General features: G+C 39.5%; 5 protein-coding genes and 3 pseudogenes across 7 annotated transcripts; 3 read left to right on the top strand and 5 right to left on the bottom strand.

The window, feature by feature from the left end:
- Positions 1–2,112, bottom strand: part of LOC115662064 (putative wall-associated receptor kinase-like 16) — a 3,438-nt pseudogene extending 1,326 nt beyond the window's left edge.
- Positions 2,113–16,777: 14,665 nt separating this feature from the next.
- On the bottom strand, positions 16,778–20,606 carry LOC115669111 (putative wall-associated receptor kinase-like 16). The gene is made up of 3 exons (XM_030590423.2): positions 19,645–20,606; positions 18,608–18,778; positions 16,778–18,022 (listed from the first exon to the last, which is right to left on the bottom strand). Exons 1-3 carry the CDS (start codon positions 20,531–20,533, stop codon positions 16,818–16,820), a joined length of 2,265 nt encoding a protein of 754 aa, XP_030446283.2. The 5' UTR covers positions 20,534–20,606; the 3' UTR covers positions 16,778–16,817.
- Positions 20,607–29,886: 9,280 nt separating this feature from the next.
- On the bottom strand, positions 29,887–34,508 carry LOC115667982 (putative wall-associated receptor kinase-like 16). The gene is made up of 3 exons (XM_056311265.1): positions 33,530–34,508; positions 32,500–32,670; positions 29,887–31,187 (listed from the first exon to the last, which is right to left on the bottom strand). Exons 1-3 carry the CDS (start codon positions 34,401–34,403, stop codon positions 29,983–29,985), a joined length of 2,250 nt encoding a protein of 749 aa, XP_056167240.1. The 5' UTR covers positions 34,404–34,508; the 3' UTR covers positions 29,887–29,982.
- Positions 34,509–36,135: 1,627 nt separating this feature from the next.
- LOC115676473 (PHD finger protein EHD3) lies at positions 36,136–44,033 on the bottom strand. Of its 3 annotated transcripts, none has more exons than XM_056311761.1 (7): positions 43,791–44,033; positions 43,047–43,332; positions 41,205–41,441; positions 40,777–41,100; positions 38,381–38,467; positions 38,241–38,285; positions 36,136–37,479 (listed from the first exon to the last, which is right to left on the bottom strand). In XM_056311761.1, exons 2-7 carry the CDS (start codon positions 43,302–43,304, stop codon positions 36,577–36,579), a joined length of 1,854 nt encoding a protein of 617 aa, XP_056167736.1. In that variant the 5' UTR covers positions 43,305–43,332; positions 43,791–44,033; the 3' UTR covers positions 36,136–36,576. The 3 variants fall into 3 exon arrangements, with proteins under 3 accessions (XP_056167736.1, XP_056167735.1, XP_030455274.2); XM_056311760.1 differs by having other exon boundaries at positions 43,047–43,326; XM_030599414.2 differs by having other exon boundaries at positions 43,047–43,311; positions 43,791–44,032.
- A 1,961-nt stretch (positions 44,034–45,994) lies between these two features.
- LOC115676380 (BTB/POZ domain-containing protein At4g08455) lies at positions 45,995–49,398 on the top strand. Its single transcript, XM_056311403.1, has 2 exons — positions 45,995–46,448; positions 48,837–49,398. The coding sequence occupies exons 1-2, from the start codon at positions 46,086–46,088 to the stop codon at positions 49,302–49,304; spliced, it is 831 nt and encodes a 276-aa protein (XP_056167378.1). The 5' UTR covers positions 45,995–46,085; the 3' UTR covers positions 49,305–49,398.
- Positions 49,399–53,982: 4,584 nt separating this feature from the next.
- On the top strand, positions 53,983–58,157 carry LOC115676414 (uncharacterized; annotated as a pseudogene).
- Positions 58,158–60,638: 2,481 nt separating this feature from the next.
- Positions 60,639–63,797, top strand: LOC115676382 (BTB/POZ domain-containing protein At4g08455-like; annotated as a pseudogene).
- A 535-nt stretch (positions 63,798–64,332) lies between these two features.
- Positions 64,333–67,677, bottom strand: LOC115676381 (BTB/POZ domain-containing protein At4g08455-like). Its single transcript, XM_030599282.2, has 2 exons — positions 67,346–67,677; positions 64,333–64,964 (listed from the first exon to the last, which is right to left on the bottom strand). The coding sequence occupies exons 1-2, from the start codon at positions 67,622–67,624 to the stop codon at positions 64,500–64,502; spliced, it is 744 nt and encodes a 247-aa protein (XP_030455142.1). The 5' UTR covers positions 67,625–67,677; the 3' UTR covers positions 64,333–64,499.
- Positions 67,678–70,935: the final 3,258 nt, after the last annotated feature.

Raw genomic sequence — 70,935 nt, 5'->3', positions numbered from 1 at the left:
TTTTGCTTGAAGTACTGTTCTTTGAGCCTGATGAGTTTCGTTTTCTTGATTCCCAGATAGAGAAATCCTGCGCTGAATAGCAGCACTATGATCCCCGCACCAGCACCTGCATGACATAAACAGTTCTTTTGTAAAAACCACTGATATATCTAAATTTTATGATTGCACCATGTAGAGGAAACTATAATTTTAAAAGGTTTCTTTAGACAACAATATACAGCTTCCTCATTGAAAAAGGGAACGAAGCTATTAGTGAGACTAAGTAAATTTTGAAAAATCTCAAGGCAGTGAACAAGTTTTCATTATCAATGGAGTTTGAATAACCGTATATACGAAAAGCCTATCCCTTTTTCAGAGTATACAATCATCTATTTTATGATATACATGATCAATTTTCGAGAATCAAACTATTTTAATTTGACACCGTGTTTGCAATCTCCATCTGTAGGTCGTCACAAGACGAGAACTATCCTACATGGTCTTTGGTGATGAACTTTGGATAGGATGGAGCCTCGTAAAATGTTGGACAACTACACCGGACCAAGGAAGTGGGAGACACCTGGATTGCACAAATAAAACTAAAAAAATAATTAGGAATGAATTGTTCCTTTTCTATCTGAGCTGTGCCACCATAAATGCTGTTGGTGTCGCCGCTTGTGACCACCGGGCGATGGTTACTGCTCCCAGGAGACCGCCCCATGGTGGTTGTGACTTTCAGGGAACATCGTCGAGGGACTCTCCCTCTCTCTTTCTCTATGGGTTAGCTTCTTTTTCAAGTACTTATTTTTTTTGAAATCCTTCTTCTGAGTTTTTCAGCTCTCCGTAATGTGATGGAGAGATTAGTTTATCATCAAAATCAGCTGATTTAAATATTGTTGTTTGAGGCAGACACCCAAGTAAAACGACAGAACATACCAACGAGTATCTGCACCAAATGTGATGTATTAGCAGTGCATCCTTGCCCATCCTTCCTGCCATCGCCATGATAACCCTTTGGGCATGAACAATTATAACCCCCATCAAAGTTATGGCAAATCCCTTTGCACTGGTTCTTATTTGAATCAGCACATTCATTAATATCTGCAAAAAGCGCACACATATCCAAAGTGATGAACTTGAGAAGAAAAGAAAAGGATAATAATAAGTAACATTTAATCTTCCCAGATAAAATCAATAGTAAGGACAAAGTAGAGAATGTCAATGTGAAAATACCTTGACAGCCATTCGTGAGATACGGATTGCCATGGAAACCTTCTAAACAAGTGCACTTGTACCCCACTCCATTTTCAGCATCAGTACAATTGGTGTTCTCGGTGCACATGTAGTTCGCACTGTTCTTGGCCACTTCGCATTTTTTATCCCCTATCGCCCAGTCGAGAACGACGGGCACGTTCTCAAGTTCAAGTCCCAAAAGATCACCAGAATTGAAGTTGTAGAAACCATTCGCTGCAACGAAAGCATAGCTGCAAGGGTTGAAACGTAGGACTTCTTCATGGTCTCTATAGCTGTCGATAGAGAGGTTGTAGTTGAATGAGTTCCTAGGTATGCTTGTCTCGCAGCAACCGATACCCGAGCACGAGCCGTTACTCACTTCAGAAATGTCATTGCATATCGACAAACATCCAAAGGTGAAATTGCCCTGACAGTCTGAGAAGGTCGCATACGTATCGCAACCGACAGCAATGAACTTGTTCTTGGTGTTGGATATGGGGAAATCAATGAGGATGACCGTGGGAAAGTAGCTTAAAGTAGCATCCCTCCCTGAAGAGTCATAGCAGTCTTGGCCTGCCCACATGGCTACTCGCATCTCGTGATCCTCGAGAGAGATGTTGAATATTTGCATTCCATTTCCTCTATAATCCATATAAGGCGTTGGAGGGTCAGTAGAGTCATCACAATCGACTCTAAATGAGGAAGGTCCGATGCGGCAGTGGGATTCACTATCGCTCGATCTGAAGGGATATGGAATCGAGAGGTTTCCGCAAGTACTTCGGCATCGAGGCTTGGATCATCGGCTTCTGCTATGTGGATGTAGTATGGACCCAATATGATGGTCGTAACCACCACAACTTTCGAGAGAAGCTCATGGATGAACATGGTTCTTCAACTCTTCAAATATCTTTTGATAAATTAACTTGATAGGATCAAGGGCATACACATAAATAGAAGTAAAAAGGTCTTTTTATAAATAAAAAAAACTGTAGTTATGGGTATCCAAATAAGAATTCCAAAGACCTGGTCCCGTTGCAATAAACGTTGAGTATTGACTAGACTAGATAGGTGGCTTTCCTTGACAATTTCCAAATTGATGATTTGAGAGTATTTGCGCCCAACAACGACGGACAAAAATATGCTTAAAAAAAATTTATTAACGAGATTTCCCCTTCTCAAAATATGTGACATTTTCTCATCTTGAAAAGTCTATCACACGGCTAACGTGATATTGTGGATCAATCACATGTATATATCTTGATCGATTTGTGTTCGAATATCGATATAAATTCTCCGATTTTAGTTTTCAAAATAAGAAAAAGTAGTTGTGGTTGTGGTTGTCCAAATAAAAAGTCCAAATACCTAGTTCACGTTGCAATAAGTGTTGAGTATTGACTAAACTAAGATAGGTCGCTTTCCTTGATGATTTGAGAATATTTAGACTAATAAAGGTCATTCCGCCCAACATGGATGGAGAAAAATGCGCTTAAAATTTTTATTAATAAGGTATCTCTTGACGTAACTAGCAAGGATCATCTAGAAGGGGGTGAATAGGTTATCTTAAACTTTTGATCAATTTTTAAAGCGAAAACAAATGATCAAGATTAAAGTCTGAAAGATATTCAGATTCTGAGCAGACTTTATAGACAATGTGCTAGTGTGCAATATAAAAGATAGAATAAGAGTTTAGGGATAGAGAAACTGCACACAAGAAATTATAGTGGTTCGGCTTAGATCAAGTCTACATCCACTCTCTTATGCTGATAGCCGACTGGCTGAATTTCACTATGTGATAAAAAAGGATTACAAATTCTGAGTGATATCACTCTGTGAATGATAGAACTCTCTATCTCATACAATCACTCTTACAAAATGTCCCTCAAGATCTCAGTGTTTGGCTCAAGAAAGACAAATAGTAGAATCGGAGTATGCTCAGACTTTGGACTTGTTGATTCTTGACTTCGTTCTCTACTTTCTGCTCCTCGTTAATCTTCTTTTATACTTTTTTACTTCCAAACTAGCCGTTGAACAGTCTTGAGAGAATCATCTTCCAATCTTCAACTTGGATAGTTTGTATAAAATCGATTGGGTAGCTGTTGGTTGACAAAATCTGAATCTCACTAAATATGATCGTCCATACAACCAGAATCTTGGTTGCCATAAGTAGAGCTTAATCCGTTGTGAAATATACTTGCCTTAATGTTCGAATGTCAATCAATTATAGCATTTTAAGATTGAGTCAATCAAAACTTTCGTTCTGTGAAATCCACGCCAAATCACTAGCCGTTATGTTCATTTTAAGTAGTTTCAGAGTCTGAATAACTTCTGGTTTTTTGCTTCACATCCAGAATTTAAGTCAGTGTGGGTCTTCAGTAAGGTCCGTACTTTTTAGAAGTAAAATCTGAAGTTCTTCATCTGCTTAATATAAAGTCTAAGTGACTTTTACAGTAAAGTCTAAGCTTCTTGATCTGGTTCCCGTAAAGTTTAATGATCTTCCTTCTGGTCCTCGTAAAGTCTGAATGTCCAGAAAGTTTAGTTCTCTCGAGTATTGGAATTCCCATTTCCAGAATATATCTACCTGGATCAAAATACTTCAGAGTATTTATCAGACTTACAAAATTCGTATGGACAGTTTTGTAATCTTCAAAATCTATTAGGAGGTTTCCTTCACATCTCCCCTTCTCAAATCATGCGACATTTCCTCGCCTCAAAAGAGTCTCTGTCACATGGCTAACGTGGCCTTATGGACGACCCGAACCGGCCGGCCCACCCGAGCAAGAAACTGTTGATTCGGGTCAGTTCAGCTTTGGATTTGAAAATCGAAACAGCACCAGCCAACCCTTATATAGAAGATGAATTACAACGAAATCCGCGGTGTTCAGATCTGATCATTGCTAAGTACAAAGGACTTCGGGAGTCCAAAATTGATTTTGAGAATCTTCTCAGACTGGCCTGTAAAGTTTCAGTTAATGTTGCCAAGTCGACACGGTCGGTGTCCTTGGCAATTTCTCATGTACGACAATATGTCTCATCAGGAGTTATTGGCCACTGACTTTGGGTGCGAGTATAAATGAGGCAGGGTCCTTTCATCATCCTGCTAAGGCTTGAAAAAGTCAAGCAAGTACGAAGCGGACGCGGTGAGAGATCACAACCCCACACCCGGAGAGTGGGAAAGAAGAAAAAATCAACAAGAGCAGGCTGGTTTGAGCTGGTGCTGTGAGCCCGAAATGTGTTTCATGGTGATTGGGTTTATGCTCCTAAGCATGAAATATCTGTTGCATTCTGGAAGAGAATAACGTGTATCTTCAGAGTTATCAATCATATAATTTCAAAGAGGTAAATAATAAACATTTTTCATTTCTAGATAAGATTCCATTACATACTTTTAAATTAAGACAAGATACGTCGCGCGCATATATATATATTGGTTGCTAGGTAGGATTTCTAATTTAAAATATGGATTGTGGTCGATACGTATTTGTGCAGAATTATCATCCCAAGGAATTTATTGTTCCTTTCATCTGATATCCGAGTTGTAAATTTTTTGTTGTATTTTTATATTTTTGAGATAAATCATATCTTGCTACCATCGCGGTAAAAAAGAAACGCAATCATTATTACCAAAAGTCATTTTGAAGAAACCAGGCTAGTCGAATTACGAGCATAATAGTGTCTCTTATTGGGCCTTAGGGCAAATGTGACATACCACACATGTATTAGACACCCTAATTAACTCTATTTGACATGTGAAAATAAATCTGACCAATGTATATTCCCTTTGTCGGGCTAAACTTTCATAATCATACATGACAAGGAAGATTATGTTCCACGCAAATAATTAAGTACTTAGAAGCTGGTCTAGGTAGGACTTCACCAAGATTCATTTTTATAAAAAAATTCCGAGAATACCAAGAAAACCTATCAATCAATTTAGGTGGCGGACATAATTCAATCATATTTTCATTTCGCTAATAAACGATGGGGGTTTAGGTGAGACGTGCATGTGTTTTTCAGTTCATTATATGTCTTCCATTAATAGGCGGATCTTTTCTTTCCAACACTACCTGTATAAAAATATTTTAACGCCAATAATGAATAATATAAAAACTATGCTAACACCGAGAGTGCAAAACAACCCACCCTCCTCATCGATGAATCTAGTTCCATATAATTGGTTCACGACTTGTTGCTCTTTCGTTGTGTAAGACAATATGAATTCTTCAGCTCTAGGTTTATTTTTGTAGATGCCTCAATATATTGATGAGCGCTCCACGTATGAACGTCCAAATAATATGGCTTTTGAATTGTAGGTAAGATTTTGACCCAAATAATTAATCGACTAGCTTCAAAGAGGTAAAATATAAAAAATTTCAATTGTTGCGTTGCAAAATTAAGATTTCTAAATAAGACTCCATTATATACTTTTAAATTAAGACAAGATACGTCGCACATGGATTTTTTTTTCCTTTTTCTGGGCTAGACTTTCTAATTAATATGGATTGCAGTTGATACGTATTTGCGGAGAATTATCATCACAAAGAAGATTATTTTTCCTTTAATCTATAGTACCCGTGTTGTGAATATTTTGTTGCATTTTCATAATTTTGAGGAATGTCCTATCTTGCTACCATCGTGATAACAAAGAAAAGCAATCACGGTTACCAAAAGTCATTTTGAAGAAACTAATCTAATCGAACTACGAGCATTATAGTGGTGACTCATATTGGATGACATATCACACGTGTATGATACACCCTAATTATCTCTATTTATCATGTGAAAATAAATCCGATCAATGTATATTTCCCCTTTGTCGGGCTATAATTTCATAATGATGCCTGACAAGGAAGATTCCATGCTCATAATTAAGTACGAAGAAGCTGGTCTAGGTAAGACTTCACCAAGATTCAGTTTCAACGAAATGCCGAGAACACCAAGAAAGCCTATCATTCATTTTAGGTGGGGGACATAATTTAGTAAAATGATCACTTGTATACCTTTATTATCCATATAAGGCGTTGGAGGGTCAGTAGAGTCATCACAATCAACTCTAAATAAGGAAGGACCGATGCGGTAGTGGGATTCACTGTCGCTCAATCCAAAGGGGTATGGAATCGAGAGGTTTTCTCAAGTACTTCGGCATTCGGTCTCCGTTATTGAATCATCAGCTTCTGCCATGTGGATGTGGTATAGACTCAATATGATGGTCCCAAGCACCACAACTTTCGAGAGAAGCTTGTGGATAAACATGGTTCTTCAACTATTCAAATATCTTTTGATAAATTAACTTGATGGGATCGAGGGCATACACATAAATAGAAGTAAGATGGTCCTTTTATAAATAAAAATAAGAAGTAATTGTAGTGATGGTTATCCAAATAAGAATTCCAAAGACCTGGTCCACGTTGCAATAAATGTTGAGTATTGACTAGACTAAGATAGGTCGCTTTCTTTGATAATTCCGAATGCATGATTTGAGAGTATTTAAACTAAGAAAGGTCATTCCGCCCAACAACGATGGACGAAAATATGCTTAAAAAAATTTATTAACAAGATGTCTCCCTCTCAAATTATGCCACACTTTCTCATCTTGAAAAGTCTGTTACACGGCTAACGTGATATTATGGACCAATCACATTGCCCGTATGATATGTATATTTTTTGATGGATTTGTGTTTGATTATCAATATAAACTCTCCCATCTTAGTTTTCTAAATAAGACAAAGTAATTGCGGTTGGGGTTGTCCAAATAAGAAGTCCAAATACCTAGTTCACGTTGCAATAAGTGTTGAGTATTGACTAGACTAAGATAGGTCGCTTTCCTTGATGATTTGAGAATATTTAGACTAAGAAAGGTCATTCCGCCCAACATGGATGGAGAAAAATGCGCTTAAAAATTTTATTAACAATGTGTCTCCCCTTCTCAAATCATGCGACACTTCCTCGCCTCGAAAGAGTCTCTGTCACATGGCTAACGTGGCCTTATGACGACCCGGACCGGTCGACCCATCCAAGCAAGAAATTGTTAATTCGGGTCAGTTCGGATTTGGATTTGAAAATCAAAACAGCACCAACCAACCCAAATATAGAAGATGAATTAGAACGAAATCCATGGTGTTTAGATCTGATCATTGCTAAGTAAAAGGACTTCGGGAGTCCGAAATTGATTTTGAGAATCTTCTCAGACTCGCCCGTAAAGTTTCAGGCAAATGCTAAGTCAATGCGGTCGGTTTCCTCGGCAATTTCTCATGTACGACAATATGTCTCATCAGGAGTTATTGCCCACCAACTTTGGGTGCATCATTGGTAGAGAGTATAAATGAGGCAGGGTCCTTTCATTATCCTGCCAAGACTTGAAAAAGTCAAGCAAGTACAAAGCGTATGCAGCGGGAGATCACAACCCTAAAACAGGAGAGTGAGAAAGCAGAAAAATCAATAAGAATAGACTAATTTGAGCTTGTGGTTGTGAGCACGAAATGTGTTTCATGGTGATTGGGTTTATGCTCCTAAGCGTGAAATATCTGTTGCATTCTTGGAAAAGAATAACGTGTATCTTCAGAGTTATCAATCATCTAGTTTCAAAGAGGTAAATAATAAACATTTTCCATTTCTAGATAAGATTCCATTACATACTTTTAAATTAAGACAAGATACGTTGCACATAGTTTTTTTTTTTTTTTTGGTTGCTGGGCTAGGATTTCTAATTTAAAATATGGATTGTGGTCGATACGTATTTGTGCAGAATTATCATCCCAAGGAATTTATTGTTCCTTTCATCTGGTATCCGAGTTGTAAATTTTTTGTTGCATTATCATATTTTTTAGATAAATCCTATCTCGCTACCATCGTGGTAACAAAGAAACGCAATCATTATTACCAAAAGCCATTTTGAAGAAACCAGGCTAATCGAATTATGAGCATAATAGTGCCTCATATTGGACCTCAGGGTAAATGTGACATACCACACATGTATTATACACCCTAATCAACTCTAATTAACATGTGAAAATAAATCTGACCAATGTATATTCCCTTTGTCGGGCTAAACTTTCATAATCATACATGACAAGGAAGATCATGTTCCATGCAAATAATTAAGTACTTAGAAGCTGGTCTAGGTAGGACTTCACCAAGATTCATTTTTTTAAATGCCGAGAATACCAAGAAAACCTATCAATCATTTTAGGTGGCGGACATAATTCAATCACATTTTCATTTCGCTGATAAACGATGGAGGTTTAGGTGAGACGTGCATGTGTTTTTCAATTCATTATATGTCTTCCATTAATAGGTGGATCTTTTCTTTCCAACAATACCTGTATAAAAACTTTCAACGCCAATAATGAATAATATAAAAACTATGCTAACACCGTGAGTGCAAAACAACTCAACCTCCTCATCAATGAATCTAGTTCAATATAATTGGTTCACGACTTGTTGCTCTTTCATTATGGAAGACAATATGAATTCTTCAGCTCTAGGTTTATTTTTGTAGAAGCCTCAATATATTGATGAGCGCTCCACGTATAAACGTCCAAATAATGTGGCTTTTGAATTGTAGGCAAGATTTTGACCCCCAAAAAAATTGTAGGTAAGATGGCTTATTCAAAGAAGACCCTTTGCTTAGGTCAACGCGGAGTCACTGTGGTAGTCTGTCCTTCACAATTTCTCATGTAACCATGTCTCATGAGGATTCAACGCTTTGGCAAGCAACTGGGTACGTTGCCATTAATTGAAGATATATCGAGCGAAGAAATCTCAACCAATGCGGTTTCCGAGCAGCCTTCAAGATTTGATACAGCGGAAAAGACCTTGGGGGGGGGGGGGGGGGAGTTGGGGGGGACATTGTGGTGTAACAACACAGCCCATCATATTAATGCTGAAGGATACCGGAATTATGAGATAGCATATTCTAGTTGGCCCATAACTCATTAACTTAAACTTTGAATGGAGGTGGATCCAACTGAATATGTTAACGGACTCCAACTTAGACTCCCTTTTGATGGTCTCCCTAATAAAAGTATTGGATTTCTATTTCACACTCCCAACACACCTCAAGAGAATTGAGTTTTATCCAACACTTACTGCAAAATTGGTAGAGGATAAGTTCAGCTATGCAGATAGAATTCTAAACGTCATCTAGTGAAGAGGCTCCTTTGCATCACTATTGCAGGAATCGTGATTGTTATGACTTAATTTTAAGGTTGACATTGCAAACTTCGAAAGCAAAACGCATCCGGAAGACTTCGTTGATTGGCTCGACACAATCGAGCGAGTTTTCGATCATAAGAATATTGCAGAGCATCAAAAGGTGAAGGTTGTGGCCGTCAAGCTTGAAAAGCATGCTTTGATTTGATGGGAAAATCTAAAGCATCAAAGAACTCGTGAAGAAAAGCGGAGAATCGAAACATCGAATAAAATGAAGGAGCTCAAAAAAGAAGCTTCTCCCAGAAACTTATCGGCAAGATGCTTTCTTTAAATTCCATAATTTGAAGCAAGAGGAGTTGTCCGTGGAAGAATACACCACCAAATTTGAGCATATCGTGCTATGATTCCTCATTGGAAAATTGCCGATGCCGTCCAATTACAATCTTTATTGGACGTTTAATCGGATCTTAATATAATTAATGAAGGTGGAGAAGCAACTCAAGGAGAAAAGAGAGAGAAGTCAGAAGCCATCAACCAAAGAGGGATCCTTAAATTGAGGGAGTTCGACTTTAAAACCTTGGTCGGCATCCAAGGCAGCCTCCTCTAAGCCATTGTACAAAAGAAGAGCATCTCAAACCAACTATCCAAACACGCCAAATAATAAATGTCATGGATTTGGTCACATCGCCTCGGAGTGACCTCATAAAAAAATCATTTCTCTTGTAGAGGATGAGCAACAGGGAGAGTCGCAACACTACTCTTTCCTCCAAGAAGATTCAAAGAGCAAAGAAGAAATCGTTTACGGAGATCAAAGAGAAGCTCTTTTCATCATAGGAGCTTGCATGCTAATCATATTGAGGATGATAATTGGTTTTGCAACAACACACTCACGATACAGAGATGTTGTATCGGTAGGAGTTTAGAGGTATGCTAGTCTCACAGCAACCAATGCCCGTGCATGACCCGTTAATCACGTCCGAGATGCTGTCGCACGAGGACAAGCACCCCGTCGCGTACGAGCTTCCATGTCGGCCTGTAAAAGTCGCGTACGTGTCACATCCCACGGCCATAAATTTGTTCTTGGCAGGAGATATGGGGAACATGGCAAGAGTGAGCCAAGGATTATTCTTGTGTGAGGTTCTGCCGGACGAATTATAACAATCTTCAGCCACAAACGTCGTTACACTAATCTCGTGATTCTTAATAGATATATTGAGTATTTGGAAATTAGAACTTTTACCAGACATATAAGGAGTGGAAGGATCAGTGGAGTTATCACAAAAGATGAGGAAAGAATCTAATTTTTCTTTGAAATAGCAGTCATTGCCAGTGTTGTTCATCCCGAAAGGGTACGAGAAGGAGAGGTTGCCACATCTAGTCGCCCATCCGGGCCCTACATCCACCGTAACTAGTGAGAATAGAGCCACCAATGTGCACAACAACAATACAACTCTCAAGGGAAGTCTACGGAGCAATATGGAGTCACCCATATTCTTCCGGAAATGAGATGATGTTTTGCAACAAGACGATGAGCTTCATAGCTTGATGACAACCTTTATAAGTGATGATGAAGCTTTTAAAAAGCTAAATAGTACATAGATTGACTTTGCCGTATTACATCATTAATAATTATTCATACGGTTCTCAGCGAGTATATAAACAAGTAAATCGCATATAAACCACAAATCCCCTACCGTGAGCTCGTGCATAGGAATTCTTGCGACGGCCCTGTCCGCCAACCATTCCAAGCATTTTCTTTGTCAGCTGTGGGGTCGTGCGTGTTGTCAGCCGCTCGATCCAAAACTTATAATCATCTACCGTAAGATTTGAGCACGGCAAATTTGCAGCCTCTTTAGCCCACGGGCAGTGTGGCCTCGGCCCAAACTTTCATAAAACCCGTTTGCTAAATCAATTCTGATGCCTCAACATTCTATCATTCTTGTTCTTTAGGACCAGCTAACAAAGAAACTCGCTTTCAGTGCAGCGGTGACAAAAGGTGATGTTACAGACAGTTGGTGACGCGAGGAGGGCCTGTAATTGGCAGTGTAAACAAAACCTAATCGGGTCAAACGTCGAAGCAGAACGAGTGAAGAAAAGGACAGGACATAGCGTAGACCAGGGCAGAAGCTGATCAAGTGGGACTTGGAACGAGTCGGTCAAGTCAACGAGGATAGCGCAAGCGGAATTAACTGAAGTTGGGTTGACATTTTGAAAGGGACAGTACTGATTCCCGGTGGCCTCATCCACAATTTCTCATCCATAGAGTTAATACGAACGCTGGTTACCATGCCCGTACTTTGGCCGGGTTCACCGTAAAAGATCCATTAAAAATTTGTTTAATTATAATATGTATCAATTATCTATTATTGGATACTTATCACAAATAATTTTGTTAAAACATTTTGGGGACCCATGATAGAGAAGTAATTAGTAGGGATAATAACATAAATAGTCTCCGAACTCTAGCTCAATGTGCAATGTGCTCCATGAACTTTTAATTAGTTTAATGTGGCCCATGAACTTCACTCCAATGTGCAATGTGGTCTATGAACTTTTAATTTGTTCAATATGGTCCATGAATTTTTGCTACATGTTCAATTTAGTCCATGAACTATACAAAAATGTTCAATGTTATTAATACCAAAAGTCCACAGACTACATTGAGCAATTTAAAAGTTTAGAGACTACATTGCACATTGATATAAATTTCAGGAACCACATTGTACATTGAGTCTAAGTTTATGGACCATTTATGTCATTTTGTTAAGTTAAAACTTGAAAAAGAAAAAATTAATTAGAGAGAGTATTTTATGTTGCACCCTTCACTGACATGGGTTATTATGAATGTAGTTTCCTTAAGTCAAGTGAGCCTAGTTTCCTTGGACGCAACGTACTTATATCAACATGACACAAAGCGATGGAAAACAGGAGTGGCTAAAACCCTGCTACCACAAGCACAAGCACCGCTACAAGATCTCAATTGAGAAAAATTCACCTGACAAAAGAATATACACTGTTTCACTTTTGAACACCTGAGCCATGAGTCAGTGGAACAAAAATAGAGCGTACGCAACAACAGAAAAATGTCGGATTTGCATAAACTGGAAGGATCCAAAGTAAGCAACTCCTGAAATTCATTCAGTTGACCACCCTCACAACATGCGACATGAACTTACCCTCACTATCATGAATATCAAAGAGAGTACCAAAGAGAGCACGCACAAAATGGACATTGATGCAATTTATTGAGAGACTGGGTCCATGATATTGAAGTACCACGCGAACGCTCCAAGAATTCTGTATCACGGGGGTGAGCAACAAAGCAGTGTCTCCACCAAGATCAGAAAAGTAAAATCACAGGTTGATGTCTCAAGGGGAAAAAAAAGAGATTACTCTTCTTGATGTTGAAGGAAAAACTGCAGCTGTACAGTTATTCTGTTACAACGTATCTCGGAGAGTAATCAGCTTTTTGATGCTATCATGGTACAACTAAATGCACAACAGGGTGCAAGCTCTGGAAACTACAACAGCTGTTACTAGAACAAAAACAACAAAAGAGTTAGCAATATTTCCTCGTCACCTTCATACACCGTTGTCGTTGAATCGAGAGCTACTTTCATATAATGCACAGCTTTCACAATGATATGCCACCCAATGTTACGCAACCAAAAGTCAGCAAGACCCCACAAAAACTCCTCTGAATATCACTGATCACCCTAAAAGCACATTTTCTGAAAATCGGTTGCTAGAGTTACAAAAACTACGACTCAATGATACTGTTCCACGCTCTGCATAAAATGTGTTTGACTCTCATGCTCTGTAAAGAGGCAGAGCAAAAATCTGAGAGTGAGATGAGAGTATAAGCAAGACAGATGAAACAAAAAAAATCAAGCAAGTACTAAGCGCATCCAGTGCGAGATCACAACCCTAAAATAGGAGAATGCAAAAAAAGGAAAATCAACAAGAGCAGACTGGTTTGAGCTGGTGATTGTGTGGATGAAATGTGTTACATGGTGATTGGGTTTATACTCCTGAGTGTGAAATTTTCTGTTGCATTCTGAAAAAAATTAACGTGCATCTTCAGAGTATTTAATGAAATGTGCCATGTACCCTTGAGTGGATTCCTTGCGTGCATGGGAGCATATCCATTTTCGCATTTAAGTTTCTTTCTTGATCTCCGACCACTCTAGTATCAGTTAGTAATGGAACCTAAGTTATGGCTGGTCTTCATCGTCTTGGACTGAATGTCAATGCACCCGTGGCCCGTGTGCATGACCACAGTGAAGTCAAAATAGCCTATTTGAGAAGACAAGTGCAACAACTCCCAAAACATTTGGAGCAATCTTAATTATTGAAGCGTGACGATCCCTCTCATGACCATGAAGAGGAAGAAGATGAAAACGAGATTAACCCCTTCCATGATGTTCGTTTTGACGCATTGGGTGAAGAGGCTCCTTTACATACTAGCATTGGAATCGGGATTCTTATGATTTCGATTTTAAAGTTGACATTTCAAACTTTGAAGGCACTATGCATTCGGAAGACTTCGTTAATTGGCTCAACACAATCGAGCGAGTTTTCAAACATAAAAATATTGCAAAGCATCAAAAGGTGAAGCTTGTGGTCATCAAGCTTAAAAAGCATGCTTCGATTTGGTGGTAAAACAATCTCCTGAAGGAAAGCGGAGAACCGAAACATGGGATATAATGAAGGAGCTCAAAAAGAAGCTTCTCCCAGAAACTTGTCAGCAAGATGCTTGCTTTAAATTCCACAATTTGAAGCAAGACGGGCTGTCCGTGGAAGAATACGTCACCAAATTTGTGCGTATCGTGCTATGATGTGATGTGGTGGAGGCCAAGGAGCGAACTATAGCTCAGTATTTTGACGGTCTTCATTCGAAAATTGCCGATGTCGTCCAAACCTTATTGGACTTTTGATCGGGTCCTCAAATTATCCATGAAGGTGGAAAAGCAACTCAAGGAGAAAAGAGAGAAGTCTGAAGCCATCAACCAAAGAAGGATCCTTTAATTGAGGGAGTTCGACTTTAAAACCTTGGTTGGCATCGAAGGCAGCCTCCTCTAAGCCATTGAACAAAGGAGGAGAATCCCAAATCAACCAAACACGTCTAACAATAAATCAAGACAGTATTTTAAATGTCATGGATTTGGTCACATCGCCTCGGAGTGTCCTAATAAAAAGATCATTTCTCTTGTAGAGGATGAGCAACAGGGAGAGTCGTAACGCAACTCTTTGCTCCAAGAAGATTCAAAGAGCGAAGAAAAAATCGTTTACGGAGATCAAAGAGATGCTCTTTTCATTGAAAGGAGCTTGCATGCTAATTATCCTGAGGATGATAACTGGCTTGGCAACAACATACTCTATACACGAGTGTACTTCTCATGGTAAAGTACACAATGTCCTCATTTGTTAAATTATGACTCGAATTTGAACCGTTTACGGAACATAACTCGCTTGGATAAATTTTCATAGTCATCGTGAAAGATATATATTTTCTGTTGGAGAAAATATTCAAAATTGCCCAAAAATCAAATCCTTCTGATGACACGTACAGTGAAGGACGTCTTCAACAGAAAAGGAATATTGCTGGGCCCAGGTCAAAGTCATTTTGTTGACTCATGGAATTAAATAAAATTAAAAGGAGAAAGAAGGGCACACATATAAAAGGCGTTGATATCTTCTGCGAGGGTTCCGAGCCGCACAGTGCCGAAGACGAGCCTCGCGAAGAAGAAAAGAAAAGAACGTCGCGAGGCACGTTCTTGTTCCGAGCCGTACGTGAGCATTTTGCTTTGGGCTTGAATACGCGGTGATTTGTGTAGTGAATTTATTTCATCCAATTAAGTTATTTATTCATAAACACTTTAGGTTTGGGATTAAATTTTGATGTGAAAATTATTCGAGCGTATGAGCAAATTATAAATTATTTATTGCTGGCTTTTCCCGTAGATGTACGTATCAATATTCGGATCGAATCACGTAAATCTCTAGTGTCCTTTATCGTTTCTCGTTTATTTCTCTGATATTTTCACATTGACTTAATTTGCAAGATCTTGTCATTTTCACGTTATATTTCTAACATCATTGATAGTGGAAGTTGTGAGAACGTTGTGTCGACCACCATGGTAGACAAGTTGCATCTCAAGGCAGAGGATCATCCACATCCTCGCAAGCCTTCTTGGCTCAAGAAAGGGAGCGAGCTAGGTAAAAGTAAATAAGCGGTGCTTGATTTCATTCTCTATTGGCAAAAGTTATAAAGATGAGATTATGGGTGATGTAACACCTATTCCTTTGTAAAAGACGGCGTCAAGATTACATTGGGCCTTGTAACATAGAAAGAATTTCGAAGCCTACTCAAAGGAAAGGAAGCAATCTTCTTTCCAAGTCTAACTTTTCCTGAGCACTAGAGGATGCTTGTGACTCACAAGCAAAAGAGGAGATCCCAAGTATTTTGCAGCCGGTGTTTGATGAATTCTTTGATGTCATGCCGATGAAATTCCATCCGAGCTTCCTCATATGAGAGGGATTCAACATTGCATCAATTTTGTGCCCGATGCTTCTATTCGATCAAATGAGTTCTAAGGAGTTTGAAGAACTTCAAAGGCAAGTTGATCAGCTTTTGGCTAAGGGATTGATACAAGAATGCTTGAGTCCTTTTGCTGTCCCGGCGCTTCTGGTTCCAAAGAAAAATGGTTCTTGTCAAATGTAAAATGATAATAGATAGTTGAACTAGATAACCATCAAGTTTCGGTTTCATACTCGTCGCCTAGATATTTGCCTCAATTCCATGGAGCTTATGTGTTTTCCAAGATTGACCTTAGAAGCGGCTATCATCAAATCCGGATGACACTGATAGATGAATGGCAGACCACTTTCAAAACTAAGAACGGTCTTTATGAATGGATGGCGATGCCCTTTCGCCTTTTTGATGCTCCAAGTATTTTTATGCGTCCTATGAATCATGCTTTTAAATATTTCATTAGCAAGCTTATTGTCGTGTACTTTGATGACATCTTGATCTATAGCAAGACGCAAGCGGAGCATTTGGAACATCCACGACAAATTCCCCAAGTGCTACGGGAGCAACGCTTGTATGCTAACTTGAAGAAATGTTACTTTTGCACAACTAGCCTGGTTTTCTTAGGCTATATTGTTTCCAAGGATGGTATTAGAGTAGATCCCGGCAACATGGACGCAATAGAAAGTTGGCCAGTTCCTAACTCGTTTAATGGAATGAGAATTAGGTATGTATTTGGCATTTTCCTTCTTCTTTTTTTGTTTGAAAACCATCCACATGTTATGTTACACAAAAATAAAGGCCAGGTACCCTATTTGGATGTAGCATCTGAACTTTGAGGACATAGAACAAGCAACTAAAAAAAAGACAAGTAAATACAAAAAAGAACGAAATATAGCACAATGGCCAACATTGCCATGAAGCCTCATCTTCCACTTTCAAGTTCGAAGGGCGATTGGTTACTTATGCTATCATCATTTCCTGATGCGGTGCTTTTGGGGATGTCATCACATTTGCTTGATATCTTACCGAGCAAGTGCTCGGCTTCTTCAAGGTCACTGCTCTGATTCACCCATAGATGCCTGTCCATCACCCTCATCAGTCCCTCCAATTCCATTGCCACTTCCTTCATGGTCGGCCGATCATCGCCTTTCACCCTCAGGCATCGGTTCGCCAGCATCATGACTTCCTTAATCTCTTCAGGGTTCCCCTCGTTCAGCACCCTCGGATCAATGATTTCGAACAGCCTCTCCCCCTTTATTGCGGAAGCAAAATACATGGACAAGTTCCTCTCGTTCTCAGCCCGCTCAAAGGACAAGGCCCTCAGGCCAGTCAGCAACTCGGCCAACACAACCCCGAAGCTATAGACATCGCTCTTCTCAGTCAATACGCTCGAGTGGAAGTACTCGGGGTCCAAATACCCGAGCGTGCCTTGCACCAGCGTGGTCAGCTGCGTCTGGTCGAGGGGGACTAGCCTGGAGGCTCCAAAATCGGAGACCTTTGCGGTGTAGTTTTCATCCAACAATATGTTTGTGCTCTTTATGTCTCTGTGCAAAATCTGAGTGGATGCATCGTGGTGCAAGTACGAGAGGGCGCCTGCGGTCTCCCCTGCAATTTGCAGACGAGCCTTCCATGATAACGTGGACTCATGGCCGCGCTTGTGTATGTGGTTGGCAAGGGTGCCATTGTTCACGAACTCATAGACTAATAACGGGACCTCCGTCTCGAAGCAACACCCAATTAGTTTAACCACGTTGCGGTGATTGATTTGGGAGAGGATGATCAGCTCGTTGATGAAATCTTCGACCTGACTTTGGTCCAAAATCTTGGCCTTCTTGATGGCGACAACCGTGTTGTCCGGTAAGATCCCCCGGTATACAGTTCCCTGGCCTCCCTGGCCTAGGATTCGACTTTCATGGTAGTGGTCCGTGGCCTTCTTGAGCTCTTCATCGGTGAATATTCTCGCCGATTCAACAGTGCCTTCGTGCTCAGAAAGAAGTCTCTGCAACATGAGGCGGCCCCCATTTTCTAGGAAGAACTTCTCTCTCTGTCTGCTGATTTTTTTTTGTCTAAGCCCCCAATATAACCAGGAAACACCCAAAAGAATCAGCAGGAAGCTTATGCTCACACCTAGGAAAAGACATTACAGCCGGTGAACAAACAAATCAGTTGTCCATCACCCTACATATGCTTCACACACCCAAGAAAAGAAAAAAAAATTAATTATTTTTGTTATAGAAATATGCTTAATTTCCTTTTTCATTACTCAAACAATCTTGTGTTGATTAACTTCTCTGTCCTAGTTTCTTTTTTTGTCCATCAACTTGAAGCTTTTTCATTAAGTCAAACCTTGATAATAGTGAATTAAACCGAAATATATAATTAGGCTGAGAGTATCTTATGATAATAGGAATGATTCAATGTATCAAGTGGATAAAACGTGTTTGATTCTTTTCCAGCAACAAAAGAACAAGTGGTTCATTTTATTAATATCAAGTTGAATAACTTGATATGACAATCAATGTATATAATATCGATTAATTCACGGACACAACTAATTCAAAGAGAGAGATTTACATCCGGAAAATCTTGATAACTAATTGCAAAAGATGGAACAATGACATAAGTACAACATTTAAGAAATGTGAATAATTTATACAAATAAAAGAAGTTTTTATGATGAAAAAGATCGAGCAATATGTACAACTTACTAACCTAGTACGACATTGGTTGAGCTAAACCTCTTTTCACGGATGATAGGAGTACAACCCTTGCCATCTTTTCTTCCATCTCCTTGGTATCCCGCTGGACATGAACAATTATACGTTCCCGGCAAGTTCGTACATATTCCATTGCAGGGTTGTGAAACCACGCACTCATTGATATCTGAAAAAATATATTCAAAATAGAAGAAGCAAATCAGACGTCATTTCAATTGGAAGAAGCTTGAAAAAGTTAAATATCCATGATTTGGCAATACTTTCAATTTTGAGAGGACATATCGAGTCAAATTGCTTTTTTGAGATCGCGATACATCACCACAATTTTTGGGCGATGTGTGGTTATCCCGTGAGCCTGAATGTAGTCAAGCACTTGATCTTGGTTTAGAATACAAGACTTATGAAATATCCAACAAATTCGTGCCATGACCACCGAGAACAACACGTTAGATACAAAGCAATTTGAAAAGAATTGTCTATGAAATACAGAATAATGCCGGATGTATTAACATCGGTGCATGAAATTGATTTACAAACTAATTTGACCGACTCATATTGAGGGTTCAGTACGGATTATTTGTTTGAAAAACTCAATTACAGTTGGCCACTTTAGTTTGTAAAACAATTGGACGTGCCAAACTTCAGAGAGAAGAATGTCTAGCTATACGAGGAATGATTACTGTGAAAATTAACTCATTATTGCTAAGCGCTTCATAGGTCATATTAAATTTCAAGCAACGAAAATTTGTGAATCCAAAAAACAATGATCTAGTTCTACAGCCTAGATTGTTATGATTTTTGAGATTATAGAATTTACGTGATCACTACAAGAATCATTTAAAACATGTACCATTCATCAAGTCAAAATTTGGTCCTCTGACTTAAAGTTTCTAACAATTTCTTTCTCTAGGTTTTTTATGCAATTGGATCCATTCAACATGCTCGCCCTTATTGAAATAATGATCCACGATTCTATACATGAACACTTGTTCGGAAGTGAGGTAGGTCTAATGAAAAGACTAGAGAAGGTACCTTGACAACCATTTTGGAGATAGGGGTTCCCTTTATAACCCTCTAAGCAGTTGCACTGGTACCCAATTCCATTCTCAGCATCTGTACAATCGGAGTTCTCTTGGCACATGTAGCTCGTTGTATTCTTCTTTGCATCATCGCATGTTTTATTTGGAATTAACCAATCAAGAACTATAGGGACCGTACTAAATGGCGGGGAGTACAGATCGTCAGTAGAGAAGTTAAAGAAGCCGTCTTTGGCAACGAAAGCGTACCCGCACGGATTGAATCCCCAGATGCCGGTATGATTGTGCTTGCTAGTGACAGAGATGTTGTATCGGTAGGAGTCTCGAGGTATGCTAGTCTCGCAGCAACCAATGCCCGAGCACGACCCGTCAATCACATCCGAGATGCTCTCGCATGAGGACAAGCACCCCGTCGCGTACGTGCTTCCTGTAAAAGTCGCGTACGTGTCGCATCCCACGGCAATAAATTTGTTCCTAGCAGGAGATATGGGGAATACGGCAAGAGTGAGCCAAGGATCATTCCAGTTTGAGCTTCCGCCGGACGAATTATAACAATCTTCGGCCACAAACATCATTACACTAATCTCGTGATTCTCAATAGATATACTGACTATGCGGAGATTAGAACTTTTCCTGAACATATAAGGAGTGGGAGGATCAGTTGAGTTGTCGCAAAAGATGAGGAAAGTATTAAATTCTTCTTTGAAGTAGCAGTCGCTGCCAATGTTGTTCATTCCGAATGGGTACGAGAAGGCGAGGTTGCCACATCTAGTCGCGCATCCGGGCCCTACATCCGCCATAACTATTGAGAATAGAGCCACCAATGTGCACAACAACAGTACAACTCTCGAGGGAAGTCTATGGAGCAACATGGATTCACCCATATTCTTCCTGAAAAGAGATGATGTTTTGCAACAAGATGATGAGCTTCATAGCTCGATGACAACCTTTATAAGTGATGATGGAGCTTCTAAAATGCTAAATAGTATATACATTATTCATAGTCTCGACTATATTGATTGACTTTTGCGGTGATTACATCATTAGTAACTGATCATACGATTTTAATATGAATATATAAACAAGTAAATCGCATACCAACCACAAATCCCCCCATCGTGAGCTCGTGCACGGGAAAATTGCGGGCGGCCTTGTCCGCCAACAGATCCAAGCGTTTTCTTTGTCAGCTGTGGGGTCGTGTGTGTTGTCAGCCATTCGATCCAAAACTTGTAATCATCAACCGTAAGATTTGAGAACGGCAAATTTGCAGCGGGTTTGCCCACGGCAGCGCGGACTCGGCCCAAACTTTTATAAAATACGTTTGCTAAATCAATTCTGGTGCTTCAACATTCCATCATTCTTGTTCTTTAGAACCAGCTGACAAAGAAACTCGCTGGCAGTGCGGTGGTGACAAAAGGTGATGTTACTAGTTGGTGAAGACCTGCAATTGGCAGTGTAAACAAATCCTAGTTTTGTCAAAAGTCGAAGTGGAACGAGTGAAGAAAAGGACAGGATATGGCGTAGACCAGAGCGGAAGCTGATCAAGTGGGACTTGGAACGAGTTGGGAAGTCAACGAGGATGGCACAAGCGGAAATAACTGAAGTTGCGTTGACATTTTGTAAGGGACGATACTGAATGCTGATTCCCGGTGGCCAGATCCACAATTTCCCAGCCTTAGATTTAATACGAACTCTAGTTAGCATGCCCGTACTTTGGCCGGGTTCACTGTAAAAGATCCATTAAAAATTTGTTTAATTATGATAGGTATCAATTATCTATTATTGGATACTCATCACAAAATAATTTTGTTAAAACATGTAGGGACCGTGACAGAGATGTAATTACTAATATATTATGACTGCATTTGGTCGTTTGAATATTTTTACCTAATAAGATAAGGTCATACATGATATGATGGGATTTTGAATTTTCTAGCTAAAGTTTGATAATATCCCGATATAACATGGATGCAAATAAAATATTATCCAAATGAGTGTTTTGGTATTGGCAAAACTGGATTAGCCATTAAAAATGATCTCCGAGTATGGATTCACGACTTCACCGCCCAAGTCCGCCACAACCACCTCCGCCGTCTCGAAATGCGCCATCCCGTCTCTACTCTAGCCTATATTGTGTCATGGCCTTACTCTGTCCCTCGCTCGTCCCTCTTCTCTGCCTCACAACTCTCTCTTTACACTGTCCTCTCCATATCGTCCTCTCTACCTTGTTCTCACCACCGTCAAGAGGGCGATGTGACGACAAGACAACCCCTGGATCTAGGGCTTAGATCGAGCATGAACCTCAGATTTCAACTTATCCGTGCTCGATCCTTGCCCTCGGGTCCACCTCAGTTTGTTAGTGCACGAGGTCGACCAGAGATGAGGTCGGTTATGTGCATCACGGATCTAGAAGCAGCGGTCTAAGGCAATTCTAGTAGAGAGGTCAATAGAGGAGCAAATCTGGCGCCTCCATGTGAAGAGTCGACAGAGCATGATTAGAGTCTCTCAGATTCTGAAACTTCGGGAATGTAATAGAGGAAGAACAGGTCAAAGAAGAAGAGGAGAGTGACGATGGGAAAGGCCCAGAATTCCAAAGCTTCGTTTTTTTATTTTTTTTTAATTTTTCTTGGATTTTACATATCTTATCTAGATCTATTGCGGGACTTTTTTATCCGTGCTATATCCGAACTATATCCGGTCCTGTCCAAAATTTGTGATGCGCCAAATACCAGATAGGATAACTTTTATCCAATCTACTAAACACAGCCTATATACATAATAAGAAATCGGAGATGACAAAGTGGAGTGTTCACACATGTGCTCACCACGTGATATTTCATTAACTACTAATCTCTTATGGTATGACGCTTGACATAGTATGGCCATTTGACCCATAACTAAAATAATTAAAAAGAAGGCATACGAAAATTTTATCTCTTGTTGAGTTTATACTTGAAAAAAGGATAAATTAGAGAGTATTTTCAAATGAAAATCGGTATTTAATCTTTCGTTGAGTAAGAACTTGAAAGAAAAAAAAAATCAATTGGAGAAAGGATTTTATATATACTCTTCATTGACATGGGTTATTATGAATGTAGTTCCTTAAGTCAAAAGAGCATTTAGTTTTCTTGGACGGTACGTACTTATATCAACATGACACAAAGCGAACCCCATCCCATAAACAGAACATGACAGAAGGTGAAGGAAAGCAGGAGGGGCTAAAACCCTGCTGCCACAAGCACAAGCACCGCTACAAGATCTCAATTGAGAACAATTCACCAGACAAAAGAATATGCACTGTTTCACTTTTGAATACCTGAGCCATGAATCAATAGGGCAAAAAGAGCGCAGACCCAACAGCAGAAAAATGTCAGATTTGCATAAACTGGAAGGATCCAAAGCCAGCAACTCTTGAAATTAATTGCAGTTGACCACCCTCACAACATGGCTTCACTGCAACATGAACTTAGCCTCACTATCATGAATATCAAAGAGAGTAACAAAGAGAGCACGCATAAAATGGACATTGTTGCATTTTATTGAGAGACTGGGTCCATGATATTGAAGTACCACGCGTAGAGTAGAACTTCCACGCTATAAGAATTCTGTATCACGGGGGTGAGCAACAAAGCAGTGTCTCCGCCACGATCAGAAATGTAAATTCACAGGTTGATGTCTCAAGGAGGAAAAAAAGGAGCTTGCTCTTCTTGATGTTGAAGGAAAAAATGCAGCTGGACAGTTATTCTGTTACAACGTATCTCACAGAGTAATCAGCCTTTTGATGCTATCATGGTACAACTAAATGCACAACAGGGTACAAGCTTCGGAAACTACAACAGCTGTTGCTAGAACAAAAACAACAAAAGAGTTAGCACTATTTCCTCATCACCTTCATATTCCGTTGTCGTTGAATTGAGAGCTACTGTCAGATAATGCACAGCTTTCACAATGATATGCCACCCAATGTTGCGCAACCAGAAGTCAGCAAGACCCCACAAAAACTCCTGAATATCACTGATCATCCCAAAAGCACATTTTCAGAAAATTGGTCGCTAGAGTTACAAAATTACGACTCAACCAATGATACTGCGCTCCTCCCGAGACAAAGTCAACCATATCAAGTTCTCAACAATTCATCTCTACACCAGCCAATTTCTCCTCGTAATTTAGAGTGTTGGCCGCAATTAAAAGCATGTCCATTCCACCTCTACCTTTGTCCGTATCCTCTTCACCAGCCAATTTCTCCTCGTAATTTCTCCTTTGTTTTTTTTTTTTTTTGAATTTTTTTTTACTAAGACCCTTTTCTCTTTTTCATGTAGAGCCTCTTATTCCGTTTAAGATCTGGTGATTTTAGTTGGTCACCAGTACACCAACTAACGAAAGGAAATTGTTAGGAGATTTTCCACTTAACTTTGATGAAATTAGCTTGTAAAACGAAAGTTAAAACAACACAAGATATGTTTTTCTTTATTTTACCATATTCTATAAAGACTTATAACGCTTGATCGTAATTAAGTACAAAGAATGTCATAAAATGCATTTTATTTTTAGATATTGAAATGTTGCATAAGCATTGACCACGTTTTGTCATAGGTGAGTGCAACATACTACAAAAATTGTCAAAAAATGAAGGTAACTTACCAACCAAAATCTTCATCAAATGTGATGGATTAGCAATGCATCCTTGTCCATCTCCACCGCCCTTCTTGCCATCACCATGATAACCCTTTGGGCATGAACATGTATAACTCCCCTCAATATTATGGCACTTTCCCTCACACTGGTTCAACGTTGGATCGGCACAGTCATCAATATCTACATAAATTAAACACACCTACCATCAAATGTATCTATCTTCTGAGATCATATCAATACAAAGGACAAGTTAGAGAACATCAATGTTATCAACGTACCATGACAACCATTCTCAAGGTAAGGATTGCCTCGGTAACCTTATGAACAGCTGCACTTGTACCCTGATCCGTTTTTGGCGTTGGTGCAATCGGTGTTCTTGGTGCACATGTAGTTTGTGCTATTCTTCTTGGCCTCCTCACATGTTCGATTCCCTATTGCACAGTCGAGAACTAGAAGGGGATCTTTAAATTTAAGCTGCTTAAGGTCGCTAGTCGAAAAGTTGTAGGATCCAATTTCTGCGACCAAGGCATAGCTACACGGATTGAAACCCAGGACCTTGGAATGATTGGAAAAGCTCCAAAACGAGATGTTGTAGTAGAAGGTGTTCCTTGGGATGCTCATCTCACAGCAACCGATACCGGTACACGACCCATTGCCGATGTCCAAAACGCTGCAACACAAAGACATACAACCGAAAGAGAACTTCCCACGGCGGTCTCGAAAGGCGGTTAACGTGTCGCAACCAATAGCGGTGAACTTGTTCTTGGTGCTGGATAAAGGGAATTCAGATAGAATGATCCATGGATAATTGCTCAAAGATCTATCGTACCCGGAAGAATTATAGCATTCTTGACCATTCCAAACGGTTAATCACATCTCGTGGCCCTCGATGGAAATGTCGCGTATTTGCAAGTTACTACTTCTACGACCATGTAAGGTACGAGAGGTTCTATGGAGTTGTCACAATAGACAATAAAAGATGGGTGATCGAAACGGCAGTCAAAACTACTTGACTGCCGCTCTATCCAAAGGGATATGGAATCACAAGGTGTACACACGAACTTCGGCATCCGGGCTTGGTCATTAAATCACCAGCTTCTGCTATGTGATTGTGGTGTGGAACCAATAAAGCCCAAGCACCACAACTTTCAAGAGAAGTTCATGGATGACCATGGTTCTTCCTTCAACTCTCTTCATATACATGTAATTTTCTTGATGATTTAATTTGATGGGTTGGGGGTATATAAGGAGAAGTAAGATGGGTCATTTCGTTTTCGGTTTTTTTTATTTTTTTGGTCAAATGTTATAGGCTAAGTTCAAGTTGTGGAGTTGACACCAGCTGGTCCTAGCCACTTGCATGAGACGATCCAATGATAATTCCCCGTGTGACGAAGTCTTGTGCAGTGCAGTGCTCGTTCCATTTACCAAATGCATTATTCATTTGAGAGTCCATCATTTTATATAAGGAAATGTTCCAAAACTTATTTTATGAAAGTTGGTAATGTAAATTTGACAAATTTTTCTTTAATCTTTCTTCACTGCTCATCGAGAAGACCAGCTATTCTGAGCCAGAGACTGGACTGTGACCAAATGAGCTGCTCTTACTTTCCAAATAATCTCGAAAAGATTAATCTATAAAAAATCATACGCTTTTTAAGGTGCTCCGATCTTCTCCTTTCCCTATCGATTTTTGATACAATGTATATTGGGGACGTTGCTTCTGTGCATGGCAATTTTTTTTTTCTTTTGGAGCGTTCATGTTAATGCAAAAACTAAAAAGATGATAGGGAAAGGACAAGATCATGCGCTTTCTTTTCATATACGATGTGCATCCCAACTCATTAACTTATTAACTAGGGCTTCGACTCTCACCGTCACAAGCATCTACCAACTTTTTAATTAGGGCCCTTCAGTTTTGATTTCTTATGATAAAACAAAAGGTCGCTTATTAACAAAAGGCCACCCTTCCTACTTGGGAAGGGAGAGGTGGGAAGTTCGAATCCTACCTTCTTAGAAGGTTAAGAGTGGGGACGTGTAGTTTCAGATGTGGGTTTCGACTCCCACACCCTGCAAAAGGCTGGGCAAAAGTCTTAGAGTGAGTTGAGAGTTAGAGTAGGACAGACTTCAAAAAAAAAATCTTGTCCAAGAAAATTAAATTGAATTTTAAATTCCCAATCCTATATTAATATTATATATTTGAGAACATTTTAAGAACTTCGTGTTTAATAAAAGTCTGCTAAAGTCTTGTAAATAGTATATGCATTTAGATGATGTTTTGCAACAAGATGATGAGCTTCATAGCTTGATAACAACCTTTATAAGTGATGATGGAGCTTCTAAAAAGCTAAATAGTATATGCAATATTCATCGTCCCGACTATATTAATTGACCTTGCGGTGATTACATCATTAGTAGTTAATCATATAATTTTAAGTGAGTACATAGCAAATCTCACACAGACAAAAAAAATCGCATAGAAACCACAAATCCCCCTATCGTGAGCTCATGCACAGGAAACTTGCGGGCGGCCTTGTCCGCCAACAGATCCAAGCATTTTCTTTGTCAGCCGTGGGGTCGTGCGTGTTGTTAGCCGTTCGATCCAAAACTTACAATCATCGACCATAAGATTTGAGCACGGCAAATTTGCAGCGCTTTAGCCCACGGCAGCATGGACTCGGCCCAATCTTTTATAAAATCCGTTTGCTAGATCAATTCTGGTACTTTAATATTTCTATCATTCTTGTTCTTTAGGACCGGCTAACAAAGAAACTCGCTGGCAGTGCGGTGGTGACAAAAGGTGATGTTACGGACAGTTGGTGACGCGAGGAGGGCCTGCAATTGGCAGTGTAAACAAGACGTTATTTGTGTCAAAATTCGAAGTAGAACGAGTGAAGGAAAGGATAGGACGTAGCGTAGACCACAACAGAAGCTGATCCGGTGGGACTTGGAATGAGTTGGTCAAGTCAACGAGGATGGCAAGCAGAAATAACTGAAGTTGGGTTGACATTTTGAAAGGGACATTGCTGAATACTGATTCCCGGTGGCCTCATCCACAATTTCTCACCCTTAGATTTAATACGAACTCTGGTTAGCATGCCCGTACTTTGGCCGGGTTCACTGTAAAAGATCCACAATTTTCTCACCCTTAAAGGAGCTGAAAGCAGCGGTTTAAGGCAATTCCAGTAGGGAGGTCGACAGAGAAGAGCAGATCTGGTGCCTCCATGTGAAGAGTCGACGGAGCATGATTAGAGTCTCACAGATTCAGAAACTTCGGGAATGTACAGGTCAAAGAAGAAGAGGAGGGTGACGATGGGAAAGGCCCAGAGTTCTAAAGCTTCGTATTTTACTTTTTTCTTAATTTTTCTCAGATTTCACATATCTTATCTAGGTCTATGGTCGGACTTTTTCATTCGGGCTATATCCAAACTATATCTGGTCGTGTCCGAAATTTGTGATACGCCAAACACCGAATAAGATAATTTTTATCCAAACTGTGAGATTTTAGTGGGACCACTGCCGACTGTTCTAAGAGCTTAAGCTGTTAGATGAAGACGTGATTTAATATTTAATTATTCTAACACTCCCCCTCACGCTTAGTCTGATCTTTTTGCCTAGTACTAAGCGTGGAAATATTTAATTGGGAAGACAAATGGAGTCTGAAAAGATTCAAACTCAAAACATTCTGCTTTAATACCATGTGATTTGAAGCTCCAGTATCAGTGAACCATTATGAAACTTGACTATCTCCAACAGTAAGCGCAGCAAATGCTTTTGGCACATCCGATGGGAGGAAAGATTGATTAAATCGATTAAAGCAATTTAAAACAACATGTCCCTGCTTGTTACATATTTGACAGGAAACGACTTTGTCTATTCCTTTCACAAGCTTCTCGATCTTGCTTTGATTAAATTGTGGCTTGTGACCCTGCGAATGCATAAAATCAGCCCGAGAATTTTTCATTCCTGGACCATTGTGAGAAAACCCTGTTCCATGCGAAGAAAAATAATTGTTGTTGAAATGTTGGAATTGTTTGCCCTTCTTGATGCTCTTAAAATTACTTCTTTGACCAAAGAAAGCCGTCCCGTGTTGAATTACAAGGGAACTTTAATTTGTGAGCCGACTCTCAAAACTTTGCAATTGCGAAACCAAGTTAGAGAATATCGGCATTGGAGGCTTCAATATGGAGGTTGTGAATGAATCATATTGATCACCTAAGCCATTCAAAACAAAGAGACCCTTCTTTTTGTCCTCAAGGGAACATCCGATAATAGATAACTCATTAAAATATTTTTGAAAAACACCAAGATACTCGTGAAGATATGAGAAATTATCTCTATGACATTTTTGAATTTTTAGAAAAATTGAAACTTCACGTTCCTCAGATACCTTGGCAAAAATATTTTGTAAAACTAACCACACCTCAGCAGATGTCTTCAAGTCTACTACTTGAGCAAGAACTTCTTCGGAGAGCATCGCAATGATCCATCCCCGCAGAAGGCAATATGACCTTCTCCATTGTAAAAAATCTGGATTTGCCACTTCCTCTAAGACTCTAGCTTCTTTTCCAGAATCAGAGGGGGTGGCTATTGTTGGACTCGGCATCTGGTACTCGCCATCAATGAATCCTACCAGATCTTGACTTTCAATTAGTGCAAGCATCTAGGCTCTCCAATAAAAGTAGTTTGTTTGTGTCAGTTTCAGTGAGATAAAATTGCTAATGTTCAGAGATGAGGGGTGTGGATACTTAGGATTGGGGAAGTCATGGTTAAGGATCGATTTCTTTTGAAGATATGTCTCCTATACCATAAAAGAACAAAGGAGTTTGATTCTTGATCTCAACATATCATTGTTGAGATGATTTCCATTATATATAGATATTACAAATGTTACACTACGTAAGGAAACAATACAACAATGGAAAATAATAAATGAAAATATCATTATATTATAAGAGTTGTCAATCACTTGATTCTAGTATTTCCATGAATCATCTCATGATTTTGATTGATATCTCATGAATCATGGAGCTTATGTGTTTTCCCCGATCAACCTTAGAAGTAGCTATCATCAAATCCGGATGACATTGGGAGATGAATGTTAGACCGCTTTCAGAACTAAAAGCAGTCTTTATGAAAGGATGGTGATGCCCTTTGGCCTTTATGATGTTCCAAGTACTTTTATGCATCTTATGAACAATGCTTTTAACTCTTTCGTTGGCAAGTTTATTGTCATGTACTTTGATGACGTCTTAATTTATAGCAAGACGCAAGCGGATCAGTTGGAACATGCACAACAAATTCTCTAAGTGCTATGGGAGCATCGCTAACTTGAAGAAGTGTCACTTTTGCACAAAGTAGCCCGGTTTTCTTAGGCTGTATTGTCTCCAAGGATGGTATTAGAGTAGATCCGAGTAGATCCCGGCAAGATGGAGGCAATAGAAAGTTGGCCAGTTCCTAGCTCGCTTAATGGGATAAGAATTAGGTATGTATTTGGCATTTTCATTTTCCTTATTTTTTTGTTTGAAAATCGTCCACATGTTATGTTACACAAAAATAAAGGACAGGTACTCTATTTGGACGTAGCATCTGAACTTTGAGGACATAGAACAAGCAACTAAAAAAACATAAACAAAAAAAGACAAGGAAATACAAAAAAGAAAACGAATTAGAGTACAGTGGCCAACATTGCCATGAAGTCTCATCTTCCACTTTCGAGTTCGAAGGGCGCTTGGGTACTTATGCTATCATCATTTCCTGATGCAGTGCTTTTGGGGATGTCATCACATTTGCTTGATATCTTACCAAGCAAGTGCTCGGCTTCTTCAAGGTCCCTGCTCTGATTCACCCATGGATGCCTGTCCATCATCCTCAGCAGTCCTTCCAATTCCATTGCCACTTCCTTCATGGTTGGCCGATCCTCGCCTTTCACCCTCAGGCATCGGTTCGCTAGCATTCCAACTTCCTTAATCTCTTCAGGGTTCCCCTCGTTCAGCACCCTCGGGTCGATGATTTCGAACAGCCGCTCACCCATTATTGCAGAAGCGAAATACATGGACAAGTTCCTCTCGTTCTCAACCCGCTCGAAGGACAAGGCCCTCAGTCCAGTCAGCAACTCAGCCAACACAACCCCGAAGCTATAGACATCGCTCTTCTCAGTCAATACGCTCGAGTGGAAGTACTCGGGGTCCAAATACCCGAGCGTGCCTTGCACCAGCGTAGTCAGCTGCATCCGGTCGAGGGGGACTAGCCTGGATGCTCCAAAATCGGAGACCTTTGCGGTGTAGTTTTCATCCAACAATATGTTTGTGCTCTTTATGTCTCTGTGCAAAATCTGAGTGGATGCATCGTAGTGCAAGTACGAGAGGGCGCCTGCGGTCTCCCCTGCAATTTGCAGACGAGCCTTCCATGATAACGTGGACTCATGGCCGCGCTTGTGTATGTGTTTGGCAAGGGTGCCATTGTTCACGAACTCATAGACTAATAACGGGACCTCCGTCTCGAAGCAACACCCAATTAGTTTAACCACGTTGCGGTGATTGATTTGGGAGAGGATGATCAGCTCGTTGATGAAATCTTCGACCTGACTTCGGTCCAAAATCTTGGCCTTCTTGATGGCGACAACCGTGTTGTCCGGTAAGATCCCCCGGTACACAGTTCCCTGGCCTCCCTGGCCTAGGATTCGACTTTCATGGTAGTGGTCCGTGGCCTTCTTGAGCTCTTCATCGGTGAATATTCTCGCCGATTCAACAGTGCCTTCGTGCTCAGAAAGAAGCCTCTGCAACATGAGGCGGCCCCCATTTTCCAGGAAGAACTTCTCTCTCTGTCTGCTGATTCTTTTTTCTCTAAGCCCCCAATATAACCAGGAAACACCCAAAAGAATCAGTAGGAAGCTTATGCTCACACCTAGGAAAAGACATTACATTCGGTGAACAAACAAATCAGTTGTCCATCACACTACATAAGGTTCACAAAACCAAGAAAAGAAAAAAATATAATTTTTTTTTGTAATAGATATATATGCTTAACTCTTTCTTTTTCATTACTCAAACAATCTTGTGTTAATTAACTTCTCTGTCCTATTTACTTTTTTTCTCCATCAACTTGAAGCTTTTCATTAAGACAAACATTGATAAATAAATATATAATTATGCTGAGAGTATCTTATGATAATAAGAATAATGTAATTATCAAGTGGATAAAACGTGCTTGATTCTTTTTTGGCAACAAAAGAACAAGTGGTTGATTTTACTAATATCAAATTGAATAACTTGATATGACAATACATGTATATAATATCGATTTAATTCATGGACACAACTAATTCAAAGAGAAAGGTTTACATCAGAAACAAATCTCGATAACTAATAGCAAAAAATAGAACAATGACATAAGAACAACATTGGGAAAATTACCAATTCAGTCATCAACCTATTATATTTGTGCCAATTCAGTCCTAAACCTTTCAATTTGGTCAATTCAGTACTAAACCTTTTGCAAACTAGCCAATTCAGTCCTTTTGGAGGCCACAGACGTGGCCGCGGCCGGCTGACGTGGCTGGTCGGCGTCCACGTGGCAATATTTTAATATTTTTATTATTATTTTCGAATTTTTTTTTTTTTTTTCTTTTCCTTCCCCCGGCCGGTCCGGCCAGGGAGGCTCGCCGGCGAGGGCCCGGCCCGGCGAGGCGAGCCGGGCCCTCACCGCCGCCGGGCGAGGCGGAGCTCACCATGGCTGGGCTAGGCGGAGCTCGCCTTGGCTGGGCGAGCTCCGCCCTCGCCCAGATATGGCGAGGTGGAGCTCGCCATGGCGGGCGAGCTCCGCCTCGCCGCAGCTTGGGCAAGGCTCGCCCGGGCGGCGAGGGCCTGGCCGCCTCGCCGGAGCCGGGCCCGCCGCGCGAGCCCGGCCGGACCGGCGTGGGGGAGAAGGAAAACAAAAAAAATTCGAAAATAATAATAATAAATATTAAAATATTGCCACGTGGACGCCGGCCGGCTGGCCACGCCACCGGCCGGCCAAAAGGATCAATTGGCTGGTTTGTCAAAAGGTTTAGGAATGAATTGGCCAAATGAAAGGTTTGGAAATTGGACACAAATGTAATAGGTTGAGGACTGAATTGGTAATTTTCCCGAACAACATTGAAGAAATGTGAATAATTTATAAGATAAAATAAGTTTTTATGATGAAAAAGATCGAGCAATGTGTACAACTTACTAACCTAGTACGACATTGGTTGAGCGAAACCTCTTATCCTGGGGGATAAGAGTACAACCCTTGCCATCTTTTCTTCCATCTCCTTGGTATCCCGCTAGGCATGAACAGTTATACGTTCCCGGCAAATTCGTATATATTCCACTGCAGGGCTGTGAAACCACGCACTCATTGATATCTGAAAGAATATATTCAAAATAGAAGAAGCAAATCAGACGCCATTTCAATTGGAAGAAGCTTGAAAAAGTTAAAGATCCATGATTTGGCAATACTTTCAATTTTGAGAGGAAATATTGAGTCAAATTGCTTTTTCTGAGATCGCGAAACATCACCACAATTTTTGGGTGCTGGGTCGTTATCCCGAGAGCCTGAACTTAGTCAAGGACTTGATCTTAGTTTAGAATACAAGACTTATGAAATATCCAACAAATTCGTGCCATGACCACCGAGAACAACACATTACATAGAAAGCAATTCAGAAAGAATTGTCTATAAAATACAGAATAATGCTGGATGTATTAACATTGGTACATGAAATTGATTTGCAAACTATTTTGACCGACTCATATTGAGTGTTCAGTATGGATCATTTGTTTAAAAACTCAATTGCAGTTGACCACTTTAGTTTGTAAAACAATTGTACGTACTAAACTTAAGAGAGAAGAATGTTTAGCTACGTGAGGAACGATTACTGTGAAAATTTACAGATTATTGCTAAGTGCTTCATAGGTCATATTAAATTACAAGCAACGAATATTTGTGCATCCAAAAAAAAAATGATTGCGTTCTACGGCCTAGATTGTTAAAATTTGTAAGATTATATATTTTACACGATGAATCGTTTAAAACATGTACAATTTATCAAGTCAAAATTTGGTCCTCTGACTTTAAGTTTCCAACAGTTTCTTTATCTAGGTTTCTTATGCAATTGGGTCCATTTAACATGCTCACCCTTATTGAGATAATGATCCACGATTCTATACATGAACACTCGTTCGAAAGTGAGGTAGGTCTAATGAAAAGACTAGAGAAGGTACCTTGACAGCCATTTTGGAGATAGGGGTTCCCTTGATAACCCTCTAAGCAGTTGCACTGGTACCCATTTCCATTCTCAGCATCTGTACAATTGGAGTTCTCTTGGCACATGTAGGTCGTTGTATTCTTCTTTGCCTCATCGCATGTTTCATATGGAATTAACCAATCAAGAACTATAGGGACTTCATCGTAGCGTGGTTTGTATAGATAGTCGGTGGAGAAGTTAAAGAAGCCATCTTCGGCAACGAAAGCGTACCCGCACGGATTGAATCCCCATATGCCAGTATGATTGTGCTTGCTAGTGACAGAGATGTTGTATCCGTAGGCGCCTCGAGGTATGCTAGTCTCACAGCAACCAATGCCCGAGCTCTCGCATGAGGACACGCACCCCATCACATACGTGCTTCCTGTAATAATCGCGTTCGTGTGACATCCCACTACGATAAATTTGTTCTTGGCAGGAGATATGGGGAATATGGGAAGAGCGAGCCAAGGATCATTTTTGTTTGTGCTTCCACCGGACAGATTATAACAATCATAGGCCACAAACATCGTTACACCAAACTCATGATTCTCTATAGATATATTGAGTATTTGGAAATCAGAACTTTTATCGGACTGATAAGGAGTGGGAGGATCAGTCGAGTTATCACAAAAGATGAGGAAAGAATCCGTTTCTTCTTTGAAGTAGCAGTCATCGCCAGTGTTGTTCATCCCAAAAGGGTACGAGAAGGTGAGGTTGCCACATCTACTCGTGCATCCGGGCTTTGTTGTTGGAACTACATCTGCCGAAACTATAGAGAATAGAGCCACCAATGTGCACAACAACAGTACAACTCTCAAGGGAAGTCTATGGAGCAACATGGAGTCACCCATATTCTTCCTGAAATGAGATGATGTTTTGCAACAAGATGATGAGCTTCATAGCTTGATGACAACCTTTATAAGTGATGAAGAAGCTTTTAAAAAGCTAAATAGTGTATAGATTGACTTTGCGGTGATTACATCATTACTAATTAATCATACGGTATCGAGTGAATATATAAACAAGTAAATCACATACAAACCACAAATCCCCCTACCGTGAGCTCGTGCATATGAAAATTGCGGATGGCCTTGTCCGACAACGGATCCAAGCATTTTCTTTGTCAGCTGTGGGGTCGTGCATGTCGTTGGCCGTTCGATCTAAAACTTGTAATCATCGACCGTAAGATTTGAGCACGGCAAATTTGCAGGGCTTTAAGCCCACAGCCGATGTTACAGACAGATTGTTGAAGTACCAGAATTGATTTAGCAAACGGATTTTATAAGACCAGCTAACAAAGAAACCCGCAGGCAGTGCAGTGGTGACAAAGCTGAAGTTACAGACAGTTGATGACGCGAGGAGGGCCAGCAATTGGCAGTGTAAACAAAACCCGATTGGTCAAAGATCGTAGCATAACGAGTGAAGAAAAGGTCAGGACATAGCAAAGACCAGGGCTGAAGCTGATCAAGTGGGACTTGGAACGAGTCGGTCAAGCCAACGAGGATGGCGCAAGCAGAATTAACTGAAGTTGGGTTGACATTTTGAAAGGAACATTGCTGAATACTGATTCCCGGCGGCCTCATCCACAATTTCTCATCCTTAGATTTAATACAAAGCTAGTTAGCACGCCCGTACTTTGGCCGGGTTCACTCTAAAAGATCCATCAAAAAATTTGTTTAATTATAATAGGTATCAATTATCCATTATCAGATACTCATCACAAAATAATTTTCTTTAAAACATTTAGGGATCCATGATAGAGAAGTAATAACTAATCTATTATATATATAAAGAAACCGGAGATGACGGAATGTTCACACATGACCCATAACTAAAACAGATAAAAAGAAAGGTATATGAAAAATTTATCTGCTGTTGAGATTATGCTTGAAAAAAGGATAAATTAGAAAGGGTACTTCCAAAAGAATATCCGTATTCTGTCTTTTGTCAAGTTAAAACTTGAAAAAAAAAAAAGATTAATTAGAGAAAGTATTTTATATTTTACTCTTCACAGACATGGGTAATTATGAATGTAGTTCCTTGAAAGTGAGCTTAGTCTTCCTTGGACGCTACGTACTTATATCGACATGACACAACGGAGAAGGAAAGCAGGAGGGGCTAAAACCCTGCTACCGCAAGCACAAGCACCGCTACAAGATCTCAATTGAGAACAATTCACCAGACAAAAGAATATGCACTGTTTCACTTTTGAATACCTGAGCCATGAATCAATAAGGCAAAAAGAGCGCAGACCCAACAGCAGAAAAATGTCAGATTTGCATAAACTGGAAGGATCCAAAGCAAGCAACTCTTAAAATTAATTGCAGTTGACCACCCTCACAACATGGCTTCACTGCAACATGAACTTAGCCTCACTATCATGAATATCAAAGAGAGTGACAAAGAGAGCACGCATAAAATGGACATTGTTGCATTTTATTGAGAGACTGGGTCCATGATATTGAAGTACCACGCGTAGAGTAGAACTTCCACGCTACAAGAATTCTGTATCACGGGGGTGAGCAACAAAGCAGTGTCTCCACCAAGATCAGAAATGTAAATTCACAGGTTGATGTCTCAAGGGGGGAAAAAAAAGAGCTTACTCTTCTTGATGTTGAAGGAAAAAATGTAGCTGGACAGTTATTCTGTTACAACATATCTCAGGGAGTAATCAGCTTTTTGATGCTATCATGGTACAACTAAATGCACAACAGGGTACAAGCTTCGGAAACTACAACAGCTGTTGCTAGAACAAAAACAACAAAAGAGTTAGCACTATTTCCTCATCACCTTCATATTCCGTTGTCGTTGAATTGAGAGCTACTGTCAGATAATGCACAGCTTTCACAATGATATGCCACCCAATGTTGCGCAACCAGAAGTCAGCAAGACCCCACAAAAACTCCTGAATATCACTGATCATCCTAAATGCACATTTTCAGAAAATTGGTTGCTAGAGTTACAAAACTACGACTCAATCAATGATACTGCTCCTCCCGAGACAAAGTCAACCATATCAAGTTCTCAACAATTCATCTCTACACCAGCCAATTTCTCCTCGTAATTTAGAGTGTTGGCCGCAATTAAAAGCATGTCCATTCCACCTCTACCTTTGTCCGTATCCTCTTCACCTTTCTCGTTTGGCTTCTTGTCCGGTGTCCGGCATTCCCCGTTCTCTACAACTTTCCTCCTCTGTTTATTTTCAATATTCTCATATGCCTTCTTTGCCCTGCGTATTGCTTGAATCCCAGCGTCACATTTTCTACAAAACCATTTTCCCCTTGGAATTGAGGTGCGTGGCGGTTTCATGCAGTAGATATGATAAGCTTGATCACAACCATCACACAAAACAATCTTATCATCATCTCGATCTGTGAGGCAGGCTCTACACAAACAAGAAGGACAGTACCAACGGGAACTGTAAGACTTCGACTGCTTAGTTGTCAAGCACCTCCTATGATAATACTTACTGGGACAAAAAGGATGCTCGCACATCCTGAACTTATCCCCGTTTTCAATCTCGTTCCCGCATATTTTGCAGGTACTCGAGATTTGGGTCTCTTCAAATGGGTTAATCCCCAAATCTGAGCTGCAATTTGCATCTTCCATCGTGGTAAGAGCTTCTTCATCAGCAAACCCATTGACGGCACTCCTGGAAGCATTCAATCTCTCGCAGACAACACAGTTCTCATGAGGAGACGTGATTCCACTTTCCGTGCAACTAGCACAGTACCAACTTCTAGGTGGAATCTCTTTCACTGCAGGCTCAATGCAAGAGACATGGTATATTTCCTCGCATGAATCACAAACTAAACATTCCATTCCATCTGCCTTCAGTTCACAATGCCGACAGATGCTAACATTATATGCACCACATTCCTCTGTTTGCTCCAATTTAGCATCAACGAGAGTATTCCTACCAGAGACCTATTCAATATAAACGACTTGTCAAGTCATAATCAGGATTGACAAATCATCATTTCAAGAACTCAGGTCCGAGAAGATTCAATAAGATCCTGATAATGGCTTCTGCTAAAGCTCTAGATATACTAATCACGTAGTGCAAATACCATAAAACATCAAGGTGAACAAACTATTAGATTCATCAATAAGTTTCTAATTCACAAACTACACAAGCTAATCTCCTAGATAGAGGCATCAAAGATTACAAAAGGAATACAATAGCAGTGAAAGTACAAAAGAAAATAAAAAGCAAACAGTGACAGAAAAAAGTCAGATAGCAACATCAATACACCACCCTAACCCGCAAACACTAATGTTTTGTGCAAAACAACAAAGCAAAGTTGAAAACAGTTAGAAAAGGATGTATTCACTGGTCCAGATCAAAGAATGAAAAAAATTCAATGGCCTCCAATCATACAGAATTACAACATGCACGAAAGGCTTAACAAATCCATGGCCTCCAATTATACAGAATTACAGCATGCACGAAAGACTCCCATATAACGAATCCACATAAATGCCATTTCTTAGCAAACATGGAAATTGAGGAAGTGATTCATCGTGCTTTAAGCATCTTCTGTCAGTCTGTTTGTGTACAGAAAATACAGAATGGAAAAATCTAATCTACAAAGATAATTATTTGAAAAACTTAGTCCAATATATTTATGCACCTGCACCAGCAAAATGCACCCAAAAAATTTACACGGCAATTCAGAAAAAGTTACCTCAAATTTTCCACCATCAGAAGAGCTTTTGTCTGCATTTGCCCCCTGGGAGAAAAAGAGAACTTCAGACTTACCTTGGAAGAAAAAATGACAGCAAAGACTGTTGAAATACATATTTCAAAATACTACGACAATCTCACATATTTGCAATACTCCTTAGATATGTCAGTGAGACTCTTTGCCAAAGAAGCTAATTCGGTGCCAATCTCTTCAAGCTTCCTCCAAACCTGCAAAGTTTTACCAGGTTTAAGATATGCCATGCAGCTTATACAACAGGGTAACTTTTAGCATACAAGTTAGATAATAGGAAGTTTAGAAGTCCGCTACTATGAATCAAAAACTGCAACAGATATTCGAAGAACTGGCACAGATCACACATCCAAATCAAGATGCTCAAGAACAAACATCAGAAGTCACGAAGAATGAAGTAACTCAAAAGAATCTAGGGAAGAACAAAGCACCAAGGACATAAAATGTCGTATCCAATGGAGAAACCTTAGAAGAGCATGCAGTAGTAACTGCACTTAGGACCCAACTATTCTTCGCAAGTGTTCAATTTTGGAATCGGCTTAGTACCTTCATTGCAGCAAACATATCAAGTGAATTACCCTAATAATTTAATTAAATCACATATTGGAGCTACTTCCAAGTAAAACTTTCAGCAGACAACCAAATTTTCCAAGTATAGTGCAGTGGTATATCTATCTGACATTGTTCAAATGTCAGTGGTAATGGCATTAAAGAAATTTCACAAGCCACTGACAGGAAAGGGACAGGAAAGAAGCCAAGATTAAAATAAAGGATAAAACTGAAAATCCTTCCTGAAGCATACATTCAACAGAACCACCCTTTGGAGTTCAGACACTATTAGGCAAAGGATTTACAAAATGTAACTCAGAAAAAAGAGTTTGAGCTTCAATAAAATCAACTGCAATGCACTCTGTTTACGCTGTCTCTAACATAGAGCAGATCCTTATTAATCTGACTCTACAGAAAAATGACATGAATGGGACTATAACGTGTCGTAAAAGTTCGACTTCCAGCGGACTCTTCTACATAGCTCCTGCATGAGTAGTACATTTTCAACTGGCAGCTTTCCCACCCTTTAGATCATCACAGCTCACTACAATTACCTTCCATTCTCCTATACATCCCAGCAAATCCATTAAAGCTACTATACCAAGGCATTTCCTTCGAATATCTTCTCAAAGACTTAATTTAAATCTAATCTTACAGCAATAAAGAAAGTACTATAATAATCTGAAGTCATGACCCAGTCAAAATGTAACAATTTATGTTTCATGACTAGATTCTCTCTGAAAGTTGTACAAAAAAAAGTTGCGTTTGTAAACAAAATCATCAATTGTTTTACACTGGACATTCATCTATACCAACATGGGACCTTCATTTTGCATTATAGAACCACAACTTAAGTTTACAAGAATATAAAGAGATTGAAAATATGCTTCGAATTTTTTAAAAAGACATGGAAAAATGCAATCCATTGGGTTCAATGTAAGACCCCCTACAATTCTACAGCACAGAAGGTGCAACGCATAGCAGAAAACTGTAGCTGGTTCTGACAAAGACTACATTTATGTTGACCTATATAAATTGAACCTTAAGTTCGAAACTTGAGCTGCTACTCGGAGACAGAGATTTAAGAATGTAAAAACCTTAAATAGAAGCTTGACAATTTACTTAATCTAGATATAACTCACTTAGGACATCAGAGGAAAAAAGATGGTAGTGACACATTGGAAGGAAGATCGCAAAGAAGGGTTTCATCACGGAAAAAAACACCAGTAATGCATATCCCAGCTGTTGCATGTTGGCACCACAGTTACAAAGGCCCCAGAGAATTGGAGAAACGATTCTTTAGAATGCAACCGATCTTTATAAGGCATATCTGGATTTTACTGTTATTCTGCCAGGTGAAAAACATTGAATATTCTATCTAGTAAGAAGGGAAGGAGAAAAAAAAATATTGTTTCTATCCAAAAAAATCTTAAGCAAATAGAGAATTCTCCCAATATCAAGCACTAAAATCAATCGGAATTTAAGCTAAATAATGAATGGTCAAAAGTTCATTTAGTTTTAGAAAACAAAAGGAGTGGATGTACGTGATAATGACAAATAGCTGTCTAAGCTTCTCAGCTGTTGACCAGCAGAAAGAATCCATACTAGATCAGCTTTGAGCACTGCTCACAGAAGAGGAAGACAACCAAAAGAAGTGCAAATTCCTCTCCAAATTTGATATTCAATCAACTACATCCAAAGCAGTTACTGGTCAGCTAAAGTCAATGTGACAGAGCATACGAAGTGGAAATTCTTTCAGTACATCAAACAACCAAAAGATATAGCAGAAGGACTGCAATTTTAAACAATTGAAGGATTTCTTAGTGTATAGCATGAGACCACATATCGATTTGCCAACATATATATTGAACAGTCTCACATGAAACGCGTCAACACGTTCATGTCAAGATACTTTGCTGCAATTAGCAATACATCTGTTCTACCAATGGTATGATACCTGTAACATGTCCGAAGAGAAAAGCACTTGGGACTGTTCATAAGCTCCCTCCTTCATCCGTGAGTTAATGAGGCGAAAATCCAACACCCTGTCAATCTTTGTTTCTGGAAAGTTTTCACAGAGAAGCTTGCATAATTGGCTGAACTTTCCTGAAATTATTATGTTGTAAAATGCACATTGACTCAGTTCGGTGATCATCTCATGATTAGATCCATTCATAGAGGCCTTAGATGTAAGGTCGGCACCCTTGGCAGCAATTCCATTCTGCATCCCTGTAGCTTGGGTAGAGGTGCCCAGCCTATACTGATCTTTCAACTGAGTATCCTGCTTAGAAACCAAAAAAGCGGCCACCAGTTAAAATGAGATAAGCAATGTAGGATTAGATGTAAGGGACGATACGTAAATAGTAGTTTTGATGGCAACAGAACCTTGACTTTCATATTATCAATTTCTGTAGCATGACGCGCCAGGGCATTTTGGATGCACCGTCCTATACCACCTTCATCACTCAACGACTGGAATATGTGCTCCAACACAATGCTACTGCATTGGCTCTGTGAGTGCTCATTGCGATCATTTTCAACAGCATGATGGACCGCAGAAGGAACATGAAGCTGCTCAGATACGTGAAACTCTGAAGCTCCAGCTATTGGTTCCCTTAAAATCTACAACAAACCAAATAAGCATCCGAGAGAAGACTATAAGCACCATAAATCAAAATCTAACCAGGCAAAGTCACGGTTCTTTCAATTACATTCAAACCAAATGACTTGCATGTATTATTTCATCAAACTTCTGGGAAGTGTCTTAATAGTATGCAGAAAGCAATAAACACCACCACTTGTTCAAGACAGCTGTCCCACCTAAGCATGACAAAAATCAATCCAGGACACCCTGCAAGTCTGCAGACTGGGCCATGGGGCAGGAAAACTTATTCATTTAGCTGTGAATCTGTTACATGCTAACCTAATCTGAGAAGCTTTGGAAAAAGTTATTCAAGTTATAGTTAGCTATCTTTTTCTATTGGTTAACAAAGCCACAACTAACTAATAAAATAGCTTTACTCAATAGTATAAGTTGTAGAGACATAGAAAAAGTTTTATATGCAGAAACATTTAGATAACATCCATCTCAACCAAGGCTTCAAATCACCTAATGAGAAGACCATTACAAAGATCAAAATTTAAAGTGTTACTAAAAAGTAAATGTCTGCACTAGAAGTCATGGAATCATCAAAGGGTAAGTTACTTCAAATGAAAGGAAAGCACGGAGTACAAAAAGGAGCTGCAACCCTGAGATGGAAAGGCACTGAAGACTTGTAAGTCATAAATTAAGTCTCAATCAAAAATTCAAGAACGAAGAGATGAAAAAAAAATTATTTTTCCTCTTTGATCTTTAAAAATAAAAACACTTCATCAAGAGCAAGAAAATAAATTTCTGTCAGCCTATGTTACACTTCCCACATAACTTCTAACTGTCCATTAGAGGATTTTTCACCAGCAAAAGTGCCTTCTCAAACACGTAGAAGGCAGTATTTTCATGCTTAAAAATTTCTTTAACTAACAAAACAACCAAAAGAAAATATACCAGTGAACTCTGAGGTCAGATAGCAAAGTTTTGAGTTTGGTCCCTATAATAGAGCAACCAAAAATACTCAAATGGATGGTACCAAACCTCTGAAACGGCTTTCGCTAGTAAAATGAAAATTACTCCCCAAAGCCAAAGTGATCAATAATCATCTGAATATCTCCAATTGTTGTAGGAAAAAGATTATTAAGACTAAGAAACCCCTCCTTCCTCATCGATATGAAATTCTTCTCTACCGCTGTACCTTAAACCATACTAAGATCTTCAAAACTAAAATACTAACTAGTAGCACCATTAGCATATGCAGCTTCAAGAAATTCTCCTCAAAATCATTCCATCACAATCAGAACTAAGATAGCCCAACCAATCCCAATGAGCTCCCAAAACCCACTTATATGACCTGATAAATAAACCCTTTGGAGAATAATGACATGCAATGATCATTCATCAGAACAACAAATGTAACAAATTTTCATATAGATTTCATCTATAATGCACCAACTGAATTCCAACTCTCTACCCCGACAAACAATTTTCAAACTATCATAGTATGTGCATCATTTTTACTTGATAAGAAGAAAAAAATGTAAGTACAGGTACTGGCAAAATTAGGTTGAGACATTCCATGTGCAGCACAGACAATAAATCTGTGACAACAGATAGAATAAAGGTACAGGACAAACCTGGTTTGCCGAAATAGTTGAAGCTCCCGAGGTAGCTCTCTCATCCTCTCCACTTTTACTTTCCAATTTCACTTGTTTTCGCCTCTTGTAAGTCCGAACACACTCACTACCGCCTGAACTCCCTTCGGCCACATCACTATCGTGGCCATTGGCAAAACCATTACTCATTTTCCCACCCCTCAAACAAGAACTCTCGGCATCGCGGTTGCTGGCCAAGACAGGTTTCCCTCCCTCTATGCCATTGTCATCATCACCCATTGGAAACCTGAATCCAGAACTCCTAACCCTAAGCGTCAGATTAGGGCTCAAGGGAAAACCTCAAACTTCAAATTTCCAAAGCAAAAGTCAATACATTCACACGTTTCCAATGAAAAAAATACCTAATTCCATCAATATCCAGAAAATTCAGCCGGTCTATTCATCCTATTGCTCTTCCCAGCAACAAAAAAGAACACTTCAAGCAGAGAACAAAAATTCACATTTCGCAGTACCATGCCAAGTTCGCCGCAACCACGTCTTCTCATTCAATTCAAACGAAGACCCAATTCACGAAATGCGTTAATTTGAGTTAGAAACTCGAAAAACTTGGCAGAAAGCGATGCAGGAACCAATGCATGATGTATTGACAAAACCCAGATGAACCACAATTCGTCCCAGCAACCACAAACTCCACCCATGAACCGAAACGAGCAGGGGCAGTTTGACGAGCACAGTAACATGGAAGAAAGGAGAGAACTTTCTCACCTTCGCGTCCTCGGAGGGCGGGGGTTGAATCTTCAGGAGGAGAAAGTTTTGTAACTGGTACTTCGCTTTTCAGTTCCTGGGCCTCTCTCTCTCTCTGCAACTTCAACTGCATTTTCCTCTCTCCCTTCTTCCGTTTTTATCCCCGCTTCGCTTCGGCCGATATTGTTTTTTTCGGAAATAAAAAGAGTATATGGAAAATGGAAACCGCTTTTTGGTTTCCTCCTTTTCGTTTTCCGGTTTTCGGCCATAAGGGAAAGAAGGGAGGTGCGTGGTGGATCTGTGCTGTAATCTATTTCTCTAAACGGATTCTCTTTTCTTGTAAATGCCCATTTCTTTTTTCGGTAGTTCAGTTATTATTTTGTCCATCTTATTGCGCTGTGCTTGGATCTTGGGGGTGAAATTGGTTTGAACTTCCCGGTTAAGCACCACCGCCACGTGGCGCTCCTGGCCACCCATAGGGAGCGGTCAAAGGCCAGACTTGTAAGAGAGACAGATCATGTATAATTCATGAATTCTATCTATTGATTTGGGACCCTTGGGGAAGCCTACATAGGTTTTATTTTTGTGTGTGTTATAATGTTATTATCAGCCAAACCACATGATAACTTCAATATATGAGGTAAATATACATAATTTTATATTAAGTAGCGAAGTGAGTGCATCGCGAATTTGAAGTAATACGGCGCTATGATTAGAAGCTTTCTATTTCTTGAATTGCGCCGTCGTAAATGTTTAATCTTGAAGGCGATCCATGAAGTAGTTCAACTCGTTCCTTCCTAATATGATGTTTTTTAATTACGTCATTTTTTTTTCCGTAATGTGTAACGGTTTACGGCGGTGCTCTACTGAACTTTAGTGATCAATAATTACATTTCCCCATAATGTATAAATCGAATCGTCGTTATTTTAAATTGCGCCGTCGTAAATGTTTACTCTTGAAGACGATCTATGAAGTAGTTCAACTCGTTCCTTCCTAATCTGATATTTTCTAACTACGTCAGCAATTTACAGTATTCTGTTACCAAACTTTAGTGATCAATAATTGCATTTGCCTAGAATGTCCAAATCAAATCGTTGTTGTTTAATTTTGTATATATCGCCACCGTTAAATTGTCTTATATACTTATATATTAAATTCCCTATTTTTCCTTCTAAAAGTGAAATTAGATAGGCAATGCCAATAATTAATTTAATGAAATTAGTAAATGCAAGTCATTACAAAAAAAAATTGGTCGAAACCCGGAATCATGTGACGACTCTATTATGTACAAGAACTTAAAAGGAAAATGAAAATGCAAAGCAAATAAGAAGATCAAAATTGAATAATTCCCTTTTCATTAATTTTCATTTCAGTTAACTTTTCCAATTTATCTATTTTTCTTCACATTATTTTTCTTTCTTTAAAAATTTAAACGGTTTTTAATACTTAGGTTTACTTAAGCGATTCTCAATTGTGATAATTAACCACATCAGTCACTATGTCATCAATTTGACTAAACATGTGTGATATGTCAATTACTCATTATTTGCTTTCCGATTATCACCTAACTTTGTTATGGCTATATCTTTTATTCTAATAAAAACACAATTGTACGCCTTTTCCAATCCTAACTTCTTCTACACTAACGTCTATGAATAAAGCTCAAAATAGGTTTTAATCCTTAAAAGATCAATAAAAATTATCTTGCTAGGAAAAATTTAATCATGGTTACAAAATTTTAGTCATTGCCATTTAACTTGGGGGAAATTTATTCACGTTATGTGAAATATATCCATTTAATTTTTTTTGGTCGAAAAAATATATCCATTTAATTAAGGTATCTATACTTTTGACTAAACAATATTCTTATAACCTATAAATACGTTACAATTTACCTTTCCATTCTGCTGTATTATAAATTAATTAGATTGCCATAAGCCATTTGCTTTAATTGCTTCGAATGAAAAAGGAAAGAAAACAAAAGTAAGTTTGTACTTATATGGTTACATATTCAATTTGGTGGAGGGTATTTCTGTCTTTATAATTATTAATAATATTTGTGCAAATTAACTGTGGCTGAATTTCAAGGGAGAAATTAATCAAATCAAAATAGAGATTTGGAAAAAAAGTTGTGGTAGAATCCTTTCAGTTATGGAAATATTAATTCCCTAATTATAATTATAAGTTTCATTTTTTCTTTTTTCATTTAGTACGTTCTAACTTGCACCGACATTGACAAACGTGCGCTGCAAATGACATGAGTACGAGAAAAAGTGAAGTGGTTTCGCAGAAGAATTGGCTCTCTCGCCCAGCAAATGCAGCGACCGTGCGCGAGGCAGCATCACATGGAGGAGTCGGAGACCGAGTCGGAGACCGATTCGGAGCCCGAGTCCATGCGGTGCATATCCTGCAAGGTGGAGTACGTCACGCGCGACGCCGGCACGTGCAAGGAGTGCTATGAGGAGGCCAGCGAGACCGAGGAAGAGCTCAAGCGAGAGATCAGGGACTTGGAGGCCAAGGTCGCCTTCTTGAAGTTGTGTTCTCCGACCGACCACCAGCAGCAGCAGCTCGGTGGCCGCTCCGGTGGATCTGGGTTCACCGACATCGTCTTGGTCGCCGCCGAGGACGGTCCCGACGGCGGGCCGTCCATGCCGGTGCCGGCTCACAGGGCCATTCTGGTGAGCACGGCCTTTTGCTCGGTGAATTGATTTGGTTGCTGGTTTTTTCTTTGATTTGAATTTTGGGTGTTTCTTTTGTTTTTGCTCTGATCTATTAAATTTGGGAATTTCAGAAGGGACGACAGGGTTTAGTGCACAGTGGTTAAGCTTCGATTATTCTGTAGCTAATTTGCGGGTGGGTGTAAATGTTCTGCTCCTTGCTCCAAGATCTAATTGTGGGCATGTCTCATAGGGTGGTGATAAATTGTGCCTCGATGGTAAATAAGTGGTCAATTACGGCGTGGAGAAATTTTGCAATAATTCTCCGCGAAGGGGTAGATTAGATTCGGGAACACTTCCTTTAAGAGTTTTCTTTCAGTCATTGGACGACGAAGGTGCGGAGAATCACTGTATGCTGAACCTTTGTTCGGTAGTCTTGATTTATGGAAAGTGGAGGCGCTCGACCGTGAAATGATGCCCGAATGAAGCGAGAAATGGAAGGAAAGATACTCTTTTGGGAGAACTTATATTTGATATGGATGGTCTAAAAAGGGGATTGGTCAGAACGTAGCTATTAAGGTTTCTCAGATCTTTCATTTTAGTTGAGGCAGAGAGGAGTTATAAGAGAGTGAAAGAGTAATGCTCATAGAGGATTTCTTTAGAAGTTTTATCTTCGTTTGGCTCTTATGTGCATTCCTTTGAACAATTGTTATTGAGAAATTTGTGCAAATAGATTTAAGGAGGGAACACCTACGGACAATTCGGAGTTGGACTTTAAGATGACTTTTATGTGTGATAATTCGGTAACTCCATGGGTGTGCTAACACAGCGGTACCTGTGGCTTACTAGTTGACAGCGAAAACTCTTTGCCCTTGCCACTTTAAGTCCGTGATATGGTGGTAGTTTCAGTCTGGAAACAAAGAGTGCCCCAAAAGTGATATCACTTGAGGATAATGAGTTGGCTTGATTGATTAAATGCTTCTGATGCCTCGAGGACACCTATACCACTAGCTCACCATCCTAAACCATCATGCTGTCATTTTCCTTAAGAACAGTACTTGTTTTATTTATAGCTGAATAAAGTCCTCTTGCTATCTCCTGCTCATGAGATTGAGTCAATCATATAATCACCAAAAGGCAGCCTTCATATCTTCTTGTGCTTGAGAATATCAAGTAGAAGGCAGCCAGTCTAGACTCGGCAAGGTGGCAACCATGTAATCTAACAAACATCCTGTAGTTAATGACTATGCTTTGCTGCAAAATACTCTTCTGAGATGCTTGGATAGAGTGTGGGATCAAATAAATGATTCGAACAATTACAATCCTAATTGTCGGGTACTGGAGAAAAGCTAACCAAATGAGTTCTCTTAGATCGCTTCCTTCCTCCATAGACAATTCCCGACTAAATCGCCATGAGTTTATTAAACATATGCATTCAACAAATCTATTCGGTGATCTGGCCTCGAAAAAGTATGTCGGGCCGCCTTCTTCTTTTGTTTCTGGCCTCAATGATTTCTTGGATTGGTCTTGGTCTTCTCTCTTCTTTAGCCTAAACTTAACCTTCTTATGTTTACTCTAGTTTTCAAGATGTAATGCCAAAGTTTAGGCAGATTAAATAGTTGTGCATGGTCAAATCAATAAGAATTTCTGCCACTCTTTATTTAGAGACTTGCTGTAAAATGCTGCCACTGTACATGCTTCTGACTAGATTATATCTGGTGATAACGGGGGTTGCCTCTGCTTTTGGAACTGCATGTTGGTAAAGTTGCACCTACATAAGACATTTCCAGTAACAGATTACTTCTTTTACTTTCTAGTCTGTTATTAAACTCTCTCTTAGGTTGATCTTGAAGTTTTTGAAGTAGCTTTCATCTATTCAGGCATTAGAACTACCATATTTGTTTGGTTGGACTAGATATCTAAGTCAGAGAGATTCTCAATTTTTTGTGCAGATCATGATTGATTCTTTTTATTTGCTTGGAATTTGGCTTAGTTGAGTTCAGTGGAATAATTGGTAATTGAGTCGCTGGGTACTTCAGTGATTACGACTTTCTTTGACAAGATTTGATTAAAGCATTTCTTGACCCATCAGATATGCATTTTGCCTGCTGCAATGTAATTTCATTGGAGTTATCAACTTGAAAATTACACAAGCTTGAGTTATGAAGTTTTTTCGCTTGGCATAGGGGACTTGTGAGCACAACATAGTTTTCATAAGTTTTGTAATTGATAACGTTAGCAAGGACATGGTTAAGAAGCTTTGCTCACAAGCTCTTCATATCAGGTGTTTCTTCAATTTAGAAAACTTGGACTAAAATTGATCAGATGCACAAACATCTCCTATCAAACTATTGAATTTTCTCACATTGCAACTTTTTGAGTCCTCTTTGGTTTTGTTTTTATAATCAGGCTAACCGATCCCCAGTGTTTAAAGCAATGCTTGAGAATGAGATGGAAGAAAGCCGAAGCGGCACCATTAAGATAAGTGATGTGTCATATGATGCCCTTCGAGCATTTGTCAACTATCTTTGCTCTGCTGAAGCATGCCTCGATGAGCAAATGGCTTGTGAGCTTCTAGTATTGGCCGAAAAGTACCAGGTGGAGCACCTCAAAGCTTATTGTGAGAAGTTCTTGGTATCCAAATTGAACTGGGACAACTCAATTGTAAACTATGCCTTTGCACACCAGCACAATGCGAAACTTCTCCTTGAGGCCGCCTTGTCGTTAATCTTGGACAATATGGATAAACTCAGAAAATGTCAAGAATATTCAGAATTCGTTGAAAAGCACCCTGCCCTCGTGGTGAAGATATATGAAAAATGTCTTGCGAAGCAGGAAAACACTGCAGCACCTAAGGATACTTCTGCAAAGACATAGGCTTGTCTTGGTTTTTATTTTGGTCATATAGTCTTATCTTGTACGGGGTAACTGTTGACGAGAAAAATAATTTTATGTTATTTTGAGTTTGAAGTATCAGGAGTGATAACTTTTCTGCATGGTTTGTTGATAGATTTCATTGCCTTTGTGTTAATCAGGATACAACCTCCGGCATTGTCTCATTGGTATCGTTTTCCAATTGAAGTGTTTTCAGCTTCAATAGTGAACTTTTATTGATTCAAAGTACGTATCCATTTGTACTATGATCTAGGGAAATATGATCCTTGTGTCACGGGCCGATAGTTTGGGAACGAGGTATGAACACTATGAATTTATGGTAATGCCATTCGGATTGACGAACGCCCCTGCTGCCTTTATGGACTTAATGAATCGGGTGTTTAAGGAGTTCTTAGATCATCCGGGGCGTCAAACTCATTCTCTTCCCCATTTGGTCCGATCAGCTTCACTTTGTGCACGGCCATTGCAGATACTCTGAAGGAGGTGGAAGACTTCAAGCCAAAGGCTTTCGTGACTCTCCTTGTGGAAGCTTCCTTGGATCGTTGGAATGCTTAGGTCAAGTCTTTTCTTAATCTATCCTTGTGGAAGCTTCCTTGGATCGTTGGAATGCTTAGGCCAAGTCTTTTCTTAATCGCTCATTCGCTCACCCGGATTGTAGAGAGAATCTAGAGAGAGAAACTCTGAGAGAGAATGGAAATAGTTCTTATTGTTTGGATGATTCAAATGAGGACACCCATTTATATAGTAGAGGGTCTTGGATTACAACCATTGATCGATTTCTAGACGAGTGGTCGAGATCGCATCGATCCCATCTATCACCTACCGGCATTTATGCCGAGAACTCTCTAGAATCCCGACATAATTACTGCCTCGCCCATCCCTGGGAATGTTCCAAAAGCTCCACTAGGGTGTGGTCGAGCATTCTTTGATGGTACACGGTCTTTGCTGTCAAAAAACCTCTCGATTGTGACACCTGTTTAGGAAATTTCGAAGTAACCAAATGCTTGCCAATATCAGAGACTACATTTCACTTCAGGGTTTGATTTACATTAGGGTCATCAAATTCGTTCTTATTTTCATCTAGTGTATATTCATTTTTTTAAAACTTTCTTTTCATTTATATCACTAAACTTTGACTTGACTTTCAATTAGTTCATTGGACATTGGATATTCCGGCCAACGACCAACCCAAAACTTTCTTTGGTCATTGAGCTTTGATGCAAGTAACGTCCAGGAGACATTCAACGAAAGTGAAGACAGAGGATACATCTCATTAGCTTGAGACTTGCAATTGCCATTCTTTGGGCAATTAACTGTTTGGAGGTTTCTTAGGAAATTAACGCCCTCTTTCAAAAGTCTTTTGAAATTTCTTGAAGTTTGATGAGATGAATTTGACTTGCTACAGGTCATCACCGTCGCATAGAGTCGACTTTTCCATTTTGGCAATTTGCAAATCTTTGTATTTTTTTTCAAAGCGAGGATGATGCGCAAGTCTCGATAATAATCCACTCATGTATGCTTAGTAGGTGGCTTTAATGAAATCTATAGGTTAAGATCACCTGTCACGTTTCAGAAAGTATTTGATACATCAAATGCATCACATATCATTTTAATTACAGTTAAACTTGTTTAAATCTTGAAAACAGGGTGCCCCCAGTCAAAATGAGATAAGCCACGTAAGATTAGGTTTAAAGCGACAATGCGTAAAGAGTAACTGTAATGGCACCAGAACATTGACTTTCATATAGTCAATCTATCAAAGAACGAAGTGCCAGGGCATTTTGGGTGCACTTTCCCATACCACCTTCATCACTCAATGACCGGAAGATGTGCTCCAACACAATGCCACTGCATTGATTCTGCGAGTGCTCATTGCGACCATTTTCAAGAACATGATGAAACACAGAAGGAACATGAAGGCGCTCAGACACATGAAAATCTGAAGCTCCAACCATCGGTTCCCTAAATAGGAATTGTGTAATTGTGCTTTGAATTCGGAACTTTTTGGTTGGATGTGTTCTATGAACAAACTAGCTGCTTCGTCCGAGTACGCATGCGTTGGATGTTCATAAGAGATTTTATGAAGCAATGTTTACTGGAGCTAACTTTTGAAATTTGATTTTCTTGCTCCCGTTGTGCCACCCAATTATGAGATTTGCAATGATTTATTGGTCACGCTCTTTGGCATAGTGTTTGAAGCCAGCTTCAAGTGAGTAATTCAAACTCTAAATTAAGACTAAAGAAAGTAGCAAAGCTTATACACAACGATGAATATATCTTTTTCAAGAAATTGATCAAAAATTTCCAGATCTAACGATGATATAAGTTATCAAACTAAATGTATGAGTAAAATTTGTGGAAGTTCCCAACTTAGCTATTCTCCTGATGTGAAATGCCTCCTAAGGTTGCAAGTGGTGCGATGGTGAGATCTCCACCAAGATTACTGTGGAACCTGCCTGTCGCAGGTGGAGATCCTGCTAGACTCATGATCATTCAAGAATGCTGAAGCCACTAGTACGCTACCTTCAGGTCAGTCAGAATCTACTGTTGAAAGATGGATACGATACAATTCATCACATATGACTGGATATCGTGCTTATGGGTGGGCATCACACATCTGACTTAATAGTATATACCGGTGAATTTGATGTCCTTATTTTACTTTTTCCTTCCACGATTCACATGCTTCTAATGTCATCTAAACGAAGCTTCGTTTTGAGTTTTTGGCCCAGTTTTACCTCCAAGTGCGCGAGAGTGACAATACTTTATAGGGACCGATCTCGGCACATCTAGAGGATTCAAACTAAGTTATGTCTAATTACGATAGGGTAGTAAAGAGAGGTGGCTTGAATTATTCAAGAAATAGTATTGTTATAAAGTTATACGGACTAAATTGGCACTAATGCAAAAGGTTTAGGACTTTTTTGGCACTTTTCCCCAAGAAATAGTATTGTTATAAAGTTATACATTGTACGTTGTTGGACATTCACGAGGCCCGCATAGATTGGACCCATATAAAGCCCCGATCTTTTATTGAGGGTCCTCTTGAAAGGGTTACGAAAAAGAAAATATTACTTCATTAGTGTCCGCTCAAAGCATTTTTAGTCTTTACACTAATTGGATCGCAAATAAAAACCTTGAGGGAAGGTAAAATGGGAACTCGTTTTATTCTCCTGCTTGCTCTTATTTAAGAACTACGACATTGTCTAGGTTCTTTTTAACCTTGTAAAAAAGATGATTAGCTATTATAGAATGCCAAGGGATTAGGTTTTATGATTAAAACTGGCACAAGGGTATATTGGCTATATCGATTTTTTATTGGGATAATTCCATAAGCAATTCTAGTGAATCCAACATAAAATAGATATTTTTATTCTATGAACCTAATTGTACATAGCTATTCCCTTGATATTTTGCTCTTCTTCTATTCTCATCGATTTTGTTTTTTTATTTTTTGATATTTTCTTGTTAGAAGATAAGGGCGGAAACGGGCAACTAGCTTTGCTACTCTCTCTAGGCGTCACCATGAAGGTCCCACATTCGCGATAGAATGAACTCGCTTTGATTTATCATCAAATGTAAGATTTGGGTGAGATCATTACTCATTTACACTGGCAACCCCTTAGTTCCAAGTACGCAAGCCCCATCGATGTAACCCCGTGAATTGCTAGAGATCTAGAACCGATGTACACAAGCCTTCCTCACTAAATGGGTTCGACCTCACAAACTCGTGTTTGTAGAATATTAGCCCGAACTATTGGTCCATCATCACCGCTGGTTTTTCTTTCTTAAATCTTGAAAGTGAAGATTGAATGGAATTTTGTGGAAACTGTCGCTAATTGTTTGTTAGTGTCAGAAAAGTGATAGCTGGTATATACTCTCTTAGGACCGTACCAAAGCGGTTAGTTTTAAAATCAGGACTGCTGGGATGGCATTGATTGTTCGAACTTATCCTTCTGAATTGTAACATACATGTTAAATTCCTGCCACTGAAAAGATCTCAGTTGATTAAGTTTCTCAATCAGGATCACTGGGATGGCATGAGGAGGTCAAGTTGCTTGGACTTTATTCTTTTGGGAAATAAATGTAATGCTCTTTCTAGGGGTGAGCGGTTCCTGATCTGGTCCGGTCCAACTCAAGAACCGGGAACCGAACCGGGAGGACTGGTTTCCAATTTTTAGGACTGGGGACCGGACTGGTTAGTCTTGAGACCGTGGACCGGTTCCAATGGGACCAATCATTTATTGGTAAAGGCAATAGAACCGGGAACCGGACCGCCCGGAAATCGGTTTCACTTTTAGGAATTAGGAATCGGACCGATATTCCCGAGAACCGGATCAAATCGGTCGGTCTGATCCCGATTTGGGCAGTCCATCTTGCTCACTCCTAGCTCTTTCTGTAGTCCATGTAGGCATCTAAGGAAGTTCGACAAACTGGACTATACTGAGAAAAGAATTCCTGGTTTTAATGATTGAGAATTGTGCCTTCTCTCGTTTTGGTTGCTGAAGAGTACGAGTTCTGCTTTAAAACGACAAACCTGTGATTTGCTAATGATGGTCACCAGATATTAGTGCAGATGCTTTTCTCAGGAATCTTTCGACTGCCTTTCTTTTGATTCTTATTTGTTGGCTTTAGCACTCTTCTGAATATGGGTATCTAATCTGGTTCAAATACCTTTTTTCGTGATCCATATCAGTGCCTGGAAGGAGGTTATGATAGTGCCTCTAAGAGTTCTGGGGAGTCTCTGCAAAATAATGTGTCTTCTATTAAAGGAGAGATGGAGGAATTGTCTGAGGGTCCTCGGTCAGAGATTGAAGTTAAGAAATGTAACTCTGGAAGTGAAGAGAAAATGGAAGACTCGCCAGTCAGGGTCTCTTGACAGCACAAAAAGCTCTTCATTCCCTGAGAAAACGCAAGGCAACGGAAGTGAAGCCAATACAACTGAGAGCATGATAAATAAAGCCATTAAAGCTGCAAATGGTAACCATTCTGTTTCAGAAATCAACTTCTTGCCATAAATTGATTTTTCAATTTCTATTCCTAGAGGAGTTTCTTAAAAAAAAACACGTTTGATAACGACACAAAATTTATGTTCTAGAAATAGAAATTTACTTGATAACGGCACAAAATTTCTTCTTCTCAGGTGGTCGGCGAGCAGTGGATGGTGACGGGAGGAGGGCGGGTGACGGCGGGAGACGGTGGCCGACGGTGGGAGGTGGGCGGCAGCGGGAGGACGGTGGCCAACGGTGGGAGATGGTAGCCGATGGACGGCGAGCGGCGGCCAACGGTGGCCGGCGGTGGGAGGTGGGTGGCGGCCAAAAGAGGGCGACCGGCGGCGGAAGATGATGGCCGGTGGACGGCGGGCGGCGGCCGACGGTGAGAGGCAAGTGGCGGTGGGAGGAGGGCGGCCGGTGGTGGGAGATGGTGGCCGGTGGACGGCGACTGGCAGTGAGCGGCGGTGGCGGGAGGAGAGAGGTCAGGGGTGGGAGGCGGGTGGCGGTGGGAGACGGTGGCCGGCAATGGGAGGTGGGTGGTGGTGGCAGGAGGAGGGAGGCTGGGGGTGGGAGGCGGGTGGTGACGAGAGACGGTGGTTGGTGGTGGGTGGCGGTCGTAGACCGCCGGTAGGGGGAGGAGGGTAGGCGTCGGCAGGAGACGGTGGCCGGCGGCGGCGGCCAGCGGCAAGTAGCGACGGTCGGCGGGTGGCGGCGGCCGGCGATGGGCAACAGGTGAGCGACCGGCTAGTAGTGAGGGAAATTAATGAGAAGAACTAAAAATTTTGTTTCTCTGTTCCAGAAATAGAGAAGCAAAAAATTTTAACTTCTTATTTCTATTCCAAACTTATTTCTGGAACAAAAATTTGTTTCAGAAATAGAAATTGGAATTTCGTTACCAAACAGATTTCTGTTTCAAATTTATTTATGAAACAGAAATAGAGAAACATAATGGTTACCATTCGCAGCCTAAGAAGAGAGCCGCTTATTTTCGAGCAAATTCAGAGTTTGTCTATTTCTATCTCCTGTTCTTAGCTTCTTGTGTAAGTGCTTACGTGTGATCTACTTAATGATGGGGGATGTCATGGTGGCTTTTCGTGTCATGTGTAAAGGGCATTTACATAGTTTCTGCATGAAAATTACAATGGCTGGAGTCCGTTGTCGTCTAGTGAAAGATTTTGAGCTTGAAAAGCATGCGTTGGATCCCCACAAGAAGTTTATAAGTGAGCACCAAGAAGAGCAGAGCAAAAATGATTACAACATTATGTTGTTCTCATTAAGTAGTTACTTTAGGAGTAATTTTACTTTTGAACACGAAGGACCAGATTTATTTTACCACCATTTCTGATTATTCCTTAGGTACTGCAATCTCCTGAAGTTTCTAAATCTGCGAATACAGTTAAGAAAAAAGGTGCTAAGAAGAGTCTAAAGAAGAAAACCCCTAAAAGAGCGACGGTGAGGAAGAAGAAGATGCAGAGGAGAATGAAGTAAAACCCAGAAAAAAACAGTTTCTAGAGGAAAAATGCAGAAAGCAGAAGGGCAGAAAAAACGTAAAGCACCCCCAGAAGAGGAGAATAAGGTGTCTAAGCGAATAAAGCCAGAGGAAGCTGTATCAGATAGCAATGGTGATTCAGAAGACCGTGGACACGATTCTGAGGATGATGAATCTCATTCATCTGCAGAACGACGCACAAAGGTGATGTTTCTTCTCCTGTTTTAAAAAGGACGCACGGATCGTCTTAAATCCATTGTCAAGTCCTGTGGGATGAGGTAACGGATTGTTAGAAAGTTAAAGGGCTTCGTCATTTATGAAAGTAGATGTGATAAGAAATACAATTCTTTGCAGTGTCCCGCCCTCAATTTATGAAAAAGTCAAGCAAGTCTCTTGAGGATAAACACGAGGCTTTTCTAATGAAGGAGCTCGAGGAGATACTCTCAAGAGAAGGATTATCAACAAATCCTACTCGCAAGGGTGAGACATGTGGTCCTTCCCTCAAAAGTCTTGCAACTGGATTTGTTAAGTAGATCTGATTAATAGGTAACTCTAAAATGGAGGCATGAACAGTTACTACATTCTGGTGGATACTTGGAAGTCAGGTTTGGGGCCAATGACTACTGATCTGATATCTCTAGGAAGTAGAAAATGGCAACTTGTTATCTCTAATACCACCTCAATTGTTTTGATAAAAAAATTTGTAGACAGCATTGTTTGCTATGGCAGGAGATACAGAAATCTCATGCCATTGTTTAAGGCCGTAGCCTGACAAGCTAGTCGATAGGCGTTAAAGTTTGGGGGATCTACATACGTAAATGAGAGATTTCACCGCTTTGCCCCTCTTTCCTTTCTTTTTTCTTTTTGTTATATGTTATTGAGTGCTAATTTTGAGAAATTCGGAGTTGAGATCCATAGATTTATCTAGATAATTCAAGATGCCTTAAACTATCATCTCTTTGGTACCACACCTTTTTAATTGTTTCCATCTTTGTTATTATTAATAAAGAGTACATCAGCTATGTGAAGTCCATGTTCAATAGCAGAATCAACAGATGATTTGAGTGTGATATGTGACTGCTAGGCCACAGATTGATGTACCCTTCACTTTGTCTGCTAATTTTCAGGCTCGAATGATTTAGGATCTTTCTATTTGTTATTGTTTTCCTTTTCCATTCGTGCAAATGAGGCCACCCTGTGGTATCAATGTTTTGCATACTCATTTGGATTTAAATTTATCATATTTGTCCTTCCTAATCTCTTCCTTATCAATTTAATCTTTGCTTTGAATGATCTGGAACTCTCTTGATATTAGAGAATGAACCAGCGACTAACCTTTTTGAATCCTCCGTTGGTTCACCTCACTAGATCATTTTCTCTTGTGACACCGTATCTAGAAGTAAGAGAGAAGCAATATGATCAGAAAGCTTATCTCGACTTTTTTTTCCGAATGTTCTGAACAGTCTTGTTTTTTCTTTTTCTTTTTTACTAACTGAAATCGAAGACACCAATAGTTAATTTCATCAGGCCCGCTGAATTCATTTTCAGGACCCAGCTGCCATAATTCCGGCTGTATCTGGAGTAATGGTGAGAGTGGGAAAATTTGAAGAGACTCCCTTCCTTATGTTACCTCTTTTTATGCAAAATCCTTAATGTGAACCCACGGAAAAGTTATATTATGTCTAAACTTGTTATCTTTCAGATGCATTGGTTCTCCAGATAAGAAAATCAACCAGAATTGTTTGGGCCCTGCACCTCTTGAAGACATTGCTATTTACGCATCTCTCTTATTCTCTCAGTCTGAGTATGTGAACTGTGAAGAAATTCAATGTCCGTCCTAAATCGTCACTACTTTTTCAGTGGATGTCTCCTTTTTCTAAATGTCTTCTATTAGAATTTAGATTAAATTTATCTGCCGACTCCTTATCTTAATGATGATCTCGCTGGAACTCAGTTTTTGAAGTCTTAACTCGCATATGATCTTAGGCTCAGACGCAAATCTCTGATAAATTGCATTAGATTGTAGACAGATAGTGCTTGCTGAAGGAACCTCAGGACCAAATAAGGATTATCTTTTCCAATGAGAGAACGCTCTTCTTCAAATAGGTGAAGCTTCTGAGGGAAAACTTGGATTATCGATGGCTGGGCCGGTATTCAAATTTGTGTCTTTTGTTTCTTTGAAAGGGTGTGAAGATAATCATGTAAAGGATCTCGCAGATGAAGTGAGACGTCTCCTGTTAGAGAGGAAACTGAAAGGTGAAGAAGTATGAAGCATATTAGTTAATCTTCCAAACCACAGGGCAAGCCTTAAACACATTTATAATGCCAAAGTTCTTAGTCACACAATCAAAATATTTTCATCAGCCATTGATCAGGCTTGATTGTGTTGATTTCATCTATTCTTTTACTCGATCTGACATTATAAAACTTCAATTAGTTGTCTTCTGGGTTCTTGCTTGGTTGGAGCATCATCGCGAGTTTCGCATCGAGAAGCAACCGAGAAGAGCTTATGAGCAACTATATATTGGGTGTATTTGTGGCTATAAGAGGAGAACCATAGAAAGAATTGACATTGACAACTCTCTAAGCAATCCAAAAAAAGTGCCATGTCACGGTGAGAGGCAGCTTAGGGTTCATATTGCTATGGCCAAAAAAAGGCACGTGAAAGAGAGAGAGAGAGAGAGAGAGAGAGAGAGAGAGAGAGAGAGAGAGAGAGAGAGAGAGAGAGGAAGGGTGTGACTTTTCTTTGAGAGAGAGAGAGAGAGAGAGAGAGAGAGAGAGAGAGAGAGAGAGGAAGGGTGTGACTTTTCTTTAACTTTTATTCCATAGATCCAATCTAAACTGCTAATACAACTTCGTGTATTTCGGTCATTATAGTGGGGATTAAGGTTGGACTATCTGATGCCGAGGAAGAACAAACTGATTTTCCTTTATCAATGAAAACTACGTTGATGATCAAGGACTCGCAATGCAATGCACAGAAATGACCTCGAAGGCTCGAACTCACAAAAATCTCATGACCAACTCTGCCACCGTTGGGTTCTTTCCATATTTTTAGTGCATTTGTCATCCTCAGTCATCGTCATTAAGCACCAATAATAGTCGGGAGGAGGGAGGGTCGCATTTGCTTCCAACAAATGCGACGGACAGCGCTAGGGGCAGAAGCAAATTCCCGAGTTTGAATTCTTTGTTTAACCACCTGGAAATACACAGTTATATACACCCTGACTCAGAAGGAGCTGATATGAAAATGTCGAAAAACTTTTTATACCTCAGTGGGTACCCGAACAAGAGAAGAATCTAGCCATCCAAGAACACCCGCAGTCTGAATAATATTCAAGGACATCTCAATACAATATACAGCCTTATCTAGATACTCGAGATAAAGTTTATAACCTTTATATAAAAAGAAGGTTAGGACGAAGGCATCAAACCCAAAAATATACCCCATCTACAGCAAAATTTGTAGTCAAACCAACTGGTCTAATGAGGAACCCCATAAGCTTGTAGATGACGGGCACGGCATATATAACTTGCCAAAAAAGAGGTACAAATTGGGGTTGCTGGGCAATGAAAAAGAACTACAGTATACCAAGACATGTAAACAACTAGCATCAAGGAAAATGTGTGTTCTTTTTGGTGATTTCTTTCGCTCTCTCTCTTCTTCTTTTTTCCATTTGTAATTGCGTTTTGTTGTTGTTGTTGGGGGTATTTGCGGTACGATGAAAGCAAATTTAAGAAACTTCCATGCACGAGCAATGAACTATTTTGTACCGAAACTGAGGAACCTAACCAACAAGGAAAATGCTTGAGACAAGCCCAAATTGGAAGAGAAGCGATTAATGAAGGGTTTCCACAATTACCAAATGAGCAAGCGCACTTAAGTTATATGAAAAGGCCCTTAGCCATTTCTGTTTTGTTGGTTCATAGACACCAACTAATATTGCAGAAGCCCTAAACAGATCATCCGTTATTCCACAATACCTGATTTCAAAGACAGCCAGCTAGAAAATCTTAAAGTTGCCAATATAGTGTCAAAGAAGATGGAAATTTCTTATGCAGTAAACTGGGTGTACATAAACCAGAACAACTTCTGCTTCTATTATGCACATGCCTGTTTTGCAGCCTAAAGATGGCACAATAAAAATGCCCTTTCATCCATCATACACGCAGAGAAGTAAAAAAGGAAGCATTCTGTCACTCATCATATTAATAGGACATTGATGAGTCATATAAGTACCTCCTGCAATGTAGTCGGCAAACAAGCAAAGCCACATAACAAGCTCATCTTTTAACCGACTTCTCTTCAATGAGCGATGCTCTTTCGTTTTACGTAAACGGTACTTTTAACTAAAGAACATCTTTACAACCTACATGTATTTTATCACTTGCCTTTTCATTATTGTATTATAAATCAAATAGATTACCATAAACTTTTTGCTGTAATCACTTCGTGCTTGCCTCGTACTATCGCACGGTTAAGTTCAAAAAAGCACACGAATAGAACCTCAAAAAAAAAAGAAAATTATGTTAAGAGCAGAAGATACTTGAAATTGAAAATTAAAAAATATATATATGTGGGGGAGAAGCAAGAAAACAAAAGTGAGATTCTACTTTTTTTAGGGTATTTTTGCCTTCACAATTGTTAAGGATCTTCACGGAAATCGATAGGGGATTAGTTATAAGGATAAATTAATCAAACTCAAATACAGATTTCAGAGTTGTTGTGAGAGATTACTTTCCATAATTATAATTTAATTATATTCTTGGTCGTTTTTTACACGTTTTTACTTGACCGTGCGCAGAATCTCTTTCTGTCTCAGGAGTCGAGAGGTTTCCCAAGTGAATTAGCTCTCCCTCAGCCAATGCAGCGATCCTGCGAGGAGGAGGAGACCGACTGCACCTCCTGCAAGGAGGAGTGCGTCACGCTCGATGCCGGCACGTCCGAGGAGTGCTCCGAGGATGCCAAACTGACCAAGGAAGAGCTCAAGCGAGAGATCGAGCACTTGAGGCCCAAGTCGCCTTCTTGAGTATCTGGTCTCCGAGAGGCCACCACCCCCACCTCAGTGGTCGACCTAGTGACGTCGTCCTGCTCGCCGCCGTGGACGGTCCCAACGGAGGACCCTCTATGCCGGTGCCGGCTCACAGGGCTATTCTGGTGAGCATCGGCTTTTGCTCAGTTCGTTGATATCCTTGCACAGTTAATTTTTTGGAGCGTTCGTATGCTCTGTTGCTTCCTCCAAGTTCTAATAGCGGGCGTGTCTCATAGGGGTGGTGATAAATTGTGTGATCAATGGTAAATAAGTGTCAATTACGGTCACGAAGAAATTTTAGAATAATTCTTGGTGAAAGTGGTGAAGATAAGAACACGGTCGTTATGGGTTTTCTCAGTCGGCAAACCATTGTATGCTGAATCTTTGTCCGATAATCTTAATTTCTGCAAATTTAACATGCCTGACCGTGAAATAATGCTGGGTAGGGAAGACAAGATACTCTCTTGGCAGGGCTTGCAGTAGATATATGATGGTCTGAAAACGGGGAAGGTCGGAGTGTTTTGAAATTCAGTTGTCTGGGTCAGCTGTTAAGGTTTCTCAGATTTTCATTTTAGTTGACGCAGAGAGGAGTTATAAGAGAGGAAAACAGAAATACTCATAGAGGATTTCATTAGAATTATCTACCTTTGGCCCTCGTGGGCATACCTACGAACGATTGTTATTGAGAAAAGGCCATGCAATAGTAGTTTGTGCTGATAGATTTAAGTAAGGGAAACCTACGGTGAATTTGCAGTTGGACTTTTGCGATATTTTTTTTTGTGTGTTCATGAGAATTTGGTAACGCGACATTTGGACGTGGGATGTGCTAACACAGCGATACCTATGGCTTACTAGTGGACAGCAATCCCTCTTTGCCCTCACCACTTGGAAGTCTGTGACAGGGTGGTAGTTTCAGTCCGAAAGCAAAGAGTGCCCCCAAAAGTGATTTTACCTGAGGATAATGAGTTTGCATGATTTAATGTCTACGTTGCCCCACAGGAAACCTACACGACCCCTTTAACTAGCTCGCCATCTTGAACTTTCATGCTGTCATATTCTCGAAGAACAGTAGTTATATTATTGATAGCCGAATGAAATCGTCTAGCTATCTCCTGCTCGTCAGGTTGCGTCAGTTAAGCCAGCCTTCATATTTTCTTGTGCATGAGGATATCAATTAGAAGGCAGCCACTCTAGAATTGGCAATTATGTGATGTAATAAACTTCCTTTCGTAAATGACTACGCTTATACTCTTTGGAGATGGCTGGATAGAGTCTGGGTTCAAGCAGATGATTCACCTAATTACTATCCTAATTGTTGTGTACTGGAGCAAACAAGTTCTGTTAGATCGCTTCTTTCCTCCTCAGACAAGTCTTGCCAAGAGTTCTAAACATATGCATTCAATGATCAATTTTTATGGTGATCCAGCCTCTTAAAAGGATGTTGGACCTCTTCCTTCTTTCGTTTCTGGCCTCAAAATTGCTTGGAGTGGTCCTGGTTTTCTCTCTTCTTCAGCCTAAACTTAACTTTCTTATGTTTACTTGAGTTTTCAAGATGTAATGCCAAAGTTAGCGGAGTAAATAGTTGTGCGTGTATAACCAGCATTATCAACTCAATATGAATGTCTGCGGCTCTTTATCTAGAGACTCGATGTAAAATTCTTGAACTGCACATGCTTGTGGCCAGATATATATGGTGAAAATAGGGGTCGCATTTGCATTTGGAACTGCATTATGCTAAAGATGCACCTACATAGGACATTTCCACTAACAGATTATGTCTTTTACTTCCTACTCAGTTGTTAAATTCTCTCTTAGGTTGATCTTGAAGTTTTCATATTAGCTTTCATCTATTCAGGCATTGGAAGTACATATTTGCTTGCTTGGACTGGATTTCTAAATCAAAAAGATTCTCAAATTTTATTTTTTTGCAGGTAATTGTTTCCTTTTATTTGCTTGGAATGAGGCTTAATTGAGTTGGGTGGAATATTAATCTCTATATGAAGTGACATATTGCTAGATACTCCATTCATTTTGACCCTTTCACAAGATTTGATTTAAGCGATGCTTGTGCCAGTGGATATGCATTTTGCCCGCTGCTATGTGCATTTCATTGGCGTTATCGACTCAAACATCACAAAAGCTTGAGTTATGGTCTTTCCCTTGGCATAGGGCACTTATGAGCATAACATAGTTTTCATAATTTTTGTAATTGATAACGATAGCAAGGACATGTTCAAAAGCTTTGCTCGCATGCTCATAATATTCATATAAGGAGTTTCTTCAATTTAGCAAACTCTGACTCTTATAGATAAGATGCATATACATCTCCTATCAAACTGTTGAGTTTTCACAATGCAAGAATTACACTTTCTAAGTGCTCTTCAATTTGCTATTTCCAATCAGGCTAACCAGTCCCCAGTATTTAAAGTAATGCTCAAGAATGAGATGGAAGAAAGCCAAAGAGCTTCTAGTATTGGCCGAAATGTACCAGGTGAAACCCCTCAAAGCCTATTGTGAGAAGTTCTCGGTATCCAAATTAAACTGGGACAACTTGTTCATAAACTATGCCTTTGCCCACCAGTACAACGCGAAGCTTCTACTTGAGGACACCGCATCCTTATTCTCGGACAACTTGGATAAGCAAGAACATCAAGGATACTCGATACTCGCTGAAAAAGACCCACCCTGTGTTGGAGTTAGTTGAAGCATGTCTTGCAAAGCAAGAAAACAATGCAGCTCCTAGGATACTTCTACGAAGTAATAATCTCGTTTGGAGAAAGCAATTTCGTATCCACAAGGAAAGGGGGCTTTTTTAGTTTTACTAATCTTTTTCCTACACCAATTGGAGATTCTCAGATGATTATGATGGCTTTGGCTTTGGGGAGCATTTTTTGATGTACTAGTGAAAGCCATTCTTTAGGTACGGTACCATCCATTTGAGTTACTTTGGTTGATGTATGATAGGCCAGAACTAACTTCATAAAATTGCTTTACTCCATGGTAGAGGTTGTAGAGACATCTATCAAGTTTATACGCAGAAACATTCAGATAACTTCCATCTCAACCAATGCTTCAGATCACAAAATGATAATACCATCACACAGATCAAGATCCAAAGTATTGCTAGAAAACAAATGTCTGCACTAGAAGTCGTGGAATTATCAAAGGGTAAGTTACTTTAAATGAAAGGAAAGCAAGAGTAAAAAAAAAAAAGTTGCAACCCTAAGTCGGAAAGGCAATGGGAAGAGTCATAAGTTATCTCAATCGAAAATACAAGATTGAAGAGAATTTTGACTAGTTCTCTTTGATCTATGAAATAAAAAACACTCGCATGATTGCCATCACAAAGAAGTAGAGGGCCGGATTTTCAGGCTTAGAAACTTTTTTCAATAACAAAAGAACCAAAAGAAAAGGGACAAGCGAACTCCGAGATCAGATAGCAAAGTTTCAAAGTTTGGTCCTTATCATACATCAACCAAAGAAACTCAAATGGATGGTACCGAGCCTAAAGAATGGCTTTCGCTAGTAAATCAAAAAATGCTCCCCAGAGCCAAAGCGATCGATAATCATCTGAGAATCTGCTATTGCTGTAGGAAAAAGATTATAAAACTAAGAAAGCCCCCTTTCCTTGTGGATACGAAATTCCTTTCTCCAGACAAGACTATAACTTCGCAGAAGTGTCCTTAGGTGCTGCATCATTTTCCTGCTTTGCAACACATGCTTCATATAACTCCACCACAAGGCGTGGGTCCTTTTCAACGAGTATCGAGTATTCTTGACGTTTTCTGAGTTTATCCAAGTTGTCCTTGATTAAGGACAAGGCGGCCTCAAGGAGAAGCTTCGCGTTGTGCTGGTGCGCAAAGACATAGTTTATGATCGAGTTGTCCCAGTTTAATTTGGACACCAAGAACTTCTCACAATAAGCTTTGAGGGGCTTCACCTGGTACTTTTCGGCCAATACCAGAAGCTCAGAAGCCATTTGCTCATCGAGGCATGCTTCGGCATATAGATAGCCAACAAATGCTCGGAGGGCATCATATGACATGCCACTTATCTTGATGGTGCCGGTTCGGCTTTCATCCATCTCATCCTCGAGCATTGCTTTAAATATTGGGGACCGGCTAGCCTGAGAGTTAATAGAAAATTGAAAAGCACTTAGAAAGGCAATGCTTGTAGTGTCAAAACTCATTAGTTTGATAGGAGATGTTTATGCATCTTATCTATAAGAGTCAGAGTCGGTTAAATTGAAGAAAATAACTATTATGAGCATGCAAACAAAGCTTACGAATATGTCCTTCCTATCGTTATCAATTACAAAAATTATGAAAACTATGCTGTGCTCATAAGTGCCCTATGCCAAGCGAAAGACCACAACTCAAGCTTTTGTGATGTTTGAATTGGTAAAACCAATGAAAAGTACATAGCAGCAGGCAAAATGCATATCCGGTGGCTCGCTTAAATCAAATCTTGCGAAAGAATCATAATGAATGAAGTATCCAGCAACTTAATTACTAAATATGTCACTTCAAATAGAGATTAATATTCCACTCAACTCAACTAAAGCCTAATTGCAAGCAAATAAAAGGAAACAATTCCCTGCAAAAGAAAAAAATTGAGAATCTCTCTGATTTAGAAATCCAGTCCAAGCAAACAAATATTTACTTCTAATGCCTGAATAGATGAAGGCTAATATAAAAACTTCTATATCAACCTAAGAGAGAATTTAACAACTGACTAGTAAGTAAAGGACATAATCTGTCAGTGGAAATGTCTTACGTAGGAGCATCTTTAGCAGCATCCAGTTTTCACCATATATATCCAGCCACAAGCATGTGCAGTGGCAGAATTTTATGGCAAATCTCTAGATAAAGCATTGCAGAAATTCATATTGAGTTGATAATGCTGATTATACACGCTCAACAACTATTTACTCCACTAACTTTGGCATTACACCCTGAAAACTCAAGTAACCATAAGAAAGTTAAGTTTAAGCTCAAGAAGAGAGAAGACCAAGACCACTCCAAGCAATTATTGAGGCCAGAAACGAAAGAAGGAAGAGGTCCAACATCCTTTTTTGAGGCCGGATCACCATAAAAATTGATCATTGAATACATATGTTTAGAACTCTCGGTGATTTGGTCAAGACTTGTCTGACAAGGAAAGAAGCCATTTGACAGAACTTGTTTGGTAGGTACCTGCTTGATAAAATTTAAAGTGAACAAAAAGGCATAAATCTAAGATGAATAATTTCAGTTTCTTTTTAATTGGTTAGTTTTGCTCCGGTACACAACAATTAAGATAGTAATTATGTGAATCATTTACGCGACCCTAGACTCTATCCAAGCAGCTCTAAAGAGTATCTTGTGGCAAGCATAGTCATTTACAAAAGGAAGTCTATTACATTACAAGGTTGCCAATTCTAGAGTGGCTGCCTTCTAATTGATATCCTCATGCACAAGAAAATATGAAGGATGGCTTGACTGACACAACCCAACGAGCAGGAAATAGCTAGAGGATCTCATTAGGCAATTAGTAATATGAGTACTGTTCTTGAAGAATATGACAGCATGAAAGTTCAAGATGGCAAGCTAGTTAAAGGGGTCGTGCAGGCCTCCTCTGGGGCCTAATGTAGGCATTGAATCATGCAAACCCTAACTCATTATCCTCAAGTAATATCACTCTTGGGGGCACTCTTTGCTTTCAGACTGAAACTACCACCCTGTCATGGATTTCAAGTGGCGAGGGCAAAGAGGGATCGCTGTCAACTAGTAAGCCATAGTGACCACTGTGTTAGCACATACCATGTCCAAATGTCGCGTTACAAATTTTCATGAACACATAAAAAAAAAAATCCTTAAAATCCAACTGCAAATTCACGGTAGATTTCCCTTACTTAAATCTATCGGCACAAACTACCATTGCAGTGGCCTTTTCTCAATAACAATTGTTCGTAGGAATGCCCACGAGGGCCAAAGGTAGATAAAACTTCTCAAGAAATCCTCTACGAGCACTTTTGTTTCCCTCTCTTACAACACTTCGACCAACCCCGTTTTCAGACCAATCATATATCCACCACAAGCCCCTCCAAAAGAGTATCTTGTCTTCCCTCCCCGGCATTATTTCACAGTCGAGCACGTTAATTTTGCACGAACAAAAAAGATTCAGCATACAATGGTTTGCCGACTGAGAGAACTCATAAAGACCGTGTTCCCGCATCTTATCTTCCCCACTTTCACCAAGAATTAGTCTAAAATTTGTTCATGACTGTAATCGACCACTTATTAACCATTGATCACACAATTTATCACCACCCCTATGAGACACGCCCGATATTGGAACTTGGAGCAAGGAACAGAGCTTACGAACCCTCCCAAAAAAATATATATTAACTACAACATCGATGTTTTAACCGCTCTGCACTAAACCCTCTGGCCTCTTCCGGAAATTCCCAAATTCAAAGGGAGAAAATTTAAATCAAAAGCAGAAACAAAAGGCAATGCAGCTCACCAGCATGGCCATGTGAACCGGGACCCCCATAGAGGGGCCTCCGTTGGGGCCGTCCTCGGCGGCGAGCAAGACTACGTCGGTGCCGTGGGGGTGGTCGAGGCCGGTCGGAGACCAGATGCTCAAGAAGGCGACTTGGGCCTTTAAGTGCTCGATCTCTCGCTTGAGCTCTTCCTTGGTCTGTTTGGCCTCCTCGGAGCACTCCTGGGCATCGAGCGTGACGCACTCCTCCTCGCAGGAGGTGCGGTCGGTCTCCTCCTCCTCGTAGGGTCGCTGCATCATCGGCTGAGGGAGGGAGAGCTACTTCGCTTTGGGAAACCGCTCAGACTTCAGCGACAGAAAGGGCCTCGATGAGGGCTCTCTGTTTAATGAGCAGAAGACGTGTCAGGAAGTCAATCAAATAAAATCTAGGAATAAGTGTATCTTAAAACTTATGAATAAAAATGTAATTTAATCCTAAAATTTTTAAAATATATAATTAAAATATCAAATTTATCAAATTTATTTAATAAAAAAAATTTTATTACACTTTTGTAAATTTTAAGATTCAATTATATTTTCGTGATAAATTTTAGGATTTATTTATATTTTTTAAAAATTTTCTAACTCAACGACACTTTTATAACAAATTTTAAAATTTTATTATATTTTTTAAAAAATTTAAAATTTAATTATATTTTTATAATAAATTTTAGAACTTCCGATCATTTATTCCTATAAAATCTAAGTGGGAAATCTTTTGCAGAGCACATGATCTCATCGTGAAAACGTGCATAACGACAAACAAAAAATAATGATTATGATTGTGGAAAGTATTCCACCACAACAGCTCTGAATCTATTTTGATTTGATTAATTTCCGTGAAAATTCTTGAACAATTGTGAAAACAAAATACCTCTTTCTTTAATATGATTTTTTTTCTGTTCTCTATTGGTATGAGGCATGCACGAAGTGACCACAGCAAAAAGCAAAAAGTCACTTGTCCCCGTGAAATCTAAGTGGGAAATCTTTTGCAGAGCACATGGTCTCTTCATGAAAACGTGCATAACGACAAACAAAAAATAATGATTATGATTGTGGAAAGTATTCCCCCACAACAGCTCTGAATCTATTTTGATTTCGTTAATTTCCGTGAAAATTCTTGAACAATTGTGAAGATAAAATGCCTCTTTCTTTAACATGATTTTTTTTTTTTTGTTCTCTATTGGTATGAGGCATGCACGAAGTGATTACAGCAAAAAGCAAAAAGTCACTTGTCCCCATGAAATCTAAGTGGAAATCTTTTGCAGAGCACATGGCCTCTTCATGAAAACGTACATAACGACAAACAAAAAATAATGATTATGATTGTGGAAAGTATTCCCCACAACAGCTCTGAGTCTATTTTGATTTGATTAATTTTCGTGAAAATTCTTGAACAATTGTGAAGACGAAATGCCTCTTTCTTTAACATGATTTTTTTTTTGTTCTCTATTGGTACGAGGCATGCACGAAGTGATTACAGCAAAAAGCTTATGGCAATCTATTTACATATATGTTATATAGATATACCGTTTAGTTAAAAGAATCGCTTCCGTAAATAAATTTCCCAAACGTGAAAACGATATATTTAAAACGAAAGAGTATCGATTATTGAAGCGAAGTGCACACGCATCGTTATCATGACTGATAAATGCTTGATGGATGTAATAATGGCTTTTTATGGGTTTCAATATGCTTTCTTTTTTTCTTGCGGAAATCGATAGTCTATGCTATGATTTAGGTGAAACTTGAGCAAAGTCCAAGAAATTTTAGACAAGCCAAATGCTTGCAGATAAGAGACTCTATTTCAATTTAGAGTTGTTACATTTGGGGTTATCAAACTTTGTTCTTATTTCCTACCAACAAAAAACCAACAAAAAAAACTTTGTTCTTATTTTCATTTAGGATGCGTCTGTTTCGCGGAAAATATTTTCCAAGAAAACACTTTCCTTTATTTTCCGGCGTTTGGTTTGCATAAGAAAATGAGTTAACGGAAAATATTTTCCTAGTCAACGAAAAAGATTTCCTTACCAAAGCTTAAATTCAGGAAAAATGATTTTCTCTTCGAAAGAACCGGAAAACATTTTCCAAAATATGATTAGTTATCGATGTTTGGACCTGAAACTCTACATTTAGACACGAAAATCTCAACGTTGGTTCCCAAGTCACAACATTCAAATTCAAGTCTCGGCGGTCAGGCTTGAGACCTTAGTGTCCAAGGCTCAGGCCCCCGACGCCCACGCCCAGATCCATCTAGATTGAGCCCAAACCCCTGGTGGCCGTACCCGAACTTGAGTCCATAAAGGCCGTGCTCAAGTCTCCAATGCTCGAGCTCTAGTCCTGACCCTCTTGCCCGAGTCCACAAAGACTGTGTGCAAGTCCTCGACACTCGGGCTTGGGTCCTTAGTTAATGAAACATTTGTTATTATAAAAAGTGAAGATAAAACAAACAAAAGACTTATCTTATTGCTACAACGTTTATATATAATTTTAAGTATGCCTTATTCTGACTAATGGAACAAATTTTACTAAATAAATTTATCTCATCTATGAAGAAAGCCCAATTAATAATAAATATAAGACCGTTGAAAAGAGTCATCTTTATAATTTAAATGGAGAAATGGAATAAATAAATATATATTACTCACAAAACACGTTACTTATAATTTAGAGAACATGTCATTTTAATTAAGTAATGAATACCGAGTAACAAAGATATTCGATTGATTTTACAAATAGGTCGAATAAAATACGGCTGATAGTTTGTTGTTTATTTTGAATAATTTATGCTTAAATTTAGGGGTTGATACCATGAAAAACCCCATACTAATACATTTGTGACAAATTTATCCCAAATTAGTCTTTTTACCACCAAAAATCTCAAACTGGTACACCTGTGATAAATTTATCCTTCGTCAATTTCTATTAAATTTTACCGTCAAATTGCTAAGCTAATTGCACGTAGCGTTTGACGGGTGTATTATTTTGGGGTTTTACCGCTCATTTTATCACAGATTTATCAGTTGTGATTTTTTGTGGTGTTAATCCAATTTAATGGAGAGTAAATTTGTCACAAGTATACCAGTTTAGGGTTTTTAGCGGTTAAAAAATTAGTTCGGGGTAAATTTATCACAGTTGTACCATATTAAGGTTTTTAGTGATAAAAAAAATAGTTATGAGTAAATTTGTCACAAGTATACCGATTTTAGGTTTTCCGTGGTATTAATCCTAGATTTAATCGATATTGAAGAACATGGTTTTCTAAATAACTTTTGACAATTAATATCTAGATGGATAAATATAATTACTCTTGGATTAAAACAAGATCAAATAATCAAAATATGTACAATAAAAAATGGTAGAAACAAAAAAGAAGGGGTGAGCATTTTTTATTGTACATATTATTACTCTTTGACTATTTGCTCGATTTGGTATATAATATGCTTTCTTTATAATTTTCAAGAATCTTTCATGAATAATGTGCGTGAGATTTAAGTAGGGGTGAGCATGATACCCCGAAACCTGAGAAGAGGACCGGTAGGAATAAATTTTACTATGTACGATTTGTTCAA

Source organism: Syzygium oleosum, unplaced genomic scaffold (genome assembly GCF_021117445.2).
Source record: "Syzygium oleosum isolate NSW1041296 unplaced genomic scaffold, Sole_v2.1 Sole_v2.05, whole genome shotgun sequence".
In the NCBI taxonomy this organism is placed as follows: domain Eukaryota; kingdom Viridiplantae; phylum Streptophyta; class Magnoliopsida; order Myrtales; family Myrtaceae; genus Syzygium; species Syzygium oleosum.
This window is presented reverse-complemented; position numbering and strand designations above follow the sequence as displayed.

What these genes read in the sequence shown, in the direction of transcription:
- LOC115676473 (XM_056311761.1), bottom strand. Translation starts at nt 43,304, where the DNA reads ATGGGTGATGATGACAATGGCATAGAGGGAGGGAAACCTGTCTTGGCC. An exon ending in CAACTATTTCGGCAAACCAG is followed by an intron (nt 41,442 to 43,046) that starts GTTTGTCCTGTA and finishes GGTTTGTTGTAG; the next exon opens with ATTTTAAGGGAACCAATAGC. An exon ending in CTGATGGTGGAAAATTTGAG is followed by an intron (nt 37,480 to 38,240) that starts GTAACTTTTTCT and finishes TATATTGAATAG; the next exon opens with GTCTCTGGTAGGAATACTCT.
- LOC115676380 (XM_056311403.1), top strand. Translation starts at nt 46,086, where the DNA reads ATGCAGCGACCGTGCGCGAGGCAGCATCACATGGAGGAGTCGGAGACC. An exon ending in CGGCTCACAGGGCCATTCTG is followed by an intron (nt 46,449 to 48,836) that starts GTGAGCACGGCC and finishes TTTTATAATCAG; the next exon opens with GCTAACCGATCCCCAGTGTT.
- LOC115676381 (XM_030599282.2), bottom strand. Translation starts at nt 67,624, where the DNA reads ATGATGCAGCGACCCTACGAGGAGGAGGAGACCGACCGCACCTCCTGC. An exon ending in CGGTTCACATGGCCATGCTG is followed by an intron (nt 64,965 to 67,345) that starts GTGAGCTGCATT and finishes ATTAACTCTCAG; the next exon opens with GCTAGCCGGTCCCCAATATT.
- LOC115669111 (XM_030590423.2), bottom strand. Translation starts at nt 20,533, where the DNA reads ATGGGTGAATCCATGTTGCTCCATAGACTTCCCTCGAGAGTTGTACTG. An exon ending in TCTCCAAAATGGTTGTCAAG is followed by an intron (nt 18,779 to 19,644) that starts GTACCTTCTCTA and finishes ATATTTTTTCAG; the next exon opens with ATATCAATGAGTGCGTGGTT. An exon ending in CTCAACCAATGTCGTACTAG is followed by an intron (nt 18,023 to 18,607) that starts GTTAGTAAGTTG and finishes GTCTTTTCCTAG; the next exon opens with GTGTGAGCATAAGCTTCCTG.
- LOC115667982 (XM_056311265.1), bottom strand. Translation starts at nt 34,403, where the DNA reads ATGGGTGACTCCATGTTGCTCCATAGACTTCCCTTGAGAGTTGTACTG. An exon ending in TCTCCAAAATGGCTGTCAAG is followed by an intron (nt 32,671 to 33,529) that starts GTACCTTCTCTA and finishes ATATTCTTTCAG; the next exon opens with ATATCAATGAGTGCGTGGTT. An exon ending in CTCAACCAATGTCGTACTAG is followed by an intron (nt 31,188 to 32,499) that starts GTTAGTAAGTTG and finishes GTCTTTTCCTAG; the next exon opens with GTGTGAGCATAAGCTTCCTA.